At 47.3% G+C, this 70,375-nt stretch overlaps 5 protein-coding genes and 1 non-coding gene across 9 annotated transcripts in view; 5 read left to right on the top strand and 1 right to left on the bottom strand.

Annotated features, from left to right (window-relative positions):
- The first annotated feature begins 3,274 nt into the window (after positions 1–3,274).
- On the top strand, positions 3,275–6,145 carry LOC120699613 (probable stress-associated endoplasmic reticulum protein). Its single transcript, XM_039983619.1, has 3 exons — positions 3,275–3,411; positions 4,910–5,066; positions 5,868–6,145. The coding sequence occupies exons 1-3, from the start codon at positions 3,409–3,411 to the stop codon at positions 5,912–5,914; spliced, it is 207 nt and encodes a 68-aa protein (XP_039839553.1). The 5' UTR covers positions 3,275–3,408; the 3' UTR covers positions 5,915–6,145.
- Positions 6,146–9,755: 3,610 nt separating this feature from the next.
- Positions 9,756–11,940, top strand: LOC120699612 (polyol transporter 5-like). The gene is made up of 3 exons (XM_039983617.1): positions 9,756–9,954; positions 10,066–10,412; positions 10,561–11,940. Exons 1-3 carry the CDS (start codon positions 9,810–9,812, stop codon positions 11,533–11,535), a joined length of 1,467 nt encoding a protein of 488 aa, XP_039839551.1. The 5' UTR covers positions 9,756–9,809; the 3' UTR covers positions 11,536–11,940.
- Positions 11,941–15,373: 3,433 nt separating this feature from the next.
- Positions 15,374–21,169, top strand: LOC120701046 (L10-interacting MYB domain-containing protein-like). The gene is made up of 6 exons (XM_039985218.1): positions 15,374–15,516; positions 17,884–18,140; positions 19,664–19,747; positions 19,944–20,011; positions 20,113–20,445; positions 20,535–21,169. Exons 1-6 carry the CDS (start codon positions 15,374–15,376, stop codon positions 20,955–20,957), a joined length of 1,308 nt encoding a protein of 435 aa, XP_039841152.1. The 3' UTR covers positions 20,958–21,169.
- A 7,453-nt stretch (positions 21,170–28,622) lies between these two features.
- On the top strand, positions 28,623–30,660 carry LOC120699611 (polyol transporter 5-like). Its single transcript, XM_039983616.1, has 3 exons — positions 28,623–28,818; positions 28,909–29,255; positions 29,387–30,660. Exons 1-3 carry the CDS (start codon positions 28,668–28,670, stop codon positions 30,329–30,331), a joined length of 1,443 nt encoding a protein of 480 aa, XP_039839550.1. The 5' UTR covers positions 28,623–28,667; the 3' UTR covers positions 30,332–30,660.
- A 5,560-nt stretch (positions 30,661–36,220) lies between these two features.
- On the bottom strand, positions 36,221–36,359 carry LOC120701656. Its single transcript, XR_005686219.1, has one exon. It is a non-coding gene; the product is annotated as a small nucleolar RNA Z247 (small nucleolar RNA).
- Positions 36,360–65,474: 29,115 nt separating this feature from the next.
- Positions 65,475–70,375, top strand: part of LOC120699610 (polyol transporter 5-like) — an 8,133-nt gene continuing 3,232 nt past the window's right edge. The window contains exons 1-4 of one of the 4 annotated variants that reach the window (XM_039983612.1): positions 65,475–65,934; positions 66,054–66,400; positions 66,923–69,631; positions 69,752–70,375. The exon at positions 69,752–70,375 is cut by the window's right edge and continues 1,001 nt beyond it. In XM_039983612.1, coding sequence (XP_039839546.1) covers positions 65,799–65,934; positions 66,054–66,400; positions 66,923–67,948 — 1,509 coding nt within the window. In that variant the 5' untranslated portion in view covers positions 65,475–65,798 and the 3' untranslated portion in view covers positions 67,949–69,631; positions 69,752–70,375. The remainder of the gene's footprint in view (positions 65,935–66,053; positions 66,401–66,922; positions 69,632–69,751) is intronic. The other 3 variants (XM_039983614.1, XM_039983613.1, XM_039983615.1) reach the window with 3 other exon arrangements.

The raw sequence follows: 70,375 nt of genomic DNA, 5'->3' as shown, positions 1-70,375 counted from the left end.
ACTACCTTATTCAATAATCCGTAAAAACTAAGTATAGAATTCAACTACAACGTATAAGTATTCATAACTACGTGATGACACTCAAATTCTATACTGCATATGCCAAATTCTATTCTAAATCGTAATTAATTTATAAACACGTCTCTAATACTAATGCAATTGTAATAATAAATACGTAGTACTAATTTTCTAAACTAATTTACTACTACGTAACTAAAGTATCATTAAACTCCTACTTAAATGGTTCTACTATAGCACTAATTAAATTAAATTACTCTACAATACTAATGGAAAAATAAATAAACTAAATGTACTAACCTGCAGATCACAAGTGTAGAATCCGGCAGGGTTTCGCCGCTTTCCTTCTCCTCACCCCTCTCTTTTTTTCTGGATTTTTGGTGGAATTTTCGGGCTCAAATGAGAAGAGAATAGGGTCAAGGCCTTTATATAGAGGGGGTACCCCCGGTCGCCCGCGGAGGGCGACAGGCCCCCCTGTCGCCCGCGGGGGGGGGGCGACAGGCCCCCCTGTCGCGTCTGTGGGCGAGGGGCACTGGTCGCCCGAGGGGGTGGCGACAGGCCCGTTGGGGGGGCGGCAGGCCCCCTTTCATTTTTTTTCGGCCAAGGACCTCGTTGCAAATTTGAAGAAAAAAAATACATCTAGGGCCTGTCGCCCTATGGGAGGGCGACCGGGGGTAGTTTTGAAAATTTTCAAACCGGACATATATTTTTGAAATTTTGTTTTTTTTAATATAAAAAAGAAAAAAGCGCACAGATGTGACCTGTTAGCATGTTGACTGTTTAACTGTTTATCTCGCTGCTGGATGCCATGGCGTGTAATATGGGCTTGCTGTACAACTTATTTTAACGGAAGAAACGGTAGCTGGATCGTGGAAGACGAATTGGATTTCTCGACCAGAATCTAGCAGAAACTATGGCGCTCGTGTCTTGTTCTCCTATTTTCTTTTTTCCTTTTTTTTTGCCTTGCATGCTATTCCACACGTTATGTGTTTCATTTTCTGCCGTATCCTTTTTGGCTCTTCCCTCGTTGCTTGTTTTCTTTTCTTCCTTTACTTTTCTGTTTTTCTTTTGCTAATATACTATTTTATTTTCTATTTATTTCCTCTTATTTAAGTTTTCTTCTAAATCACGTAGATGTCGATTTTTCATTTTATAATCCATGATAAATTAATAATTTTAGCATTTTGTTATCCAAATCTTTGAATCCCGATTGTATATGAGATTGTTTCTATAATAAAAATTTATCATTTTATAGTATACTATATTTGTGTAAATAATAAATGTATTGGATTTATCCAAATTACAATGGTATATTCTAGTATTCTATTTGTGCAAATAATATATTACTAGCATAGTGCTCGTGTTGCTATAGGCACTATAAATTTTACCTAGACCTATATGACCATCAATTTCTTTTTTCTTTTTCACTCCGTGCACAAGACGTGCCGTGATCGCTCAAGGTGTGATTGCTCAAGGTATTGATTGTCTAGATTCTGATTGTAATTCAAATTGACTTGTGCGGGCTCTGATTAGAATTCTGATTGATTTGTTCGTATTCCGATTAGGGTTCTGATTGACGAATCAAGGAATAATTGCTTGGTTTAGAAACAGTAGAGATAGAGATTATATAATATTATAATATTATAAATCATCCAGTATGTTAAACAATTATTATATCATATACTAACTTTTTTAGCATGTATATATATGATTATAATAATATTTTTCCAAAATATAGATGTATTTTGTGCCTGCGTGTAACTAATTTGTTCGCAATGCTAATTATCTGTTCACTTTGTAGATTAAATTGTCCCGTAATGTTGACTCATTTGTTCGTGGCATTCATTTTTCATTATCTATCCTATACAATCAGATGTTCATGATGTGTAATGTTTTGTTCGTTGTACATTATTATATATTTGTTATGTTTAATTTTTTTGTTCGTATAAATAGTTATTTGTTCCCAAGGTCCGAAATTACTTATTTAGTTTTGAAGATAATGGTATAATTCAATGATAAGAAATATAATGGTGCGGTCCAAATTTAATTTGAACGCACGGTTTAATATTTATAACTTCTTTAGTTTTGAATTTGCATAGATATAGATGATGTCATCTTCCTTGTATTCTTTTATATGCATGGCCAGAACCTCTATCCTATTTAGCTGACAACATGCATGTACCAATTTTTTGTTCATGATGTTCAGTAGTGTACTATTATTTGTTTGTTAGGTTTAAAATTTTGTTCGCAAAGAGATATGCATTTGTTTGCAGTAGTTTATACGTTCAACATTTATCAAAAAAATGTTTAAAAAATAAAATTCTCCAAATATAGTCAAGTGTGGTCTTGTTTTGAAGATCTTGATACAAGAAATACAATGGTGCAATCAAAATTTAATTTCGATTTTCGCTATTGGATTTATTGATTTTTTTTGTTTCAAACTTGTTTGCAAGTAGGTGACATCATTGTTTCGTCTTTTCTGCATGCATGCATTACTCTTTCCGTGTGCAAACGGTAATGTTTATTGGGCTGTAAAGCGGCCAACGGTAATGTTTATTGGGCTGTAAAGCGGCCAACCACATGTGGCTGCTTCTCCAGGCGATGGTGTGATATTCTATCGTCTTAAGTGATATCCAGCCGCGTCTTGGAGACGGTGCTTCATTTTTTGTTTCTTCCTCCCTCTATCTTGCTTCCACCCGTAATTATCAGTTAAGCAAAAGGGGCGCAGAGGGAGGGCTTCTTACCACATGGGCCGGCCATGGCGAAGGTGGTTGGTTGTGGGTGGGACGAGACGACGATGCTCTATTCTGCTGGCAGTGGCTGGTGGCTGGTGCTGATTTACTGTAAAGGAAAAGTAGTGTTGATTAGTTGGTGGCTGGTGCTAAGTTAGTGTGAGAGAAAAATACTAATGCTGGCAACCAGCAGAACAGAGTGGATGTTGGTGGAGGAGGACGTTGGCGTCGGCGGCGAAGCAAACACGGATGGGCCAGCGGGAGCGGAAAACCCGTCGGTGGGCTACAAAGTGGTGGCCCGCCAAACAAAGCCCACCTACTCTCGGCCAAAGCCACGCGGGCCTGGAGCGAGCGTGCTCCCCGCTCCCGTCCAAAAGCCCAGCGCGCGCTGCACGCATCTCGAGGCGGAACGAACGGCCCCCTGCCTCCCAAGTCCACGCGTCAGGCCCCGCCCAATGCGCTCCCGCCACGTCACCCCGACCACGTCCCCAATCCAACCGGCCTGGCGGTTACGAGAGGGCAACCTTGCATAAAACCCCCCGCGTCCGCCCCCAAATCGCGCGCATCTCCCGCTCCTCGCCGGCTCCGCATCGCCGCCTCGCGCCTCTCGCTGTCGGACGCCGCCCCCTGTCCCCGTTCCCCGCGGCGGCACGCGAAGATGGTAAGCCTGGAGAAACCTCTTGACCGCGTGCTCCTTTCTCGAATCGTAAGGCTCTATGCGGCTGCCGTAGGATTTGTGGGGGGGGGGGGGGGGGGGGCGGTGTTGGCGTTTCTGACCCGATCCCTCGGCCGCAGGCCTGGAGGATCAGTTGAATTTCCGCTTTGTTTTGTTTTTTCTTACCCCATGTGGTGTGATCTGGCCTGTGGATGCGTGCGTTCCTTCTATTGTTCGATTTGGATTTGGTCCGGCGGGGGACTGGTTTGATTGGTAAATATCTCGCGTCGGGGATTTGCGCGGGTCCGGTGGATGCCGCCTGCGTGATTTCTCCGGCTGCGAGTACGGAGCGATGCGTTGACAGTGGGGGTGGGGTGGAGAAAGGGAGATTATCTTCGCAGGGATAACTATTCGTGAGGGGATTGTGTTGATGCCCTTCCAGTTGGGGAGATCTAAAAAATGGGGAAGTTAATCTTGAAGGAAATGAGGATAGTTCATTGAGGGTGCCAAGTCCAGGCTCCTGGACGTACTCCTCGGTGCATATATTTCGCCGCCCAGTGCTGGCCTATGTAGATTTGAAATAGATATGGATTGTCATGCATTAAGCTATGACGACGACAATTTGTGCTTTCTAGCTTGAATGTCTATAGTCTGGGTATAATTTATCTTATGTTGGAGATAATGATGCTTTTGATTTCGAACTGTCAACTGCATAAAAACTCTGAGATCTTACATTTTTTTTTCTTAGGATGAATGTAGGAATCATGTTCTTGGGTTAGGGCTGTCGGTCATTTAGTGTTTGGCATCACATATGAGATAACCTTCAATCCAATCTGAAGCTTGAAGTTATTTTTAATATTTTAGGAGTGATCCATAATAGGGATAGTTCTAGAAAAACCATCAGTGTCAGGAAGACTTGTTTGCCTGTCTGGTAGCAGTCTTTGCCAACTTTGGAACTGACATAAATGTAAGCTTTTTTTTTTGCATGATCTTTTTTTTTTGTGATCTCCAATTGTGTCATGACTCTCTATAGTCTATATATCTGATGCCGTGCCACATTGATCTAAGCTGATGCAAATCAGTATCCTCAGCGTGTTTTGTCTGGACTTCATATTATAGCTGATATTTTTTGGTTGTTGGACTAATCACCGTCATTTTTTAGATTGCCTTGTTATATTGACAGTTTTAGATATTCAACAGGTGAAGTGGGCTTTTAGCAGTTAGGTTATAGGGAATTAGTAATATTTAGTTTGCACTGTTGGCCATTATTTTCTCAGTAAATATCTGGTACTATACAAATAAATGGTATAATTATCGATCCTGAAATTGAACAGAAGATAGATTTGACACGATTCAGCTGTGGTCCTTTCTTAACTGATCTATTCTTAACTTGATCTGGATGTTTTCAGAAACAACTTTCCAGTCACTTATGTTACTTTTGCCCAATTAGTAACTCTTATCTTTGATTCTGTATACTAAACTAATTTTGTTTGCATTAACCCAGACTACTTCAAGGCGTCTTGCTGACAGGAAGAGTGCCAAGTTCCAGAAGAATATCACAAAGAGGGGTTCCGTGCCTGAGACTACTGTGAAGAAGGGGAATGACTACCCTGTTGGACCAATTGTGCTTGGATTCTTCATTTTTGTGGTTATTGGATCATGTAAGCATTGCACCGAACCTTCACTATTCTCCCTTCATTTTTTGGTACTCCTAGGTATCCCTTATATTTCAGAGTTGTTTTTAATTGGTTGAACTCATTGTTCTTTAAGTGGTAGCACATCAAAATACAGCTCTGCAGAACAATTTGCTTCCACGAATTTCATGTTTAACTATAAAACTAGTTTGACTCATCCTTAAGAATTATTTAGCGATTCTCAGTTTCAGTCCTTTGTGACTAATGGAACCTGAAATCTTGTTAGTCATCACTAGCAAGTCTGCTTGAAACATTGTTTGACACATGTGACCAGTTTACCTAGCAAAGATGTTGGATAGAGCATTGGTCATTTTCATTAGATTATCCACCTGAAATCCATGGATTACTTGCTGACCATTCATCACCCAAACTAAAAGGGTGCTGCAATTAAAAGGGTGCTGCAACCAGCTTACCTCCTTTTGTCATTTAGGATATAAAAATAAAAATTGGCCCAGATTACTCACTTTGTTCTAAGTTGTAGAAAGTCAATGTTACTGAGTTGATCTCCTGGATTATGCAAATTTCTTTGTCTAACGCATTGTATGCTTCAAATTTTAGTTGCCTACCAAACATGCTGTAACTTGTATTTTCATTTTCTCCTCGAATGTGTGTTTTGTGTTTGTCTCTGTTTCCTTTGGATGTCAGATAATCATGTAAATTACGCGTATATGCTTTGAAAGAAAGGCTTCCATTTCCTTACCATGTCAGTGAAGGCAGTGACCTAAGCGAGGAGGAATCTGACAGATTGCTCTCGTGGTCTCTGTGCAGCCTTGTTTCAGATAATCAGGACAGCGACCAGCGGCGGGATGGCTTGACTTGAGCTAAAGCATGTCCATCCATGCATGCATGTGTTCGGGAGCTGGGAGGTAGTGTCTGTATTCTGTAGCAAACTTGTTCCTGGATGATGTCCTGTAGTGTTGCGAATCTTGGGTTTCTTTTCTGTTGTTTGGAGTATCAAAGAGTTTTAAGTTTAAACGGATGTTTGGATCATGCACAGGCTGAAAGTTTAAATATATGATGATGATATAGAACCTTAATCCGTAGAAGAGCAGCTGCAATTCCTCCGTTGGGTGATTTCTCTCCATCTGCATATCGATACTGTGCAGTGGCGTTGGTCGGTCTGCAGTTGGGCGCGTTGTGCTGAGACTGAGAGTATTTGGGTATCTATGACAATCTTCATGACAATTTTTTTTCCTGGAAAAAGTCATAAAACAACGGTCGGTTAGTGAGGACTCGAACCATGGCGCGCTAGAAGAGAATTTTTTCCGCATGAAGGACTAAATGAAGTCTATTTGCAAAATCTTTTTAGGGATGGGTGTAACTTTTCGCGACGAATCTAATGAAGGTAATTAGTTGATGATTTGCTACAGTGATGCTACAGTAACCATCTTCTAATCGCGCGGTCAAAAGGCCTCATTAGATTCTTCAGGGTCACTAGCGCGGGGGTTCTGGAGTTGGTTTTGTAAACTGATTTTGTTTGACACCGTAATAAGCGGTTAAAGTGTCACTATTTACTAGCGCGCTACAAAGCCAAACGGGGCCATATCATCATTATTAAGTGGGATATGGACAGGGTTGCTTGGGCTACCGCCTGGACCAAGAAGATTTTCTGTCACATAATGTAATCGGTGCCGATTTTAGAACGTCATGGAATATCAATTGATTTACGCCCCGTTTGGAACCTTGGAATAGAAGTGCATTCTAATAATTATAATTTAGACACAAATCTATTAAGCTAATATGATATATACATAATATATTCGTATACTATTGTTGACCACATTAGGAAGATACTTATATGTCATATATTTCTACTATAGAGGAGTGAGCCAAAGACCGTGCTATAAATTAAGGAATAGAAACATAGCTTAGTGGTGTATAGAATCAATTTCCATCTCCCTCCCTATGAATTTATGATAGGCTTACATCTAAACTATGGAAAGTGGTGGCATGTCAGATTTTAAGTCAAATAGCCTAGTTTATTAAGTATATTTTAATTCCTTCAAAATGAGACAATCCAAACAGCCCCTTAGAGAATTTATGATACCATCCTCACAATTTTATTTACAGTAACCTCTGCTCGTTCCAAGTGACTGACACGCCATCGTCACAAACATCAACATCATCAACCTAGTTTCACTAGATAGACTATAAAATATTATCTTATAGTGCATTCATTTGATGATGCAATTATGTTGTTTTATAAAACTTACCTAAAATTAGACAAGTACATGGCTTATGATAAAATTGAAACAATCTACAATTTGAAATGAATGGAAGGGACTATCATTCTTATGGCATGAGGAAAATGTTCTGTCCACATCGATCTTCCAAGTCTTAAAATTTGAATTTTAGAAGGTTGATGATTATTTTGAAGAAAATAGTTTAGTTATTACTTTCTTAGAGTTTCGGACTTATACGATGGTGTAGTGTACCCAATCAAGTCTAGGTGCACGAGGAATATTAGGACAGAGTCACAGAGCGTGTCGAATGAGGATCTTGTATGAGAGCCCATTCCTTCTCTCTCTCTCTCTCTCTCTCGCTCGTCTCCATCCTCCATGTGTCCAAAGCTACCATGTAAGCCAGCTAAAACGCATTCATTACTCTGGCTCTGTTTTGTTTTGAAAAAATAGTACAAATACTGTCACAAATACATACCGATACTCAGCCATATGAATACACACATGTAAATCCTATTTTTATGAGCACACTTCAGAAAAAGACCAAGTTTGCAAATCTCGAAATTGTTGAAGTCACCACGAACATCTGCGCCGGGTTGAGGAATCGAACTTGGATGAGCAGGTTCCATCGCAAGGAACCTTACCAGCTAAGCTATGCTCAGCTCACGTACTTTCTCTAAGTATTTCATAACACATATTTAGTGACAAACCATGCATGTGATCAAGAAACATTATATTTTTATTATTCTTATAGGAAAGAGCATCCCTCAAGTATCATCGAAGTATGATTTCATCCCTTATGTCGTTTTAGCTTGTGCAAATCAACCTCAAAAACACAAATCAGAACCAGCCGTCCATTGAAAACTTCCAGTCTACTGATGATGCACAGACATGCATCTCATTGGAGCAGAGGACATTATTGGGGACTCGGAGCAACTGTACCTGTCATAAACCCGTCAAATTGAGGCCCCATCGTCATTAAGAGCGGTTGTGTTCATCTGCAGACAACCTGTCTTCTTCCTGCGTAAATGCTGCCTGCGAGACAAGTGATTTTTTTTCTCCGACGACTAAGAGCAAGTATTATTATAGTTGACGGAGAGCAGGTGAAATCCTACGTGTGAGAGAGAAGGCAGGAGAGAGAAGCAAGCGAACGTTTCGCCGGATGCCGACGCAAGCGGGCGGATGCGCGCACGGGGCTGCTCCCATTCGCTACGCTGTTGCGCCGCTCGCTGCCGATTGGCTGCCGCTGCTACGCCGCTCGCCAGCAGCATTAAACACATGCCGTGCTGGCTCCTTTTCCGCCCGCTAGCCGGCGCAGCCATAAAACATGCTCTAATGAAATATACGGCACACCTGTATGTGTGCCCGTTCTTACTAATCTTATTGGCGTATATAGATAAGTGTATGCACACTGCCATGCCATTCCTTTATTTCCCTCTGACGACGACCATACTCAACTGCAAGCCCAAGAGATCGATGGAGATCAGAGTCGGTGCACGCAGTGACGTTGGATACGGACGACGCGTCGCGCGCGAGCGCGACCAGCTATCCCTCGGCGTACCACGAGTTACACGGGGCGTTGTGAGCTCTTTATTTTTGAGTAGTGCTAGAGAGCTAGTAGGCTTTGTTTTTTTGTTTGTGTTTGGTTTTCGTTTGTCTTAGATCAGTTTTACAGTTTTATGGCGCAGTTACTAAGACTAGAAACTACTAGTTAACTGTGCCATATAAATTTCACAGTGATCAAACTCCTTTCATATTTCATGAAACTCATTTCTTTTCCCTTCTTACCATGTTAAGGCCAGTCTCAGTGGGAGTTTTATGGTGATGAAACTCTCCACACATCTCATGAAACTCCATCATTCTCTCTTCTTGCTACATCAGCAAAATTGATAATATTTAATGTCATGAAACTCTCCATGAAACCCCCACTGAGAATGGCCTAACAAATATAATGATTTGGCATAGAGTTTAATGTCATGAAACTAATATTAAGACTGGTCTTACACTTTATAAAAAGATAATATGACTTGGTTAGAAGCATACTAGTACAGTTTGGCCAACCAATTGCAAATAAAGGAAATTGATTGTACGTTCGTCGGTCCGCATGACGACCATGATATACGATAGAAATAAAGGCTTGATTAGTTGGCTTTCTAAAAAAAAGTTTGATTGGCTAGCTATCAAAATATGCAAATTTTGGCAGTCAACCAATCGGACCTAAAATTATATTTAATTCAGCTAATTTAGATTTATTTTTATTGGCAAAAAGCTAATTTAGATTTTAACGAAGGGAAGCGGGATAAAAAAAATTATGTACCAGCTAGGCACATACAAGGTGGACAACACCTTGGCACGCCGCACCCGCACCCACGTCCACGTCAGCTCCACGCGGACTCGCCTGGTGGCCCACGCGGCGCCACGTCATCGGCCGGCTCGTCTGTCCCGACTCCCGGGGCAATTAAAGCCCGGCCATCGACCAGCACCCGCTGCCCTCGACAGGTCACCCTGTCCCTGAGTCGGCCGGCGAGCCATGGCGCACCAACCACGAGCCGCCGCCGAGGCGCCGCTGCTCGCCAAGCCCGACGCCGCCGTGCCGGCGCCGGCGGCGAAGCGCAACAAGTACCCCTTCTTCTGCGCCGCGCTCGCCTCCATGACCTCCGTCCTCACGGGCTACAGTACGCTGATCCTTGCTCTCTCTGGCGGCATACATGTATCTTTGTGATGTGCGCATGCTGAATCGAGCACCGTGCCATGCCATGGCATGCCCGGCCGGCCGGCGGCGGCAGACGTGGCGGTGATGAGCGGCGCGCAGATCTTCATGGCGGAGGACCTGGGCATCAGCGACGCGCAGGTGGAGGTGCTCTCGGGCGTCATCAACCTCTACTCGCTCGCCGGCGCGCTGCTGGCCGGCTGGACCTCCGACCGCCTCGGCCGCCGCCTCACCATCGTGCTCGCCAACGTCCTGTTCCTCGCCGGTCCGCTCGTCATGGCGCTCGCGGGAGGGTACGGCGCGCTCATGGTCGGCCGCTTCATCGCCGGCATCGCCGTCGGCTACGACTTCGTCATCGCGCCCATCTACGCCGCCGAGATCTCGCCAGCGTCCTCCCGCGGCCTCCTTACCTCAGTCCCCGAGGTATGCATATGCTCACACACTAACTGTGTCAGTCTGTGTGTGTCAGAAACATCAAATTGACATGTAAAAATGAACCAGATTAAAAAAAATGATTCGATTTGATTAATTTGTGAATTAATCTTGCTTTCGTTGCTGTTGGTTTTTGAAGATTTTTAACAACACGGGAGTGATGCTGAGCTACGTGTCGAACCTCGCCTTCTCGGGGCTACCACCGCACCTGGCGTGGCGGGTGATGTTCGCGGCGGGGGCGGTGCCGCCGGTGTTCCTGGCGGCCGGCACGCTCACCATGCCGGAGTCGCCGCGGTGGCTGGTCATGAAGGGCCGGGTCACCGAGGCCAAATCCGTGCTCCACCGGACGTCGGACACGCCCGCCGAGGCCGAGCGGCGGCTGCTCGAGATCGAGGACGTCGTCTCCGGCGGCGGCCAAGGGAACGGGAGCAGCAGCAGCGCGTGGAAGGAGGCGGCGGCGAAGCCCGGCGTCCGCCGCGTGCTGGCCATGGTGCTGACGCTGCAGTTCTTCCAGCAGGCGTCGGGCATCGACTCGGTGGTGCTGTACGGCCCGCGGATCCTCGCCGCGGCCGGCGTCGCCTCCAACACCTCGCTCCTCAGCCTCAACATCCTCTTCGGCGTCGCCAAGGCGGGGTCCGTCCTGATCGCCATGGCGCTGGTCGACCGCGCCGGCCGCCGGCCGCTGCTCCTCGCGAGCACGGGCGGCATGGCGGCGTCGCTGCTGCTCGTGGGCTCCCTGTTCGCGGCGGCGTCCGCGGGCGGCACCGAGCTGGGCGGCGCCGCCGCGGTGTCCGCGGCGAGCGTGGCCGCGGTGGTGGCGTACGTGGTGTTCTTCTCCATGGGGCTGGGGCCCATGGCGTGGGTGTACAGCTCGGAGATCCTGCCGCTCCGGCTGCGGGGGCAGGGCGCGGGGCTCGGCACCGCCATGAACCGCACCATGTGCGCGGTGGTCATCATGACCTTCATCACGCTCTACAAGGCCGTCACCATGGCGGGGGCGTTCTACCTCTACGCCGCCATCTCCGCGGCCGCGTTCGTGTTCGTCTACGCGTGCCTGCCGGAGACCAGGGGACGGAGCCTCGAGGACATGGAGGAGCTCTTCCACACAAAGTGATTGTTGTACGGTCTGATCATTCAAATGTATGAGTTTTGGGCTTTGGCCCAAATAAATTTTCATATAAACAAAATTAGGCCTGCTCAACATAGGGCGGTGACGTGGCGCTATCGCGAAGATTGCGGGGATGTGAAGGTGACGTGTCTGTCCAGTGATCTGAGAAAAACTATGGTTTTACCCCTACTGGGTATTTGGGTTATGTGCTTCCTGTAAGGATGTTTTGGACACTCGCTAGGCGCCTATGTATATATGTGGATGGAATGTTGGACAGTTATATCTTTCGGTGTAGGTTCTCTCATTTATTTTGAGAGAGAGATTTTTAGAGTTTAAAAGAGAGGAATGTCTCTTTGATTTGAGTTTTTTGCCATCTAGCATTGTGGAATCGAAAGATCAATCTCGTGTTCATCTTGTCATCTTGATGAGAGTTTTTTTTCTTTCGCTATTTTCAGATGATTTTTCGTTTGTCGTATTTAGCTTTGATTTAGGTCGGATTTCTTAATGGATTTTGTTGCTAGGATCTTTATGAGCATATTGCATCAATCCCTCTTAAAATATCTGAGTGGGATTTTGAGTTTCTCTCAAGGACGAAACTCTTTGGCGTTCTGTTTTCCCCCAATTCGTGATGGTTAATGGATCTTTTCTAGATCTTGTTCATCTATGGTCGAAATCCCGTTTGGATTCGTTAAAATTTATAATGGAGTAATGATTGTGAATTTTCGGGATTGGCTTTATTTTTTCCTTGCTTTCTCCTGTCCTTGAGTCTGCAGATCGATTCAAGCCAGCGATGGGGGAGAGGGCACGTGGCCCGGCGGAGGCACGCGCGAGGCTGGCAGTAAGGATGGAAATGGATGTCTATTCGGATCTCAGATTTTTAGTCATTTTTCTTCAATTATGGACAAATAAGATATAGAATTTACTATGTAAATTCATAGCATTGTATTTAACATTGATCTTATAAAGATTCATAAAAAATAAACCTCAAATTTATCATATATATTCTCAAATAATAGATATAAAAATTCGGATACGGATCAAAAACGGATACGGATGTTTTTTCACCTTTTTAATTGTAGGGAGCAAATAATGCATAAAAAAATCTATACAAAATTTTATTCTTATGTGTAATAATATGTTTGATAATATAAAAAAAGATTAATATAAAATTTCAAGCATATCTATTTTAAAATATCAAATTTGTTCGAAAATTCGGATGTTTAGTTCCCACCCCTAGCTGGCAGGCCGTCAGCCCAGCAGCTTGGGCTCGTGGCCCAATAGCAGCTGCGGGCAGCTGGGTGCCGTGCGGCAAGCAGGCCAATCAAAAGCCTGTGTTTGCAACAGGCACGCTGCCAGCCCTTAGCCAAGGTGGGCGCGCAGCCCAAGTCAGAGGAGGCAGGCCCCTTCCACTTGCACGTACATGAGTTCCAGGCGACAGCTCAGCGAGCTCTTATCATCTATTCTATCCTGCTTATCTGTTTAAGCAAAGTTAATTAGTACTTGATCTTGGTAATCGCTTCTAGTTCTTTGCATAATTGAATGATAAAGACTTTGTTACAGCCGGCCGTACTGTTGTCCAGCTGCACGGCCGCGTTCAATTAGACGATACAAGCTCCCGGCGCAACCACTTGCAGTTGATCGGGCGGTCCCACGCGCAGCTGATCGGAGAGGGAGCGGTGGGTAATCGGGGTGCAGTTATATATACCATTTCAGATGATATTTCCAACTATCATTACCTAGAGGGTATATTAGATGGGCAATCATCAGCCCAACTGCGAAACTGTTTCCATGCGTACCGCGGGATAATAGTTTTAGCTTGCGTGACCCACATGCATGCAAATTCAAAATTAAAAAATATAACTATTAGATCAAGCTTCTAATTAAATTTAAATTGCATCATTGTCTTTCTTATGACAAGATCTTTCAAACATGATCTCAGTTACCTATGTTTGCATGACATTATGAAAGAAAACATTTTTTACACTAAATAATCCATTTCAACTATTGGGAATAAATATTTTTTACGAAAAAGGTTAAACATATTGAACAAATAATACCATACTACAAATAAAATATTAAACATCGCGAACTTTATGTGAAGAACAAATACATCTACATTTAAAAAATATATTTTTATAAGTAAACATACACGTGATAAACAACTTAGCTCATAAAAAGAAATAAATTATTTCACACCCCAACTTAGGAGTCCACAACACAAATAAATTAATATAAATTAAGCACGACTCACTCTTAATTGTGATCAAATAGTTTGATACTATAGTAAAATGTTTTTTTAGATCACGGTAAAAAGGTAAGTAAGTAAGTACAAATCTACTAATATGATATCTTGTAAAAGAAACAAAAATGGTTGATAAAAATTATAAGAATGATAAATTATATACTCAAACAAAGATTATGTATATAAGATTTATAATGAAGAAAGAAAGAAAGAGAGAGAATAGATAAATAAATAGATACAAAGGATTGGGAAAAAGAAGGGAAATAGAAACAGAAGGAAAGAAATAGGAAAGAGAAGAAAAGAGCAAGAGAAATAGACAAAAGAAGAAAATAAATAGAAAAGAACAAAATTTGTTACATTCTTATCACTAATCACTAATATAGTGTAGATGTTAATTGGGAATATGCAACTTTATTTTGTAGAATTAATAGCTAATCGTCTGAGCTTCTATTCATCATCATAACTCCGTCAAAGTTTTTACCAACTGCTATTTAAAATATTTGTAATAAATTGACTATTTGAGAATAAGAAAAGGGAAGCATAGGCTTAGCAAAGCACGCTATATTCGGGATACCTGATATAATTTTTACATACTTTTTGAACAAAATTTCAAGTAGATGCTCTTTAACTATTTATATTGTTAAAATTAATGGTAGTCATGCTAGGGCGCGCAAAGTGCGCTAAATGTTCCAGTTATATTGAAAGGAGACGTGCACCCGTTCATTTTAGGGGCAATTGTGTTCTTGCCCTTATTTTGAATTTTAATTGTGATTTTACCTCCATTTTCTTTTCACTTTGTATTGTTGCCCCTACTGTTTGGAAATGAAGACCCATTCTACCTTTATTCCGTGAGCAACACTTAACGGTGTTAAAGAAGACAATTTTTCCCTTGCGAATATATCCCTACTTTTTTAGAATTTCGTGAATATACTCTTGTTTGCTATTATATTTTAGGAGCATTTCAATAAGAATATGAACAAGAATTTAATATAATTTAGACAGCATCATGATACACAAAATTAAGTTGAAACAACATGCATCTCTCTCGTCCATGCTCTTTCCAATTTGAACAGCTCGAGCAGATGGTGGAGAACAGGGGCAGCGCGTTGCAGCGGCCCTCGTCGAAGTTGAGAGCCTGTAGCTGAGAGACTCGTAGTGGAGATCAGCTATCGGCCTCGAAGAAGGCCTTGACATGACGAGCTTTTTGCAAATTTACCAATTCAAACAAGTGGCTTGGCTCATTTACCACCACAAAGAACACCAGCGCCTCTTCCTCCGGGAACACCAGCGTGCGTCTTCCGGGGCCTCTTCCTCCGGGAACACCAGCTAGCTTCTTCCCCAGTTAGCATGAGCATCCCTTGGCCGAGCGGTCGGCCCGAGCTCCACGTGCGCGGCTGCTGGAACAAGCTTGCCGGCGGCAAATCGATCTCCCCGAGATTGTGTGCCTGACTTCCTGCCCCTTTCTAGCCTTCCCCCAAATCAATATGCGGATCGAGGTTCTGCACCACCAAACCAACATCTGGTTCAGCAAATTAAGCTCTAGCGCGATAGAATCGAACTCCACCAACGCAATTTGATCTCCAGCAGCAGAATCCAACTCACATGCTGCCAATCACCGTGCACCTGCAGCCTCCGCCCGAGCCTGCCCCGCGCGCCTGCCTCCCGCGTCTCACCCGCACCTGGCCGCCGCAGCACCGCAGGACAGCCTCCCGCGCGCCGCCGCCTGGGGCCGACGGGAATGGCAGGCGCGGAATCGGGGGATAGAGTCAGGGACCCCCACAGGTTGAGGAGAAGTGATAAGGGAATAAGGGGCAGTTTTATCTTTTTGTCCTATTACGATGGGGTTTCTTATTTTTTTTAAAAAAATTGTTAAATCGTGGCTGCAGCTAACAGAGTGAATTCCAGGAGTAAACGTAGGCTTCATGATGAAACAGTAGGGGCAAAAATGCAAAGTAAAAAAAGTGGAGGTAAAATCACAATTGAGGGTTAAAATAGGGGCAAAAACACAATAATCCCTACATTTTATGCCCCCTTCTCTCTCTTTAGGGTTAGTCTCTTTCTCCTCTTTCATCGCTCGCATTGACCGGCGATTCACCTCCATTCACACTGTTCGGTTGCACCACTTACGTTGCTGGGCTGATTCCGGCTGGGCTGAGCAGCCCTAGCTGTTCGACTGGCCACCAGTAGTTCCATCTACAGTTGAGAGAGGGTGCCCGAGAGGCGATTTCCGTTCGGCGCCGATTTCTTTCGTTTCCCTTCCACTCCGACAATTGGATCGGCGCCGGAGAGGATGGGGGAATAGGGAGTGAGGTGGCCGTTGTACAAATAGTCAAATACTTACCTAGTATGAGTAGCTTTGGTCCAGGCAGATTTCGCGAGGTGGAGACGGGTCCTGCGCCGTTGGAATAAGCGACTCCGGCTTATTCTCCGCCTCGCTGGTAAGTTGTCTGCTGCTAGCGATGAGACGGAGTGGTGTATGTATCATGGATCTGGAGTACCAGAGTCATTTGGGTTATTTTGTTACTCTTTAATCTTCGTCGGGGGTGTTGTTCTTTCTAACGGGGATTTGAGAAGTTTTTTGTACCAACACGAGATGAAATCGGGTTGGTTTCTGGATTCCACCATTTTTGGTGGTTCGGCTTGCTTGTTTTGTGGTGTCAGACTCCTTGAATCCAGGTGATGTGATGGTTCGGTGCCATCTTTACCTGCTGGGTCGTTCAACGTTCAAAGGGTGTGTCAGTTTGGGCATGCAACTAAAAACGGCAACACAAGTTTATCTTCTTCGCCAGGGAGGGGATCAGCTTCAAGTTAGGCGCTCCGATCGCCGGCGGCGAGAAAGGCCGAGAGGATTTTACAAGGACCAAGATGTAATTTTTCTTTCTTTTGAAGGTGTTCTTGTGAAACGAGCTGTAATCACCAAAATTTATCAATGAATTACCCGGTTTCTCTAAAAAAAAACAGCCGTTCGGCTGGTCTACATCAGCGGCCAAGTGCCACGGTCGCCCGTCCGCCTCCCATCCCATCTCGCTCCTGGGTCCAGGGGATTCCTAATTCGCGCGCGCGCGCCAGGAGCTCAACCAGCAAACGATTTCCGACAGCTCAAAATTTTCCATTTTTGGATTCCGCGTCGTTCCCTTTCGCTTTTCGGCTTCCGTGGTCAATTAGGCTAGCTCCACCCGCATTCGCAAGTCGCAACCACCCGGCCTCGCACCCAGGCGTCATTCCCGCGGAATTTCTCGCGTTTTGATTTCGCACGCTTCACGATGCAATTAAAAACGACACCAGACACCAGCCCCAATTTTCCTTTGGGCGACTTCGCCACCCACACCCCACATACGTTGCTGCATGCAGGTCAGCACGGTTATATGTATAATTTATATACATAAATTAGTATGCATAAAAAAGTATAAAGAAAAAAAATGTACTTAGATGTATCACAAAAGAAGGAAAAATATTATACAACAAACTTATGTAGCTAAAGTATGAAAACATGTTTATATGATGAATTTATATATATCTTTTATGGGAAGAATCATATAAACTTTGTTGCATAACTTTTATGGGAAGAATCGTATATATAACATTCCCATCAAAACTTTGTTGCAAAACAAATTTGAAGAGAAAAAAGTTGTGCAAAAGATAGTTCTCGGAAGGGAGAAATATTGATATAACTTATGCAAAATAAGTTAAATAAGTATATAAAAAGTTATGTATATAAGTTATGTATATAATTTATGCAGAGAGAAGCCAAAACTAATATAGAAAAAGAAAAGTAACATAAATATAATTTCTCCATTAACAAAGTTATGCATCCGTTGCTGCAATTTTTTGGGAGGAAAAAAAAAGAAAAAACAAGCATCCTGCCCACTGCTCGCCGTGCTCGTGCCGCGTCGCTCCCAACAACTCGGCGGGCGGCCCAGGTCCGTCGATGTGATGGATAAAGATCAAAGAGGGAAAAATAGGATTGAGAAAAGATGAGACGAGTGAAGCGGGAAGGAGAACAAAGGAAAACAACTAATATTTGGTAGGACCCACGCACATGGGAGTGTGTGGAGCAGCTCGAGACGGTCTGAAAATCGAGGGCTACAATGCTTGCTAGCGCTCGCGCGCAGAACCGGAATCGCGCTGGGTCCATCTCCTCTCCCATTCTCCGCCGCCGCCTTTCCCGTCGTGGCCGTGCGAGGCGCCGGCGTCCCTCCAGCCTCCTCCTGGCGGCTGGCGCTCCACCCGCTCATCGCCTGCGCCGTCACCGGCCTCGTCGCGCAGGCGCTCGCGACCGGCCTCGTCGTCACGGCCGGCGCGCTCCCCCTGGACGCCGCCGCTGCGTGTGTCCCCGACGACGCCGGGTGCGCGGCGGTCGCTGGGCTCGGTTCCGCGCGGCCGTGCTGGTGTAGTCTCCGCCACGCCCTACTACTGTCGTGGGAGCTGTCTGCTCTAATCTCTTGCAGGTCAGTGGATTGGGGAAAGTTAGGGTTCCTCATACATCACATTGTTTTGAGTCTTCTCGAAACCTTATCTGATAACAAACGTTAGGAATAGACCCTCTGCGACAATAGAATATAACTTGCACGCTTACTCATCACATTGCTATGAGTGTAGTTATTTCTGCTACTAAATGAGTGCAACTGTTCAGGCTATTCCTGGTTTACTCTAGTATATGCTGTGTCATTGCTGCTGCTTAATACGGCTTCCCTGGATTTTATAGTTGATTCTATCTGAGGTCTGAGCTGCTCACATTTGGGGATGCCTTCCATCTTTGGATTTAACATGAGGTGACGAAATGCACTTGAGGAGGGAGATTCATAGTCTGGCCATGGCTAACTCCTAGCCAGGCTTGAGTTAAGCCAAGCAACCAATCACACCCATAGTTTTCTGCTTTAGGATGAGTAATTGGACCTGTACTATCACAAGCTTCTGTTTCATCTATGGGTTATGGTCTAGTTTGCATGCATACAGTAAATAAAACCTTATATTTGTTGATATGAGATTCATGTTATTCTGTTATGCTCTATTCTAGGCTTCTCACATCCAAGATCTAATTTGCATGCATTACCTGCAAATGATTTTTAATTTCCATGCCAATCCCTGCACCAATGACTGTAGGCTGCGATTTTTCAGGCTGCTGCATTGTGGTTTCTGCCTTATGCATTCGTTTGTGTGCTGAGGACTCTGTATAGAAGGACTACGCTGCAGAGCCAGCTTAGCCAGTTTGACGACGAGGACAGAGAGACGGATAGAGCATCTGTTCATGCGATGATTCCAGGGCAAGTAAGTGGGGCCTGTGGGTATTTCTTGTCAGCTTTTCCGCTTTCGACAGTTAATCTTCTTTTGACAGTGCTTATCATCAATATATCGATAGATGCCTTCTAGGATTAATTAAAACAGCTTTCAACACAAGCTAGGAATCAGTCTTCTTTTGTATTCTCTGATAATTTAATTCCAAATACTCCTTAGTCCATATACGTTCAGTTATCATGTTATGACTCAGTATGTTCTAGTGACCTGCAGTAAAGTGCGTGGTACAAACCCTCTAAAATAGAACAGCAACTCAAATATGGATAAAGGCAAGCAAATGGGTTTGATTTGAGGGTTCTGTACATTTTAAATTTGCAATAAAATCAAACCTTGCTGATACTATCCATGAACTTGCTTATTATTCGAACAGTTAACTTCCTTTCGAAACCAAGTGGCAGCAACAGTTTACTAACCTGTTCACCTGCATTTTGAGCGAAGGAAAGACATGCTCCATTGTAGTGAACCCAACTCCCAACCATAGATTCAGGCGTTTTTTTTCCAGCAAATTGTTTGGTGACCCCACTAATAAAGTTTTCTGTTTGTATAATCTGCTTTTTTGTTGTGGGAATTTTAATTTGTGCTCTTTGTTTTGCACAGGAATCCAGATCTGCTTGTCCTCACTGAGTTTTGCAGGAGATAAGAACATTCAAATTGTCATACTGGAGTTGAAGACACAAGAAGGTACGTCCAGAGCTTGAAGAAAAGATCTCTATGGATTAAGACATTGCAAGAAGTAAGTAGCTTTGTTGCTGTACAATTCGCATGAATGATGTCAGACTGGCTGTCCTATATTGCATATGACATAAATTTGCAAACATTCAAATTGTTGTTGTTGTATCATGTCATTAGCTCGAAACGCTGGCACCTTCTTCTACAGCATTGTGGTCCCCGCCTGCCCCTCGACATTACAACCTGCGTGCAAAACGAGCGAAGCTCACAGTCCAGGCAAGTTTTCGGTCCTTTGCATTTGACAACTGTTACGATGTTTTTATCTGCTTCTTATCCTGCCCCGCACACCCAAAACTATACAATGCCTTTGCCCACAGATGGACCAAGACCGTTGTAATTGGGACGGGCCAACTACCAGATTGTTCCTTGACCTCTGTATTGCTGAGAAGGAGAAATTCAACTTCACAAGTCAGGGGTTAACAAAGGGCAGGTGGCGTAACGTGCAATGCAGTTTCAAACAAGTTGTAGGCGCTCGATTTTCTAACAAGCAGATGAGCAACAAATTGCAGTCTTTGAAGAAAAGATACCAGGCCTGGAATGATCTGCAGAATAGCAGTGGCCTAGGGCGTAACAAGGCTACGGGAGGTGCTGAGGCTGATGCCAGGTGGTGGGATGAGCAACAGACTAGGCAGGATGCCAGAGAGGTGGAGGTAAGTCCAGTCAGACACTATCTCATTTACTTTGTTTCACAATTCGCCATCCGGCCCATCTCATTGTTCTTACCACCTCTTCACTCCAGGATACCGCAGAGGCTGCTGAACCACGTGGTGCACCACCTCCTTACGCTGACCAACTGTATATTCTGTTCGGATCCCACCAAGACAGGGGCTCTTTCATGTTTGCAGGCGGTATAAGTGAGTCAACCACACCTGCAAGACATGATTCCGCTGGCCCCTCCTCCAAAAGAGCGGCTGAGGACAACGAGGTCAACAGCCTACCAAAGAAAAAGAGTTTCAGTGCGGAGGACTTCATGAGGCAGATATCTGAAAGCATTGTTCATACCTGCGAGCAGGCGGAGGTTTTCGAAGTCATGGAGATGCTGAGACAGGACGGTGTTCCAGAGGGGTCTGAGCTGTACTTCAAAGCATTAGATCTGTTCAAGAACTCGGTTTGCCGTGCGCAGTACAAGAACATGCATGACCCAGCAAACCGCGTAGCGTAGCGTGGATCGAATGGACCTGGACTTATGGGAAGCAAAAGTAGAATGGGTCATATTTCACGAAGCAGTTAGCTTATGGAGTGTAGTAGTTTAGTTGTCATGTCGTGGCTTCCAAACAATGTTTGTAATAATATCTTTCAGTTATCGAACTTAAGTTTGTATGCGTACTTCAAATGCCTATGTTCATAATTTCATTGTGCGTGTAGTCATCGTAATTCTGGTAATCAATATTCAGTATTATGCATTATGCGGTCAACTGATCGAACTTGCATGTTTCAGGCTGCTGGACTACTAGGAGAGGACAGCAGCATTTTTGGCCTAACCAATGGCAAGTGAAGGGAATAGTGAAGCTTCAAGTGATTCAAGCACTAATTTCTGGGATTGGTTCACGTGTGCTGCTGCTTACGGAGCCTATGTGGCTGGAGTTGCAAGAGGCAACTGGCCATCGAATGGGTGTAAAAGGGGACGGGCCGTACGGCCGGCTAGCCAAGTCCTAATCTCTCTAATTGTTAGGGCCTGTGTACTTGCCAAAAAAGTTCATGCAGGATCTATCACATCAAATTTTCGGACACATGCATGAAGCATTAAATATAATTAAAAAATAACTAATTATATAGTTTAACAGATTTAGACGAGGTGAATTTTTTTAGTCTAATTAGTTCATAATTGGACATTAATTGTCAAATAATAACAAAACGTGCTACAATACCAAAACTCAAATTTTTTCATCATCTAAGCACAGTGTCTTGACATATTTGGCCAAGAGGACTCTTTTGTAGTGATTAGTTCTAATCTTTTTGATGAGACTCTTAATTGGTTTTTTTTTGCTAAGCTTTGCTTTGGCTCGTTTTGAAATGTGCTAATCATTATTGATTCATCGCATGCTTGTTCAAGTGAAGCTTTCGTGGTAGTTTTTGCTCGAGTTGTTTACTTCTCGGTTGCTTCTGTTTTGTGTCGAGCTTTCAGCATTTTGGTTAATCATTGCTTCCGCTTTGCGTCAAAATTTTCTTAACCATTCCTAGGATGAGCTCATCACGATTTGTCTTGTATCACCTTGACGGTTAGAAAAGAGAAATATTGGGTCAAATTTATGAGTATAGACTTTGTTCTCGAAGAGAATTTTTTAGAAGCTCTCATTCACCCTCTCTACTCAATTAGTCCAAGTGTCCAACCGCGCGCTCATACAGGCAACTCGATGGCAAGACTCTTTGGACTCACTGGATGCTGCCAGTAGAAAAGGGCAGCATCGTGAACGCCATGTTTTGTACGCTAGCCGTGTACGCCTGGCCTTCGCAATAGCATTAGAGGAGAGACTTTAATTTGTATGTCCTTATAAAAATTGATCTTGACCTCCATGTCCTTAAAAAATTCACTCGCACTTGTATGCCCTGACATCAACTTTTCTTTACCCTGTACCTTTCTGTTCATGTTCTGTTAGAAGATAATAGTTTAGGAGCCCTGACCGATGGGACCAACCTAGTAAATTGTTCATATTGCCCCTTATCCCGTCTATCCTATCCTTAATCCCATCCCCCACTTCCTGCTCCGCTTCCTCTCACCACCGTCACGTGGAGCTGCGGCTGCGCCCCGTGTGCCGCTAGAGTGTCCCCTCATAAGAGAAGACTTAAAAGTGATACAATATCAGTCCCAGGAGGCTGATAACACTTTTATTACATTAGATGGTACATCAATGTACAACTCTACGCGGAAGTGGGCAGTGAAGCGTCACTATCGCGAGGATAACAACTAACACCCACACAACGATATTAACTACGAAGAGGGGGTCATCAGAGTCTTGCGCTATACGGAACTTTCTGCGGGTGACCCTATCCACAGGCAAGGTTGGGTGCAGGACGGAACCTCTACTCAACGTTTTCGGGAACGAAGTCTGGATCTTCCTCTGTAAAAATTAAGAATGGGGTGAGTACAAACGTACTCAGCAAGTCCAACCACACCCACAGAGGGGGTATAAGCAGAATATAATGCGCAGGGTAAATCAAGGATAAGGCTAGTATTTAATTTACGGAAAGCTAATTTTTATGCAGGGGTTCATTTGAAAGAAAGGATTTTCAAGCAAATTTTTTTATACCGAGTAATCCGTAGTGTTGATCCACACAGGATCCATGTTTTAAGTTGTTACTGGACTCCTCATCCGCCGTAGCACACGGCACAACTGCCGGACACTTTTCCAAAACAACTCACGCCAACCCATCCATTCCCAGAAGAAACACTAGTTATGTGAAACACCGTAACTCGCCCAGTACCGTGGGCACAGCTATTCGAATAGATTTTAACTCTGCAGAGGTGTGCAACTTTACCCACAAGCAGGGTACCACAGCACGATCACCTTAGTGTCGGTGTAGATCCCAACAAAGCCATTACCCACTTTAGCTAGATCTGACTAGCCACCACGGGATCCACCAAGGGGTCATCGACCTATCACCGAGGTATAACCGGGGCATAAGTCACACAGAGCATATCCCTTCTCCTTGGTCACCCGTTGCTCTCAGCTCTCCTGATGGCTATCAGACTAACTAGTGGGGTTTATGGTAAGCCGTTGCCCATACAACAGTCGAGTGGTTTGCACGATAGTGGAGTTAGGTGAGATGACACACCAACTCGGTCCTTAATTGTGACAAGATGGATATCTCCCTTCCTTGCTCTACCACACAGGTTAGAGCACACCATTTGGCAAATCACACAGAAGTGCATTCCATCCTGTCTAAACTTATCTTTCGAAAATTCCACATTTTCCCCTTCCCACACACTCACGCATTTTCCTTTTTATAAAACAAGTTGTATCGTGTTTAAGGTCCTAAGCGTTCTAGTAGCGATTAACGTCCAAACAATTCACATTCAGACATTAATCTATGTGGTCAAGGAATGGTTATAACAAATCAAGGGGTGGCTATCCAACCATGTTTTCAGCAGGCAAAATATATGCAGTTTTGTAAAATAGGCCAATAGGTTGTGTTTATAAAAACTAGGACAAAACATGCATCAAAAGGCGGGATTGAACTTGCCGTCTTCAAAGCCTTCCGGGAAGTCCTGATCGAGGTGCTGTCCTTCGGGTTCGGGATCATGGAACTGGTCCTCGTTCACTTGCTCGCAGTACTGTTCGTCGACGTGTTCTCCCTCGTTCACACCGTGATCTACGACGTATACAAACAAACACACAATTAAGAAAAAGAAATGAAGGTTTTATCGTTGAGCTCGAATCAGAAACAATTAAGTTATGGAGATAGGAGTAATATTTTTAGGCGGTTTCCTAATAGCATGGCCAAAACTATGTTCGAAATGGCGTGGTAAAGTTTCAGGTCGATTGGAGATTGTTTGGCGCATGAAATGATAAGTTAACAAGGCGTTTAGGGTCTAAACAAGGGTCCAGAGAGTTGTTTGTAATTATTTTTGAGAAGACAGGGGCTTGATTGATATTTTAGAAAGTACCCGGGTCATTCTGAAAATGGTCAGGGGTTTATTTAGAAATATATTTTTATAGGGGAAGGATTTATTTTGGAATATAATAAAGGGCAGGGATTCTTTTGCAAAAAGTCAAAAAGTGGAAAGGGCTCTTTATAGAATAGAGGGAAGGGGAGGGAGTTTTTGGCAAATGTGCCCTCCTTCTTCCTCCTCGCGCGCAGAACAGAGGAGGGGGGTGCTGGGCGCCGGCGGCGGCCCTCGCTGGCGGCCCAGGGCACGGCGGCGGCTGGGGTCAGGGGAAAAGAGGGAGGGAGGCTCGTGGGGTCGATTCCCCCCCTCGATTTCAGGGAAGGAGGCCTGCAGGGAGGGGAGCCATGGCGGCGGGCGGCAGCAGGCGGCGGCGGCCGTGGTGGCGTCGTTGCGGGGCTCGACAGCGGCCCGGAGCTGGGGAAAAAGGGGAAGGGGACATCAGGGTTTCTATTGCGCCCCTTACCTCGGGCAAGGAGGCGGCTCCGCGGTGGTCGGCGAGGCTCGGCGGCTATGGCGGGCGGTGGCGGCGTTGGGAGCTTGGGGAGGAGGCCAGAGGTGGCGCTCGGTGTTGAGGTGGTGGGGAAGTGGCGTAGGGGCCTATTTATAGGCGTGGAAGGCGGTGGAGAGGAGGGAACACGGCGGTGGTCGGCCGGCGGGCTTGGCGGAGCGCCATTAATGGCGTTTGGCGGCTACCGTGGTGTCGTGGAGCAGCGGCGTGGGCGGCGAGGCAGCCACAGGACGACGGGACGTCTCGGGCAGGCACGAGCGGCGAGGCAGCCACAGGACGACGGGACGTCTCGGGCAGGCACGAGCGGCGCGGCGAGCATCCAGGGCGCACAGGGATGCGCGTGGGCGGGGAGCAGAGCATGCGCGACGAGTCTTCCGGGCACGCGGAGCGCTTGCGCGCGTGGAGCAGGCGCTGTGCGTCCCTGGCTTGACGACGGCCGGCATGGTGACGTGGGGCGCGCGGTGCGCGTCGAGGCAGGCGAGCGGCTCGGCGGCTCAGTGAGGCGGGGTGGCAGGGGCGGCCGGCGCCGAGCTGCGAGCGGCGAGCGGCGCGGCGGGTGGCTCGGCCGCGTGGTCCACGCGTGGGCAGGAGCGCACGCGTGCGCTTGCCGCGCGTGTGGCGCGTGGAGGGGAGCACGGTGCGCGGAGCAGGCGAGCAGGGTGCCAGGGGGGAGGCCGAGAGCGGCGGGCGTGAGCGCGGGCGGCGCCGAGCGGCGCTCGGGGGCGCGCGGCAGGGAGGAGAGGGAGGAAGGAGAGAGAGAGGGAGGAAAAAGAAAAGAGAAAAAGGAAAAATAAAAAGAGAGAGAGAGAGAGATTCGCGGCGGCGACCGCGGCCGGACGCGCACGCGTGCCGGTCGGGCGTGACGCGCGGGACAAGGGCGAACATGGAGACGTGACGGCGAAATTTTCTGGGATGGAATTAGGGTTTAGGGTTAATTGTGCTCAACGATGAAAAAGTTTTGAAAAAAAAATATTTTAGCGCGTGATTTAATTTGGTGAATTTTTGGGATGTTACAGCTGCCACGCATCCCACGCCACCTGTGTCGAAGCCTGGCTCTGCACCACGCCGTCTTGCCCTCTCTGCCGCGCTGCCGTCACACCCCAGCACCCCTCGCTCGCCGCCATGCGGCAGCCATAGGGGAGCAGGGGCCAGTCGCGGCATGAGCGGCGGCCGGAACTCCACGGTGGCACAGGCAGGGAGCGAGGCGGCGCGACGAGGGCTCGGTGGAACGGAGGAGGTGGCGTGCGGCGTTCTACGTAGCGGCACGCGGTGTGATGGAGGCTCGGCGGGATGGTGGAGGCGGCATGCGGTGGGGTCAGAGGCGGATGTGCGGCGAGGCGGAGGCGAGGCGGGTGCGAAGCTGCATCGGGTGTCGAGCTCTGCGCATGTGGGCGACCGCCTGTCCTTGCCCCGGTGCACGCGCACGGGCGATCCGGCTCATGGGCGAGCAGGAGGAGGCGGAGGTGGGGCCGAGGAGAAGGAGGCGGCCGCGGCTGTCGTGGGGTCGCCGGGGAAGAAGGGTCAAGGGCGGCGTGGGCGGGGCAGGGGTGGTGCGGGTGCGGGCGGGGAAGGGGTGGCACACGGCGGTGCGGAGGTAGAGGCGGTGCGTGACGGCCGTGCGGCGGAGCTCCGTCGTCGTGGATGGCGAGCACAAGAGCAAAATTATCCTTTTCCAACTCTATTAGCCACCATTACAGTTCATTCAATTCCATCCAAAAGCGTAATGGGTAAAGAAAACTTGACGTCAGGGCATACAGGTGCGAGTCAATTTTTAGGGGTTTCATCATAGGAGAGGACTCTTCAACTTCCAAAAATTCAAGCTCCTCTCATTCAGTCAACGTCATCTCATCTGTTTTCCAAAAAAAAAAAAATCTCGTCTGGACCCTATGTTCTTCGCTGCCACAAGATCTGGATCGGATGCACAACTCAACAATGTTCTTCTAGCACAATGGAGTCGTGGTCTGGCCACTGTTACCCGTCCAATTACTAGGACTCTGATGATTCTCCCGTGTGAGGTTCGCAATGTACTACCTTGCACAAAAATATCCAAGATGTGCTTGGACGACGATAAATCATCCTTGGCTCATGCATCCATAACAAAAAAAAGTTAAATGGCTCAAAAATATCGCAAAATTTGAATGGCTCTCACAAATACTGTTCTTGTTTTTTAGTTTCCTTGTCCTTATTTACTCACTCTGTCCGTTGTGCTGTAGCTGGTGGCTGGTGCTGATTTGTTGTGAGAGAAAAGTACTGCTGGCTGGTGGCTGGTGCTAATTTGATATGAGAGAAAAATACTGTTGGTTGATTACAGCGAACAGAGTGTACGGCCGTATCATGGTAACGTTATTCATTTTAATTGGACGCTCAGTGTGCAAAGAGATTATCTCTCCATTTTCTTAAAAGATTATTTCCATTTCTCAAAAGATTAATCTTCATCATTTTCTAAAATGTACTTCCACATCAGTGTCCACGGTTAGTCATCATAGGCTGCTGTAGTTTCAAAAAATCTAGCTCGTATAAAACCGTGTCGATCTTGTCAAATGTAACCCACTGCTCCTCACTAACTTAATTGGATCCTAAGCTAACTGGTCCAACTAGGACTCAATTTTCATCGTCTTTTTTTTTTTGAACCGATCGTTTTTTTTTCTTGAGTAAACGCTGCTACAAGAGCTATTTGTCAACTGACAAATACAATACGCATGTTTGCACGTGTTCTGCTGTTGATGACAAGCTAAGCACATGTACAGGCCACTCTAACATCAACGTCAACTATTCATCCACGCATGACCAGCGACGAGCCATGCTATCTTGGGGTTTAGATCTTAGTAGGTTTGGACTTTGCAACGTGCATGAAGATTATTGTATCTCGAGTAGTATAGGTAAGAAATTAAAATTGAAGTACTTGACTGCGACCGCATTTGAAAACAAAACAAACAAACAAGAAACTATATACACATAGGAACAGCACAAGCACAGTCACCATCATTAACACACTTGCACCACCACAAGCTGCAAATACTGACGAAGTATGAGGAAAAGCAATAATCAATAGGCGCATAAAGTGATAAATTGTATTCACCCCACAGCAGAAACAAAACCATAGACTTTTCGGGGATAACACGGATCATGTACCCTAGAAACAAAACACCATGCCAAGTTGAGAACTCGAATTCAAATAGATATGTCCCCAAAATCCCATGACCATGCTTCACAACTTTAACCAAAGGCTCACTTCAAATTCCCTGCAGTTTTCACCCTAACCTGGCTGCACTTGCCGGAGGTAAGAAAGATGACAGGAGCATTATTTTTTTTTCTCAAATACGCAGAAAAGTTGCACATCATTGTATTAAGTAGAAGAATAAAGGAGTTTGCAATGGCCCAAACGCCGAGTGGAGGCTTGGCAGGTCTAAACGGCAAGCCGTTTGAATAAGAAGGAACATCATATGGGAGCATTAATCACGGTGCTAATTAAAATTTTAAAACAACGGAGCTTGAATCGAGCGCCAGTTCCAACAACAAAAAGGAAAAAAAAAGAGAAATTTGGCGCCAAGGAGCAGTGAAAGAAAGAAATTGATATGTTATGCCAGCTGTCATCACGCCACTTGCCGGCTGCCGCGTGGCCCCTGCTCCGCCACGTCATCGGCTGCGATCCAGCCCATCTCACCCTGCTAGATATTTAAGCAGTTAAAGTGGACCAGTCCGTTACGTTATCCTTGCCAAGAACCCAAGACACGCTGCAGCTCGAGCCAGAAGCCATGGCGCGCCGGCCGGACGCCGAGGCGCCCCTGCTCGGCAAGCCCGATGCCGCCTCCCCGCCGGCGACGCCGCCGCCGCCGCCGAAGCGCAACAAGTACCCCTTCTTCTGCGCCGTGCTCGCCTCCATGACCTCCGTCCTCATGGGCTACAGTACGCATCGCCGCCTGGACTAGTATCACCATCTCTCCATATATGTATCTTTGCATCCCCTTCGTGAGCTGAAAATTGCGCGGGCGGCAGACGTGGCGGTGATGAGCGGCGCGCAGATCTTCATGGCGGAGGACCTGGGCATCAGCGACGCGCAGGTGGAGGTGCTCTCGGGCGTCATCAGCATCTACTCGCTCGCCGGCGCGCTGCTGGCGGGGTGGACCTCCGACCGCCTCGGCCGCCGCCTCACCATCGTGCTCGCCAACGTCTTCTTCCTCGCCGGCCCGCTCATCATGGCGCTCGCGGGAGGCTACGCCGCGCTCATGGCGGGCCGCTTCGTCGCCGGCGTCGGCTCCGGGTACGCGCTCGTCATCGCGCCCGTCTACGCCGCCGAGATCGCGCCCGCGTCGTCCCGCGGCCTCCTCACCTCGCTTCCTGAGGTGGCTGCTAATTAAATTGAACAGATTAAATTATTTGTGCAATTAGCTAGCTAGGATTCGATTTGAGGGCGATTTGATTGATTGTTTTTTTGTGGTGATAATAATGTTGATTTCTTCATCGGTTCTTGAAGATCTTTATCAACACCGGGGTGATGCTGAGCTACGTTTCCAACCTCGCCTTCTCGGGGCTGCCCGTGCACCTCTCGTGGCGGGTGATGTTCGCGGCGGCGGCGGTGCCCACGGTGTTCCTGGCGGCCGGCGTGCTCACCATGCCGGAGTCGCCGCGGTGGCTCGGCATGAAGGGCAGGGTCGCCGAGGCCAAGGCCGTGCTCGACAGGACGTCGGACACGCCCGCCGAGGCCGAGCAACGGCTGCTGGAGATCGAGGCCGTCGTCACCAGCGGCGGAGGCGGCGCGTGGAAGGAGGTGGCCACCAAGGCCGGCGTCCGCCGCGTGCTGGCCATCGTGCTCACGCTGCAGTTCTTCCAGCAGGCGTCGGGCGTCGACTCGGTGGTGCTGTACGGCCCGCGCGTGCTGGCCATGGCCGGGGTCACCTCCAACACCCTGCTCCTGAGCCTCAACGTCCTCTTCGGCGCCGCCAAGGCGGGGTCCATCCTCGTCGCCATGGTGCTCGTCGACCGCGTCGGCCGCCGCCCGCTCCTCCTCGCGAGCACGGGCGGCATGACGGCGGCCCTGCTCGTCCTGGGCTCCCTGTTCGCCGCGTTCACCGGCGCCAAGGACGACGCCGCGGTGGCCGCGGTGAGCGTCGCCGCCGTGGTGGCGTTCGTGGTGGCCTTCTCCGTCGGGCTCGGGCCGTTGGCCTGGGTGTACAGCTCCGAGATCCTGCCGCTCCGGCTGCGGGGGCAGGGCGCCGGGCTCGGCACCGCCATGAACCGGATCATGAGCGGCGTGGTTACCATGACCTTCATCTCGCTCTACCAGGCCATCACCATGGCCGGCGCGTTCTACCTCTACGCCGCCATCGCCGCGGCCTCGTTCGTGTTCGTCTACGCGTGCTTGCCGGAGACCAGGGGCCGGAGCCTCGAGGACATGGAGGAGCTCTTCCACACCAAGTGATTCGTGTGATCTGACCGAACCATCGATTCGACTCGATTCAGTGGCATTGCCAATTTGGCACTGTTGGAGCTTTGTCTAGACCTTGGTAGCTCGTTAACACAAAATGCTCCTGCAGATGCAAATTGCAACACTGTAAATTTGCATTCTTTTTTGCAAGACCATCGGGAATAAAAGATTTTGATGGCTGGTATGTCGATTATTTGGTGAATAGTGCTGCTAGAATTACCCTCCATGCATATACTGGACGTAGTCATAGAACAGAGGAACAATTCATATATACACTTGTATTGGTGCGTAAAGATGGGAGCAAAAAAAAATTGAATTCATAATGTGCTCTGCCTTTTTCTGCAAATGATGTGTCCCTTTGTTTCTGAATGTGTGACATTTTACGCCCGTTTGAAACACAGAAATTCCGTGTAGTTCATAGTTGTGCAATCTGCACATGGTAGACTTTTAGACTATTGTTTCTTGTTAGAGGTAATCAGAGGTATTTAATTTGCTCAGTAGCAACTATCACAAGAATTATTGGATTCTGGATAGAAGGCTGAGATTGATCTCCATTAAGCCTACTACACACCACTTTATATCAGAAAAGTTCATGGGGAGGATAGCATGTCTGAACTCTGAACTTGTCTGACCGATTTGGTGCTTTGGCTACTCTTGGTTATCTTAATTCGATGTTTATGAGATAATCATTTTGATTCTATAAACTTGCCTTAACTGACCAATATCATTTTTATGCTCTGAACCTTCTCTAGTATCTTCCTCCCCAGTTTTTCTGTGTGGGAGCCCTTCACTGTTGGGCCGGGCCAAGGCCTGGAAAACAGATTGGTCCACGATGGGCCACAGTGGGCTCCAGCCCAAATGAATGATGGAGGAGCTTCTTAGCCGGAGAGCAGGCACCGGAGAGCATCGCACCAAAATTGACACGGTGTGACGGTGAAGTTAAAAAAAAAACAACACATTTTAACTTAATGAATTGTGGTCCAACAATGAAGATTGGAAGGAGATGGTCTGTTATTTTTCGCATGGTACGAGGCATGATGCAGTTTTATGCGGTGGTCTACTTCCTCCGTTTCAAATTGTAGATCATTTTGGCAAATTTAAATACATAATTTTTGTTATGTTTATATAGATGCATAATAAAAGTTATGTATTTAGATTTGTCAAAATAAACTATGATTTGAAGTGGAGAAATATATTACTTATATTCTCAGGATTGATTAGAGAAAGATGACCAATCCATCTTGGTTTGCATGTGTGGAGTGCTCATTTGTCCTTATTGCTTTCTTCAGCCGCCTGAATATACGCGGGAGCTACTACAGCTGTAGTTGAATTTGAACACATGGATACATGAAATGGATTTGCCTAGCTTCCGCGACGAGTACTCCCTCCGTTCAAAATAAATTAATTTACTTTTAGATTTAAGGTGAAAAGATCAATATTATTGAGAAATTACACATATACCTCTAATAAAATGTAATCATTGCACTTTGAGAAGAGAGAAAGTAGAAAAATAATTAGAGTTTGATTGTCTCATATTTAAATGTACATTTATATTAGAATAAAATTTAAATTCTAGAAGTGCATTTATATTATGTAACGGAGGGTGTGCTTGTTAGCGGACGTAGATGGACAATAATGCCGTGCGTCCTGAGTCATGAGAGCAAGTATTATAAGGCACAGTCAGCAGACTAAATATAGTTCCACATCAACAGATTATGAGGACAATAATGCCGTGAGTCATGGAATGTGTGACCACTATCCGTTACAGAGTTCGCTTCAATGGTGTTTTGCTAAACACCATCCAACCCACGCGTGGTTTGCGCCAAGGGGATTCACTGTCACCATACTTATTCCTGTTTGTGGCTGATGGTTTATCAATGTAAAATCAGAGGCACACTTGAAGCCTTGGGTGGAACACCGGCCTCTAAACTCAGAGGTCACGGTGGCTACTTGTTAATCAGATACATGCACAACATGGTGCGGTTACAGATATATATGAAGGAGATATGACCGGCTAGAGATAAAATTAGGAAAGACTAAATTTAGTAACAAGAGTCCTAGACAATCTATAACCCTTAGCCGGTCATGACTCTTCCATATTTGGTTCGGTTACATGTCTATATTTAGTTACAAGATGTTTAACACTCCCCCTCAATCTAAATCTTCTCTAGATTAAGATTGCCCTTGAAAATCTCCAATTGTCGCGCACCTAATGGTTTTGTAAATCCATCATCCACTTGGTCCCTTGTCGACACATATTCAATATCAAGTAATCCTTTTGAAACTCTTTCACGAACAAAGTGATAGTCCACTTCAATATGCTTTGTTCTTGCATGAAAAACTGGATTTGCAGAGAGATATTTAGCTCCCATATTATCACACCATAGCTTTGCTTTTCTTGGTGCTGGAATTCCAATTTCCAACAACAAGATTTGAATCCACATAATTTCTGCAGTTGCATTGGCAACGCTTTATATTCTGCTTCTGTACTTGATCTTGATACAGTCGCCTGCTTGCTTGCATTCCAGGAAACCAGATTTGAACCTAAGAAAATTGCAAAACCTCCTGTAGAGCGCCTATCATCAATACATCCAGCCCAATCTGCATCACTGAAGCCACTAACCAATAGAGATGACATCTTCCCAATTTTTAGGCCGAGCTTCATAGTGTGTTTAATATACCGTAAAATCCTTTTAACTGCTGACCAATGAACTGTAGTCGGAGCATGTAAATATTGGCATACCTTGTTGACTGCAAAAGAAATATCTGGTCTTGTCAATGTCAAATATTGTAAAGCACCAACCATGCTTCTGTATTGTGTCGCATCACTAGGACCAAGCAAACCTCCTTCATGAACTGAAAGTTTTTCTGAGGTTGACATCGGTGTATTTACTGGTTTACAATCACTCATGCCAACTCTTTAAAATATCTGAAGCATATTTTTCTTGAGACAAAACTATACCATCAGAGGCTTTGTTCACTTCTATTCCAAGGAAATAATGTAGATCACCCAAATCTTTCAAAGCAAACTCCTTATTAAGATCACTGAGTAAAGCTGTAGTTTCACTAGGTACTGAGCTTGCCACAATAATATCATCAACATAAATAAGAACAAACATGCTGATATTTCCCTTGTTATAGAAGAATAAAGATGTATCCGCTCGTGATGGCTTAAAATCTAAACTCTGTAGTTTCATACTTAATCTAGAGTACCACGCTCTTGGCGCTTGCTTAAGACCATACAAAGCTTTATCAAGTTTGCAAACATAATTAGGCAAAGATTTATCCTCATATCCTGATGGCTGTCTCATGTATACCTCTTCTTCCAAAACTCCATGTAAGAAGGCATTTTGTACATCTAACTGACGAAGACTCCATCCTCTTGACACAGCCATAGATAAAATGACTCTGATTGTTGTTGCTTTTCCTACAGGACTAAAAGTATCCTCATAATCTATACCATATCTTTGCTTAAAACCTTTTGCAACTAAACGAGCTTTGTATCTGTCAAGACTTCCATCAGCTTTTCTTTTTATCTTATAGACCCACTTTGAATCAATGATATTAATTCCTTTTCTTGGAGGTACTAAATGCCATGTCTTATTTTTCATCAAGGCAGAGTACTCTAAATCCATAGCTTCTTTCCAATGTTTATTTCCAAAAGCTTCATTTAAATTTTGTGGTTCTCCTAATGAGGTAAAGCAACTGTATTTAATTGTGCCATCAGTATATACCTTCGGCTTTCGTATCCCCGACTGTAGTCGTGTTCTTGGACGCATTGTAATTTCCTCAGCAGGAGCCATACCAGCAGGTTCAGAACTAATTGGAGCAGATGATTCAGGGGCAGGTGAATGCGGCGCAGGAGATTCCGCCCAGGGATTTGTGCCGGTTGGAGTAGACAAATCATCGCCGGCTTCCTCCTCTCCTGTCGACATCGTGGCGGCCTCTGGTTGGAGCGGACCAGCGCCAATGCCGCTTGATCTAGATGGCGATAGGATCGGTCCTGGAACCGAATTGGCATCGGCTCCAGTGCCAACGCCATTTGCTGGATTCACCCCGCGAGGCTCTTCAGAATTTGCTGCATCCACCCTATTTTCTGCACACACTTCATCACATGAGTTGTTAGAATTAAACATATGATCATTCGATAGTTCTACCCCTTGATCAGATGTTGGTGGCCTAAGATCAGAAGGAAGGAGAGAGATCTCATGACGAAGACGTGCTCCTGCATTTGGATGAAGTTGGGCAAACGGAAAAATATTTCGTCAAACGTGACATCCCGAGAGATATAAACTCGCCCTGTAGGAGGATCTAAGCACTTAAATCCTTTGTGCAAAGGACTATAGCCGAGGAAAACACATCTTGTGGATCGGAATTGAAATTTGTGGGCATTATAGGGACGAAGATTCGGCCAGTAAGCGCAGCCAAAAATTCTGAGAGAAGAATAATCTGGTTTTTGTTGAAACAATCGCTCAAGAGGGGTTTCAAAATTGATGACTCGACTGGGAGTGCGATTAATCAAATAAGTGGCGGCTATAAAAGCATCTTCCCAAAACTTAAGAGGCATGGATGCATGAGCTAATAAAGCTAGTCCAACTTCAACAATATGCCGATGCTTTCGTTCGGCGGCCCCGTTTTGCTGATGAGCATGAGGGCATGAAACAAGATGGGATATGCCAATGTGATCAAAAAAGGAATGCAATTTTTGATATTCGCCTCCCCAATCAGTCTGTATTGATATTATCTTTCGATTAAAGAGTCTTTCAACAAGATTTTGAAACTCATGGAATTTCTGGAAAACTTCAGATTTGTGCTTAAGGGGATAAAGCCACACAAATTTGCTATAGTCATCAATAAAACTAACATAGAATCTGTTTCTTCCAACACAAAAGGGCGAGGGTCCCCAAACATCAGAAAAGATAAGCTGTAAAGGTTGGCTAGAAACGCTATGCGATTTTGGATAAGGAAGCTGATGACTTTTTGCCTTTTGACAAGCATCACACACAGACTCTTTATTTGATTCACCTAAACACGGAAGATTGTTCATACTAATAATTTTAGAAACAATGGGGGCAGAAGCATGGCCCAAACGACTGTGCCACCTTTCAAAGGATGGCTTGATGACTCCAAAAGCTTGCTTTATTGTGGATGAAGGAGGAAGAGGATATAGGCCCCTGCGGCACGACCCTCTAAGTATGGTGTTCTTCGTGACCTGATCCTTGATAAAAAAATAATCAGGATGAAATTCAAGGAAAGTTGAAGTATCTTTAGTAAGACGATGAACAGAAACAAGATTTTTAGCAGCTTCTGGAACGTGGAGAACATTATTTAGATGTAAATTACGAGTTGGGGTATGATCTATTGAATGACCAATATGTTTAATTTCCATACCTGCACCGCTTGCGGTGTGAATTTGGTCGCCTCCGTTGTACTTGTCACGAACGGCGAGCTTCTCAAGATTACTGGTTATATTGTCTGTAGCACCAGTGTCCATGTACCAGTTTTGATCCATGGAGTAGAGACTCATAGCAGCAGCAATGTGTCGTTCCTCTGGAACGTAGTTCTCATTAAAGCGATGCCAGCATTCAAGCGCCGTATGTCCTGTCTTGAAGCAGACTTGGCAGATGGGGCGCCCATTGTTGTTGTGGGTTGCAGTAGGACCTGTGGGAAAGCTTCTGCGCGGCTGGTTTTGCTGGTTGTAGCGCGGCTGTTGCTGCTGTCCGCGCCCACCAGACCCACGGCCGCCAGCGCCCCGACCATAATTTGGACGCCCACGAGCACCGCGGCCAGAACCACGCGACTGCTGGTTCCCGCCACGGCCACCTCCTCTTCCTGCCGAATTGGCTGATGAAGATCCTGTGCCAAGCTGCAGTTCTAATCTAGTCTCAAAGCTTAGTAATTGTGAGTACAATTCAGTGGGGGTGACAGGTTCAACCCTAGTTATAAGAGCAGAGACTAAAGGATTAAACTCTGGATCTAGACCATTGCAGATATACATCACCAATTCTTCATCGTCAAGGGGCTTTCCTGCTGCAGCCATCTCGTCTGCGAGCCCCTTCATCTTGCCGTAGTACTGGGCTACAGTCATGTTCTCCTTCTTCGTCGTGGCGAGGGCGAGACGTACGTTGGTAGTACGGGCACGCGTGTGTGATGCGAACATGTCGCTGATCGCCTTCCATGCTTCAGCGGCGGTCCTTGAGATGGCGACTTGTGCCAAGATGTCCCTAGATAGGGAACCGAGGAGAAAGCCGAGGACTTGCTGATCCACGGCAAACCACTCCTCGTAGGCTGGATTGACGACCGTGACAACCTTGCCATCGGCTGTCTTCTCGTTCACTTCTTCAGAGGGAGCAACGGCTTTGCCGTTGACATAACGCTCCAGCCTCGCGCCTCGTAAGGTTGCGAGAACCTGCGCCGACCACATCGCATGGTTCTGGTGGGTGAGCTTCTCGGTGACTTGAATGCCGAGAAGAGGATTGGTCGTCGAGCTTGATGACGCCATGGAGATCTTGACTCTTGAATCGCCTATGCTCTGATACCATGTAAAATCAGAGGCGCACTTGAAGCCTTGGGTGGAACACCGGCCTCTAAACTCAGAGGTCACGGTGGCTACTTGTTAATCAGATACATGCACAACATGGTGCGGTTACAGATATATATGAAGGAGATATGACCGGCTAGAGATAAAATTAGGAAAGACTAAATTTAGTAACAAGAGTCCTAGACAATCTATAATCCTTAGCCGGTCATGACTCTTCCATATTTGGTTCAGTTACATGTCTATATTTAGTTACAAGATGTTTAACAATCAAAACTTTTGCAGCAAGGTAACAGGGCAGGAGCAATACAAGGACTTAAAGTATGCCACAATGCACTGGTTGTCTCCCATTTGCCGTTTGCTGATGACAACCTTCTTTTCTTCAGAGCCGATGAAGAGCAGTCCCGAGCTGTGAAAGAGGTACTATCAAGATATTGCAAGGCAACTGGACAACTGATAAATTTTGATAAATGTTCTGTCCTGTTTAACAAGAACCAAGGTGATGCAAATATGAATGCAGTGAAAAACGAGCTGAGCATATATAGAGATACTTTTGAAGCAAAATATCTGGGTTTGCCATTGCCAACACCTGAAGGCAGACTGAAAGCAGACAGTTTTAGCCCAATTCAGGAGAGGTTGGCTAAGAGATGCAGCGCGTGGAATGAGAGATGTCTATCATCTGCAGGAAAAGAGGTTCTAATAAAATCGGTAGCCCAAGCTATACCGGTTTACATAATGAGTCTGTTCATGCTACCAGGAATAGTGCAGGCAGATCTTATGAGGCACATAAGGAGGTTTTGGTGGGGTGAATTGGGTGGCATGAGGAAAACTCATTGGATTGCTTGGGACAAGTTTACCAGGCCCAAAGGTCTTGGGGGGACTCGGTTTTCGGGATTTAAAGGTTTTTAACCAGGCCCTTTTGGCTCGGCAGGCCTGACGCCTCATCGATCGTCCTACAAGCCTTTGTGCTCGGGTGTTAAAAGCAAAGTACTTTCCGAATGGCCAGTTGCTAGACACAGCCTTCCCGACTAACCAGTCCCTAACATGGAAAGGAATTGTTCATGGGTTGGAATTGGTCAAGAAAGGGGTAATTTGGAGAATTGGGTCTGGCGAGCAGATCAGGATATGGCGTGACCCATGGATACCATGAGGGTTTTCGCTACGACCATTGGGCAAGAGATGACCTTGCAGACTGAAATGGATTTCACAGCTTATTGACCGAGATAGGATGGCATGGAAAGTGGATGTTTAATGAATATTTTAGTCCATATGATGTTGATCATATTTTGGGTATATGACTGCCTCGATCCCCTGTGGCTGATTTTATTGCTTGGCATTATGAGAAAACTGGAGTGTTTTCGGTTAAAAGTGCTTATAGGCTTGCCATGGAGGAGCTGTGGAATTCAACAGGAAATTGGACATCATCATCTACGAGTCAAAGTTGCAGACCGATCTGGAAACGTTATTGGAGTATTCCGGTTCCTCATAAAGTCCTGATCTTTGGGTGGAAAGTAATTAATAATGGGCTGGCTACTCAGGAAAGCAAGAGGAAGAGAAATATCGTCAGTACAGGCAGATGTGAGATTTGTGGAGGCGAGGATGAATCGACAGCACATGCTCTTGTCAGATGTGATCATGCTCAAGCTCTGCGTGAAGCAATGCGGCAAGTGTGGGTGTTGCCGGATGAACAACAATACTGGCAAATTTCACCGGAAAATTTGTTAACGATGATAGATGGGATGGATGTGGATGGAGCGGCAAGGGTACTGCTGCTGCTTTGGAGAACATGGCAAGTAAGGAATAATCTGATATAGAGAAACTCTCCATTGAGGGATCAGCCAGGTTTCTTGTGAAATATTGGGCAGAGCTTTATGACATTCAGCAGAAGGCAAGCACGTTCGACGCAAAAGTTAAAAGACCTGTGTCTGACTCTTTAGTTGCAGGGAAGCAAGGGAGCAAACACAAGGAGCCATCCAAATGGCAGAAGCCGGATGTGGAATGGGTCAAGATCAATGCCGATGGTGCCTATGATGCCAGCACCGGGGAAGGAGGAGTTGGGATAGTGATATACATGATGATAAGATGGCCATCCAGCTAACAGCGTGTAAGTACATTAATAGAGCAGGAGATGCTGAGAAGGTTGAAGCCCTGGCGTGTGCGGAGGGGCTGAAGTTGGCACTTGACTGGTGCGCCACTCGGGTGGTACTAGCCACCGACTGTGTCACGTTGGTTCCCCTTTTGCGGAAACAAGGAGGATATCGCTCGCGGCTGAAGTTTATCGTAGATGAAGCAAAGTTAGCTGGTGAAGGTCTTCTGGAGTGGATAGTGATCCATACGAAAAGAGAGTAATTGGGTAGCTATAAGAATCCTTACAGCCAACAGCTGGTTGTATTATTAGCCTTGCTCTGAGTGTGGCGACAAGGTGTTAGGTTTATTTATTTATTTATATGCAAAGGGAGAGGGCCGGGGCTTAATTAGCCACATAGCCCGGGCGTGGGGCAGACATTTCCAAATATTTTTCTTTATTATATTATAATAGTAACAAAAGGTTGGATACTGTGTGTCACTTTCCATGATGCAGCCGCACGAGCGGCTTCAGATCTTGGGCGCCGCAGAGGAACGGATATCCACAGTATCATCAGGTACCATGATGCAGCTAGCTCCTGCTGTGACCCGGCCTATGCAAATCCCTCCATGTAGAGAGAGAGAGAGTGAGTCCATGCATGTTCACTTACATGATTGCTCAACTCTGGTCTTGCATGTGTGATTGTGTGTAGTATTTATTTGTGCGTGACGAATCCAAAATAATTATTAGAAGTACGTTCGTGTATACTCCCTCCCAGTATGCACATGCATTGTACCATGTGGCTCACCAAAATTAATTGCCATGTCATAATAAGAATCGAGATCACAAGTGTACGTATACGTGTAGATCACAAGTGCACGTACGAAGCAGAAATACACTGTACGGAGTACGTGTGTGCTGGTGACCAGTACGTACATATATACAAGCATTCTGCTTCTGCATGAGACCAAGCTAGAGGCGAGACGACGATGGCATCGGCGACACGGCCAAGCCTGTCCCCTGCTGGATCTAGCCGCCGCTCGCTTGGCCCACACGGTCACTGCGGGTGGACCCATCGAACTCATGTGTGTGTCGTGCGCGTGGTGGCCCTGGTGTCGTCTGGCCGTCGGCGCCGCGCGACGCAACCGTACCGGCCGCTCACGTGCTGGACGATGGCGATTAAGGACTTCCGCAGTGTGGATGGAAGCTCGAGAAAAAATCAGGTCCCACAGTAAAAAGTTAGCTTCGATTCTCAACTGCTGCAATGTGCAGGCTTCACTCGCTAGCTTATAATCATTACAAAAGTGCCATGCCTCCTGCTCAGCCAAGCAGTTGGAAGACAAAGCCAGTACACAACAACAATTCTTTAGGGAGTTGGCACTGGCGCAAGAACTTTCACCGCTCCCAAATTTTCTAGTGCAGGTATCGCATGTCACAGTGTTGGAAGTGATGCTAATTTTTCTCTCTTCATTTGAAGCATCACTCTAGACCAACATTGTGGAGGGCCTAAGGCCCTCTTTGGCAGAGCTCCAAAACGGGCTCCGGCTCCGGCTTCACGCGGAGCTCTGCCAACGATGTGAGGGGAAGCAGCTCTATCGGAGAAGCCCCTCAAAACCCGCTCTCTGGAGCCCGGCGATGGAGGAGGAGCCAAAAAACGTGGTTCCGCGGGCTCCTCTGCCTCGCCTACCCTCTTTGCCCCCTGCAGCCTCTTCGCTTGCTCGCTCGCACGGGAGGCCGAGCGGCCGGTGGCACTGGTCGCTAGAGGCCAAGCGGCGGGGTCAGCGGCGAGCGCGAGAGCTAGGGGTGCGAGCAGGCCGGAGTGGAAGCGGTGCTCACCTCGAGCTCGCGTTGCTCGCGGGGGTGGAGTGAGGGCCGGAGCCGTCGGCGGCGAGATGGAGGGAGGTGCGGGAGGTCGAGGTGGGCATGGCTAGCGGTTGTGAGCTCAAGGCGCGGGAGAGGCAGGCGGGGCTGGCGGCGGGAGGGTACTGCGGAGGCGGCGCAGGAGGCGGGGGCCGGCGGCGCAAGCGGCCGAGCGGCGGCCGGTGGGGTAGGGGCCGAGCGGGAGGCGGGGTGGTTAAGATGAACGGATAACGGCATTGCGCATTCAGTGGTAGGCGACGTTCCCGTCGACAGCGAGGCGTCTGTGGTGATTTCGTCAATCTCGAGGATTTGCCGGCTCAGTCTTAAAAGATGCTCATAGGGGTAGGGTTTGCGTACGTGTATTCATAGAGTGTGAGTGTGCGTGCGTTGTGAGTGTCTATGTTGTACTGTGTAATTTAAAAAAAAGAAGAGGAAAGGAAGGAAGAAATAGAAAAAAGAGAAAGAAATAGAAAGAATTGAGCTAGAGTTGGAGCTGTTTTTAGAGGAGTTAGAGCTCTGCCAAATAAGCCCTGAGTGGAACAGCAGGTGAACAGCTCATGCCTCACGTCTCACGCATCACATCACGCAGTGTTTTTTTTTGCTTAGATATCAAAGAGCACCGGAGATCATGTAAGAATTCAGTTAGCCACCTATGTGGATCGCATGCTCAAACACAGTAGACTGCCGAGAAATTTAAGAACGCGCCGGGGGTTCACCCACGCACACACCCACACTATGACACACAGAGGAGCCCAGCACCTCTATCTAGGGGTAAATCCGCGATGGGTCGAACTGTGGTGTAGGCTGCCTGATGAGCACCGCCAAAGCTCTGGCCTTCACGCTCTCCAATCCTAATGCAGAAGACATCCATCGATCGACGCAGGCCAGCATGCACTTTTAAGTTTTTTTCTCGCCATCTGTACAATAAAGTGGCCAAGATTCCAGACGAGATTGATCGATGGCGAGAGGTGTGTCGCCTGTCGACAGAGCATTGGAGGATGACGTAGCAACAAAGTCTACCGGCCTCAGGTTTTCTATATATCCATGGATGCCGTAACTTTCCCCGGTTCTTTTGGATGATTGGATGATATATAGGAGTGTCAACTCCAATTATTGATGGAGATGGATGATGTTCTTGTCCGCCTAGTACAATAATAGCTTGCGGTTGCGCGAGTCAAATTGTTTGATAATTTGACTATCCGAATACAAACAAATATTTTGTGCGTCTAATGTTTTTTATATGTAAATATGTAATCCTTGTCTCCCTCTCTCCCTTAATATAAGACGGGCAATATTAAGCATACTATGAATCTCTTTCTGAAATAGTACCGACATAAACGTTCACATATCGCACACTTACGCCTACTCCCTCCGTCTTAAAAAAAAATCATTCCAGGATCTAAAATTTGCTAAAATTAAAACAAGTCAGTTTACAATTTATTAGAATGTGCATGTGGAGTGCATGCAACAATCAATTATTGCTGCATAGGCCTGAGAAATAGGGACAACCAAGGTTATTTTGACTACTAATTATTAATCTGTTATATAATACCTAAAATGACTTGTTTTTTCATCAGATCATCAGCAAGTATCTTAAAAGTTATATATTACTACAATGTCAACTGTGATGAATGTGCGAATCCTCTTGCCGGCCATTTTTGAGTCGGAGGCATATATATTAGGGAAAAGTTCGATTTTTACCCTCGAACTATCGCAAAAGTCTGAGTCTGAACCTTCAACTACAAAATCGGACAATATATGCCATTCAATTGTCAAAACCGGGCAAATTTGGCTCTTGGGGTGGTTTTGAAGGCGGTTTTGCATTTTCAAAAAAAAAATAAATAAATCTAATTAGATCTAAAAATCAAAACTAATTCACTTTAAATCAAAAAAATATGAAACTAGTACCAAAATTTTTCTAAAAATATAACCTATCTATTATTGCTCCATTTGAATCTTAGTTATTAAAAATAATAGGCATAACTGCAAGCAACTAAATATTATGAACATAAAAAATTAAATTAGCTCACAACTCATGTGACAATAGATAGGTTATATTTTTAGAAAATTTTTGATACCAATTTCATAATTTTTTTACTTAAAATGAATTACTTATAAATTTTTTTAGTGTAAAATTGAATATTTTCAATTCTCACAAAATGAAAAACCACCTTCAAAACCACCCTAGGGGCCAAATTTGCCAGATTTTGACAGATGGATGACCTATGTTGTCCGGTTTCATAGTAGAAGGTTGAAAATCAAACTTTTACAATAGTTGGAGGGTGTAAACCGAATTTTTCCCTATATATTAAAATTATTTGTGGGGGACTCGTGGTACTCGTGAAAGCAGGTACGCCGTGCATCCTATCACAGCAGGGAGAGCGTAAGACCAGCACACAAACAAATGGGAAGACGAAACAAAACGAATCACTTGATCAGGACACGTCCATATACATTATCATTGGCAGCAGAAAAAGGGCACGAAGCCACGAAATACCGTCTAGATCCATCTTGCCTATTCTCTCTCTGATCTCTCTCGATAACAAATCTTGCCTTGACTAGACGCAAGTAGAAGCTTTTTTTTTTTTGGCCACCCGATTGAATAAGTAATGACTAAATCAAGAGATAAAGCTAAGCGAATGGGGCAACATCATGTCGCTGCCAAGCTCATTATATTATTACTCATCACATTCAAGCACATCGTTAACAATAGGAGCGTCCTTAACTAGTTCTAGTTCATGTTTGGCCTTAGCGAGCTCATGAGACACGTCAGCAAGCGAAGTCTTAGCAACATCTAAGTTCGCGACGTTCTCATCATACTTGGCACAGAGAGCAACAAGATCATTCATGTGAGATATGTAGCCAGCGCACTCATCCTCACTAGATTTCTCCCTAGCACAAGCCAGCTCAGCCCTAAGCTTTCTACACTCTCTAGCTGCTTCCTTAAGCAGCCTTTTCTGGTTGTCGAGAGCGACGTACAACTCCCTAACCTCTGTATCCAGCAGGTCGATCGTGGAGTTTACCTCTGAATCACTCTCGGATCCAGGAAAAGAGTCGGTGTGCGTCGGTGTAGCATGTCCACCTGAAGACGCACGAGCACCATCGGCTTCACCCGCCATGGTGCAGAAACCCTTGCGCCGACCGGCCGCCAAGCACAGGCCGATGAAGCCGGTGGCTTCCTTGTCCCGCTTCTTCTTCTTCTTGTCGTCGTCGTCGGAGGTCGGTGAAGAAGAGCGGTCGGTGTCGGAGCTCTTGTCGAGGTCGCTGAGCTGCGCCAGAAAGGCCTTCTCCCACTTCTTGGCCTTGTACTGGAAGCGCTTCTTGAGTGACTCCTTGTCGAAGCGTCCACCCCGGTCACGACTGCGGTGCTTATGGTGCCGACGCTCTTTGTTGGAGCCTCCCTCGTCGCGGTCGCGGTGGCGGTAGTAGTCGAAGTGGTTGTTCTGGCCACCGCCGGACTTCTTGGGGCAATCGGCGATGAAGTGGTTCAAGTCGCCGCAGTTGTAGCACCCGGGGTTCTTCTTCCTCTACCTGTTGTGGTAGACGCGCTAGAACTTGCTGATGAGAAGGCACAAGTCGTCGTCGCTCAGCATCTCCAGCTGCTCATCTGTAACAGAAGACAAAGAGGCAAGAGAAAAGCCAAGAGCAGAGTTAGCGTTAGAGCTCGATCCACTTGGGCCAGTCACAAGAGCGATGCTCTTGGAAGGAGGGGCACCATTGAGCTTGGCTCGTGTCTTGTTATCCACCTCAGTGGCCTTGAGCTTGCTGAAAATCTCGTTCACGATCAGAGTCTCATAGCCAGCAGACCCAATGATCGTGTTCACCTTGAGATCCCACACAGAGCGGTCAAGTGCGTAGAGCAGCTTGAGGGCCTTCTCATGCTCTGTGTATTCAAGGGTATCAACAGATCTGTTCGCATTGACTTTGTTCACAATCGATTGAAACCGACTGAACATATCGCCAATGCTCTCACCCGGCCCCTGTGTGAAGTTCTCGTATTCACGCCGGTGAGTCTCGAACAGTCTGGCCTTCACCTGAGGTGTGCTCTCGTGGTAGTTCTCAAGACACGTCCGAACTTTGTGGGCTTCCTGGAAACCCTGGACGTGTGAGAACTCCGCATGAGAAACGCCAGCGAACAAGGCATTGACAGCCTTGGCGTTAGCCTCGTGCTCGGACACCTGAAGAGATGTGGTCCGAACGACAAGCACCTCGTAAGCCTAGTTCCTGGTAATATCCCAGACCTCGGCTCCCATGCTCTGCAAGAAGGCTCTCATGCGAACCTTCCAGTAGGCATAGTCCTCGTCGAAAAACACCGGGATCTTCCCAAGACTCGCCATGGTCGCCAAGTGGTTTTCGAACTGGTTAAGGTACTGAAAACCTCAACCAAGCTCTGATACCAATTGAGGGACCGAAACCGGCGACCAGGGGGGTGAATGTGAGCCGATCAATATTTCTTCCGAAATCGATCCGTCGGCCTATATCCCAAAATCAACACAAGCCCTCAAGAGTCCTAGGTGAAGTTTGGAATAGCTATGGAAGAGCTAAACCAACACAAACAAACCCTAGAACGAGGGAGCGAAAACTCGGAAGCAAACGAGAAAAACAACAGACCTGGCAGACACAGACCGGTCAGACCACCTACTCAGACTGGTCAGACCGGTCGGGCTAGAAAAAAAATCCCAGACCGGTCAGACCGGTTTCTTCGACCGGTCAGATCGGTCGCTCCCAGAAAGCCTGCAATCAAAGCTTCAAATGTTGAATCTCGATCAAATGAAGTCTAAATTCGATGAAACTCGAGGGATACCTTCACATCTACCCCGTAAACATATCCCCAAGAGATCTTTCCCAAAATATTAGAGGAACTAGAGAATTCGAGGAAAGATCAAAGAGGATTGGAGTTTTCTCAAGAACATGAAAAACCTTAATCCGAGGGACTCGTGAATCTTGAGAGTTTAGCCGTAGGCTAGATGGTCAAGAAACAAATCACGGAGTCCCCAAACCGTCCAAGAGAAAGCTTTGATCTCAAAAACCACCAAAAGAGAGGAAATCAAGCCATGAACAAGAGATGAATGGAAATACACAAGAGCTGCTCAAAGGGGACCTCGATTTCATTCAAATTCATCGTGATTTACAGAGGACCTCACCTATACAAGAGCTAGACCTCCACCCCATTCATCCACCCTCTCAAATTTGTGGACCTAGCTATAATCTAGATCACTTGTACCATGGAGACCTTGGCCTAACCCTAGAACAGAGGGAGGAGCAAGGGGAAAACAGAAAATAACTCGTGGCTTCTGAAACGAACCGGGTTGTCGAACGGACAACCCGACTCCCTGTATCGTCGTGATAGTCCCTGGATCAGTAGCTATCACATACAAAACTCATTTCAATTACATATCACAGTCATACTTCATGATAAAACACAACAAAGGTTTAATTATTACATAATCCAGCGGATTGTAGTACGAAATCACCTGGTACAAGCCCATTGGGCTAAAAGGGAACAACCAGAAAACGGAAGCGGTAGCTAGACTTCTGGGGCATCCTTCATCTTGGCGTCTTCTTTCATCCACATGCAAACTTGAGCGAAGCACGAGTCGTCCTTAGTCCTTCCTTCAAAGTCGTCATCGATCTTCGAGTCGAATCCTGCATCTACCAAACTATCCCCAAGGACGGGATAGGTTCACGTCACCATCCATATGCAAGCTTTAAGTGGATGCATTATGATATAAAAAATAGTCAACGGATAAGGCTAGGGTTTCCTATGCGTAGCATCAACAAAGTATAGCATCTGCCAAGTCACCTGACGCGGGCCATTCCGGCATCTCGGACTCCATTCCGGCATCCCGGACTCCTGATCAACTCACACCTCCGAGACTCACCCAAGTCCCTGATAACCAAGTCGGTGCGAGAACTCCCTCTCCTCGCACCTCAGCTGCTATCCAAGTAGGAAAGTAGACTAGAGGGAGGTAGAAAAGTATCAAGTCACACTAACTAATGGTAGTAACAGAAGAGTAGGAATGTACATGACCGAGTACGCGGCTATACGTATAGTTTTCACCCTGCAGGGGTTGTACACCTGTACCCACTCGCCCCGTCGCCAGTCAGCAGACAACTCCAACTGACTCCGAGGCACCGGTCTACTGAGAACAAGAACTAGCAGCCATGGCACCATCCTGCTTTCCCGGGTTTGGGCGCGTCCTCTCGCAAGAGGTCGCCCCGGGACTGTGAAGCCATCTAGAATAGGATTCCCATGAATCCCGCGAATCGGGGAACGTCAGGTCCACACCTGCTTCCCCTGCACTGATACTACATCCGCCTATAGGCTTGGCACCACGCTTACTAGCCTCGGACCGGATCCACCCGCATAATGGATAAGTGGTGTGCACGCTCACAAAGTCCCACTATTCATAGTTACACCAACCGGTTCCTTATATGCCGGGGCGAGCATCTCCGTCCTCATGCGTATCCACCACAGCGGTCCGCGACTGGCACCCATTACAGGTAAGGCCCACCAAACACCTCAAAAGTCCAACCGTGTCCAACGACACCAACATGCACCTGCCACAGGTGCTCGCAGGGTGTGCCCAACACACACCCCCAGCAAAGTCAACTTGCTCACCCCCTGCTAAAAGCCCTAATCACCAACTCCTGATATGGTGGATCTCCACTCACGCCAAGACTATCATATCACGACGAAATCCCACACATACACATGCAAGCATATCAACCATTCAAACATGGTTTATATTAGGAGTTCAAGGAATAAGAGCACACAATTGGCTATGTAGGTTCATCTCATAACAGTAATAAAGCGATAGCAGTTCTAGCAAGCAATGCCTAATAGGTAATCAAATCATAGATGGGCGTGAACCTGAGACTTCTCATAGTCGTCCTAGGTCTTCAGAGTCTTCTCGTTGTTTGGTACGTCCTCCTGGGTCCTCTGCGCGTCCAGGGCGTCGATCAGCTCCTCCTCGCTAAGGACCTATTCATAATTATGAATTACTAAAGGGGCCAAAGTGCAAAAGTGCACAAAAGTATCCAAATAAGATATAAATCACACCAAAACCTACTCTAACGGGTAGATCATGATTTTAGAAAAATTATGAAACTGGTTTCATAATTTTCGAAGCTCCGGTTAATTAATTATGATTTTCTGAAGCTTAAAATAATTTCTGGAATTAGTAAAAGGATTTTCGTAAAAGAAAAACACACGGCGTGACACGTGGCAGCACCAGAGAGTGCCACGTGTCCTGCTAATGTCAGCATGACGTCAGCACGGGGTCAGGCTCTGCTGACGTCATCATGACGTCATCGTTGACTTGGTCAACATTGACTAAGTCAACGGTCAACGGGTCCACGGCCAGGTCAGCGGGGTCCGCGGTCAGTGGGTCCCACCGGCCTGTCTCACAGGAGACACTAACATGTGGGGCCCGCGGGTCAGCTGGGTTAAAGGAAAAAGAAAAGCCGAAGCGGTACTGGGCTCAAAAGGATAGCGGGCCGGCTCAAAGGCCCAATAACGGCTCGGCTCGGTTTGCGGGCTGGCTTCGTGGGTTGGCTCGGATCGGCAGGCCGGCTCGGCTCGACTAGTAGACTGGGCCTTCGGGGCATTGGCGGCCCATCTCTTCTCTCTTCTTCTTCTTTCCTTTTTCTCCTCCTTCTTTTCTCTCTTCTTCTCCCGCTGACGCTCTGGTCCCGAGGGCAGACCTCCTCCTCTTTCTCTAGCATGCCGGACCATGACGGCGGCGAGGGTCCTCCTGCGGCAGCGACGCTGCTTGGTTCTCCTCCGGCTCGGGTAGGGCAAGGGCGGTTAGCTGGACTGAGCAAGCATGGCAAGGCCGCGGGTGTGCGTGTGCTTCCTCTGCGTCGAGACGGGGCCGGGCAGATCTCCAGGCGGTGGCGAGGTCGGGTTCAAGGCATGCACTCGCGTGAGCACCTGGGAAGCCAGGTCGCGACACAGCGGCGAGACAAAAGCTCAACATGGGTTACGGCCACGCATGTGCGCAGGAAGCTGCGGCGGCGTTCGGCCAGACAAGGCAAGGCGGCGAGGCGGGTCTGCTCCGGCGAGACGAGGGCGAAGCGGTTCGCGCTGAGCTCGGCAGGGTCAGGTGCGTGGAGAATGCGATGTCGTGGCGACGACAACGTGCGACGTGGTGTGCGCGCGTGGGCATCGGCATGGTTTGGCAAGGCCAAAATCTTGGCCTTGCGACCAGCACGAGTGTGCATGTGTGCGTGCGATGTGCCATGGCGGCGGTAGCTATGGTTTCGTGCCCGTGGTGAGGCACGCGTGAGCAGCCAGGCATGAAGGCTCGGCCTTTGGTTGGGGCTTGCCGTGGTGCGTGCGAGTGTGCAGGTGCAAACCAGCGGCTGGACGTGCGCGCGGTGCTCGGCGACTTGCCGTAGTGGCACAACACGACGATGGGCGAGGCTAAGGGCAAGGCTGTGGCCGGTGTGCGTGTGCGTGCTCACGAGGCGTGCGTGTTCGCAGAGGCGGCGACGTGGTGCCTGAGTGCGCAGCCGTCGTGCAGGGCTTGGCCAAGGGCTGGTGCTGGGTCCGTGCGCGCGGAACGCAGCGTGTGTGCCGTTCCAGGTGCGGCGCGTCCGCGGCGAGGCGTGGCGAGGCCACGGCACGCCAGCGGCGGCCCGGTTCCGGACGGTGAAGGGGCTCCTGCAGGGCACACGCAAGGGAACGGGGTCCTGGGATGGTCTAGGGAGGTCTGATCGGCACGCATGGCAGCCGGGCAGCAGGAGGGTGCTCGGGAGGACTGTGGCCTACCGGGTGGATCGGGGAAGACGGGGGCAGCGTAGCATCGATTCAAGGCCGTGGCGAGGCGACGCAAAGCAGCAACGGCGGTGTAGACGATCGGGGCGCCGGCTTGACGAAGCTCCGGCGGGCGTCGGCTTTTCCTTCCTTCCTTCCTTCCTCTGCTTCTCCCCTCCCTTGCTCTCTTGGCGGCGGCGGAAAGGGGGAGAAATTCCCCGAGGGCTAGGGTTAGGAGGCTGCGGCGAGGGCGTTTTATGGGAGCGCGGCGAGGGTTGGAGGCTTCTGGGCGGGCCCGGACGCCGAGGAGAATGGCACGGATGGGACGGCTCGGCGTGGGGCGACGTGGCGGCCATCCAAGGCTTCTGCGGCGGGCTTGGCGCGCAAGGCAAGGGGGACAGGGCAGCGCGCTTCGCGGCGGGCATCGCGGTGTATGCTGGCGTGGCGGGCGAGGCCATTGCCCCTCCTTGGCGCGGAGCGGAGGCACACGCGCGGGTGGTTGAGGCCACGGTGGCGTCCGCGCGGCGGGAGGCGAGGCGGAGGAGAAAGGGGAACAGGGTGAGCCGCTGACCGGTGGGGCCAGGGCGGCAGTGGCACAGAGCGGGGTGAGGCGGTGTGTGGTGCTGGGCTGGGGTGCGTGGCTTCGGGTTGGGCCGGCGGTAACGGGCTGGCCGGGTTGTCTTGCTGGGCTAGGGGTTAGCAGGCCGGTGGGTTTGGTTAGGTCTTGTTAGATGGGTTGGGTTAGATGTTAGTTGGGTTTAGGTCCAGTTAGGGTTAGTGGTTAGAGTTAGGTATTAGCATTTGATTTCAAAGTTTGAATGGCTCAATTCAAACTTGAAATCCACACATTTTCAATCAAGCTTAAAAACAATTTGTATAAATTCCAACAAACAATTTTAAACAAGGTAGATTCGATAGCTCCAGATAAAATCCAAATAAATCACTCTAACAATATGATCCTTATATTAAAAAGCTTTTATTTTCTAGGAATTTAGAGAGAATTAGAAGGCAACCTTATATTATTCTAGCTAATGACACAATCACACAAAAAGTTTTTGAAATTTCACATTTTTGGAGAATTTAACATTCCGTAAAAATACGGGATGTTACAGCTTCGAGGCTCACCTATCCAAGGGGGCAGGTGAGACATATTTATCGACTCCCGGGGAGACCGGTCAGAACGGTCTCACAGACCGGTCAGACCGGTCACATCCCAGAAATGACCTCCACTCTGAAATTAAAACTAAAACGCCCGTAGGGGCAAAACCGGAAAAGGATACAAGATTTCATCCGACGGCGGAGTTTCTTTCTTCAACTCGAAGTCTTCTCCGCGATGCCGCCACGTCGATGAAGATCCGGTTCATGGTTTTGAGGGGTCCGCGAAACCCGGGTAGGTGGCCGGTTTTGAGAAAACCGCCAAAACTCCTCGCACGGGAAGATTCCCGCCTCCACACCGTGGCCCTAGACCCCATTCCCGCCTCGGCCTTCTGACGGCCCTAGACGCCGCCCGTCACCTCCTCGCCCGCAGCGAGGCCCTAGACGCCGTCGACGCCCGTCGCCTCCGTCAGTCCCGAGACCGACTCCCGTGCCTCCACGACTTGGCGTCTTCAACCGCCGTCCGCCTCATTGGTTTTGTGGCGCAAACCAAGAAACCCGCCTTCCGTCGTCGCTTGTTGCCTCTATCCAGGAGTGGACGCCACAGCTGCCGCCCGGCCTGAGCTCCTCCACGGCAACTCTCCGTCGACACTCGACGCCCGTGTACCTGCAATCCAAAGACTAAGCATACGATCACACCGCACGGTTGACAATTCACTCATCACAAGCATGATAGAGTACTCAACATTCTTCAAATACATAGTAAAAATTATATATCTAGAATAGCCAAAATGACTAATAATTTAGGACCGAAGGAGTATATTCTCATGATAGAATAGAGCCAGAGGTGGTTCCCATGTGTGGACTGTGGAGTGCTGATTCCTCCTTGCTTTCTTTAGCCGCCCGAATATACTAGTACGTCGTTGAATATCCGCAGTAGCAGATGATGTGCAGCTTCTCTGCTTCTGCTGTGCTCTTACTGTAGTACGTTCAGGCATGCCAGGACCCATTTGGGATCTGACTGACCATCTTTTGTTTATTTAATTTGTCTCTGCTTTCTTTTTAGCAAATCCGTCAGATGGTCGGGACACGCGTGCTGGAGCAATCAATCAAGTATATTCGTTCAGTTCAGAACATGCTAGACCCATCTGGTATACTCCATCCGCCCTAAAAAATGCTTCCACGGTAATAGACTCAATCAGGTGTGCTTCCACTCCTGCTAGTGCTGCGTCAGATCATCGGAGCTAGCCGGGCCTGGTACCCTCTACCCTGGTCCTCCTCTTCCCTCTCTCCTGCGTCAGATCGGAGCTGGCCGGGCTAGGACGACAAGGATGCAGATCCAACGACACTACTAACTCTTGTATCTATCAGACATGTAATTACAAATTGTTCATGACGAACAACAACCTGCAAAGGACAACAACTACGTTCTTTTTTCCCCCTCGAATGAACTACCTGATCGAGGCTGCTCTCAGTACGTACATTCACTGTCCCCAGACCCCCTTGTCGTCATGAGAATGTAGAAAAATACACAGGTGCGGCACAACACACCCCAATACCGGTATATATGACCATTGACTGGAGATCTCCTTATAAAAAAAAGGAATGTCTAGTTATCTGCCGACAGAGTTTGTATTATAAAATCTGTCAAAGCACAATCAAACGTATATAGAAATTCGACAGATTTAGTGCTAAAAAAATCTGTTAACAAGTAAATAGCAAAAGTCAAAAGCAAAAAAAGATCGCATTTAACCCGGGGGCTACTTTGATTTTCCGCCAGCTCGACCCGGTCCCGGGGATCTGTATTGACGTGCCGATGAGCCTGCACGTGCCTAGGACGAACAGCACGTACTAGCCGCCGCTCGCTAGGCCCACACTGCCACTGCAGGCGGGACCCACAACTATTGAAAAACATTTGTAGGTGGATTTTCTTTCCAGAACATTTTGTAAGTACCTTTTCTTTCTGGATCTGTCTTCACATCAGGTGACTTAGATATTGCATTCCTGTAAGTCATCATCTATTTGACTTATGAGAACAAATATTTTAATAATACGAACAAATGATTATTTACTATGAACAAAAAATTACACATGAGGAACAAATAATAATGCAACGAACAAAATATTATACATCGTGAACATTGCAAACAAAAAAAATCAACATCACGGAACAATTTAATCTACAAAAACGAACAAATGATACGCCATTGCGAACAAGTTAGTTACACACAAAAAAGTACATCTACATCGAAAATAAAAAAGGAAAAGAAAAAATAAAAAAATAAAAAATCGGTAGACACAACATAGACAGCCCAACACTGGTGACTTACGCAAATACAATATCTAAGTCACTTTAAAAGGAGTAAATCTGTTTCTTTCTAGGGTGAGTTAAAAGTAACCCGTTCATATAAAGGGAGTAGACCTATCGTAGTAGTTGACGTGCCCCCAAAAATATATTTCTAAGAACGGTTGAAGACTTCATCCGTCTTTAAAAATTGTCACCACTTAAGGATGGGTGACGACATCATCCGCTCTTAATAATCAATGTTTAGAGGCACACTCCTAGAACTAAAAATACATTTCAAGGAACGAGTGATGGCATAACCCATCTAACAAAAGGTGTCAGAAAAAAATCATAAATTTTTTCGTATGATCTCGAATGAAGACAAACTTTATACTAAAATTGTAGAGCTTGAAGAGATTTAAAATTTTATAGTTGATAATCTTTTAGCTAAGGTCATCTAGTAATCAAAAGAATTACTATAATTTTTCTAGTTTCAAAATCTCTAATATTTTGATTTGTTTTCAAACAATGTCAATGTATAGTAGTTCCATATCAAAATTGTAGTGGTAAGATCTAAAATTTTATATTTTATAGATATTCATTTAAAACCATTTAGGATCACAAGATATTTAACTAGTTATGTCCTACATATGGCTATAACTGTATACTATCTAATACAACTCAAACTATAAAGGGAGTGGAGCTACCGTAGTAGTTGACGTACCCCTAAAAATATATTTTTAGGGACGAGTGATAACTTCATCCGTCCCTAAAAATGATAACCATTTTTAGGGGCGGGTGAGAGCGTCACCCGCCGTAAAATCAATGTTTAGAGGTGCACCCTAGAACTAAAAATTGAAACTTGGCGTCATCCTCCCCTACAAATCAATTTCAGAGTTAATATAAAAGAATAACATATCTCACAAATTCACAAATGACTATGTAGTGTGGTGAAGCGGAGGATACTGTGAGATTTGACGTAAGCGGTTAGAACCTGGGTTTACATTGTGCATATTTCATAAAAAAATAGTACCTCGGTAGTAGAAGGGTTTGTGGTGGTGGCCGGTTGGCTGGGATATTTGTTTTCTATCTTGTTTTCAAGCTTTTTCTAATTTTTTCATTTTCTAAAAGTTGATGTCCGTATAAATTGATTTGTGGAAGGGTAGCGCCATGAACCACACGCATTTGTAAAAACTGGCACATTAACAGTCTCTACAAATCGACTTTTAGTTGAGTGAAGTAGGAGCAAGTACTGCATCTGTCTCTAAAAATATATTTTTATCCACCACTAAAAATCTTTTTGAGTAGTACACGGAGCTCACGTGTCGGTCCGCATACTGCCTGTGTACGTGCTTTTTTCTTTTAAACCTCATCTAGGTACAAGCTGTGGTAGTGTGCCGTCGTCGCCGCGCGCGTGCAACGCAACCGGCTGCACTGCTTCGTGCGTGCACACCCGCACAAGTGCTGGATGGTGATCACAGACGTGGCTTCTCGATCCATCGCGCCGGATCTGGATGGAGGTAAGTTACCTTTTCCTATTCTCTACAAGTGATGACGTGGAGGGTGGTGCCCAAATTTCTCTACAGTGTAATTCGCTCTTCTTTCAATAAAGTAGTTTAATATATCTCACTGATGGCCAAATAATCCGTCCAAGATGGTTCTTTTTTCTTTTTTGATGACGTGGATTATTGGACGCCTTGCACTTTTTTTTTCTCTGGAATTTATCTTTACAAGGACGAAGTGGCCAAGATTCCAGACGAGATAGATCGATGGCGAGAGGAGCGTTGGATGATGCCAAGAATGTTTACCGGCCTCAGGTTTTCTATCCTTGATCGATGCCGCCGGTTATTTTGGATGATTGGTCGATCTAGCTAGCCACACGAACCCAAGCATAGGTGTCAAATCCAATTGATGGATGGATGATGTTCTTGTCCTACTATAGATTGCAGTGGCGCGACTCAAATTGTCTGGTAATTTTCCTATATATCGGAGTACAAATTAGCATAAAACAAAAATATTACTGGTACAAACATTTTGTGCGGCTATATATATATACTTCCTCTGTCCCTTAATATAAGACGGGCAATATTAGGCAGATGGTGATTTTCTTTTTGAAATACAGTATTAGAAACAAGCGCTCATGTACATACACACACGCGCACCCACCGTACTCCCCGCACTTAAAAAATGTCATTATATGATTCAAAACTTATGAAAAATAAGTTATTTTACCTAATTTAATTAGTATGTGCATGTGCATACAACCTTCAATTAGTGCCAAATATGGTTAATAAATAGGAATAACCAAGGTCATTTTGATTCCCTGTTAATCTGATAGAATACCTAAAATGGCTTGCCTTTTGGAACTGGGGGAGTATGAATATATGCATGCAACACTATATTCCTATAAGCGTATCCGAAAGACTGAGCGAGGTAAATATCAAGATTTATGAAATCACTATTGATACTTCGCTGTCGACAGACACGTCTACTAAAAGAGTGTGGCAATAATACAATTCTGTAATAAATTCAGAAAAGCACGAGCATATATGACAAGTTGGGTTCTCAAACCCCTGTGGGCATGTTCCACTATAAAAAAAATCCTACCATCCAAACTATACTTAGGCTCAGTTTGGCACCGCTCCACTCCGAGGTGCTTCAGCTTCATGCTACAGTGTTGCTGCACTGTGCGCTACTATAGCACGAAGCTAAATGGAAGCCCGATGAGCTACAGTCAACAACACGGGTGGAGAAGCTGACGAAGCTAGGAATAGTGGCTTCGCATGCTTCGCGCTACAGTATGCTACAATATTGCTACAGTGACAAAGCCGATGAAGCCGAAGCTGCGCCAAACGAGCCCTTAGTTCACACCATCCATATGTACAAGTATGCACAAATGTGTTTGTACCATTTAGTTTGTTCATCTTCATCCGTAGCTAAATATAACTATCTCTATAATATGGCAATCCACACTCGGTTCGGAAACCACTTGTGCAAAAGGTTTCTCAAACCGACGATACTGGCTAGGCTGTTTTGCGGTAGCGAAGGACGACTTTATTTGTGCAGTAAAATTAGTATTTGTCCAACAAATATAAATGGAGGAAGAACTGTATGACCTTAAAAATATATAGTGCTACAATGTCAAGATCCTTGTGAATGGTGATGAAATGTGCGAATCCTTGTTGACCGTTTCTGATTGGGAGGGGTACCAGGAGTCCACGAGACTCGTGGTACTCGTGAAAGCCGGTAACATCATATATTCATATCACCGGGAGAGCGTCAGAGCAGCAAGCACACGGAAACGAATGGGAAGACGAAGCAAAACGAATCACTTGATGATCACGACACACGTACGTCCATCGTTAGCGACAAAGGAAAAAAAAGGTGACATGAATGTTATCCTGTAATAATTGATCATGAACTATATATACCGTATAGTTGCATCTTGCCTTGAGACTAGCTGGACGCAAGTAGAATAAGGTTCTGTTTGAAAAAAGCTAAAATTGACTGCTAAATTTTAATACATATTAGCATTCATGTACATGATACTATTTTTAAATTTTAGCTAAAGTTTAGCACATCCTATTAGCTCTTTTATTTGGAGTAGCTAATGCAATTTCATCTATTAGCATTTAGATTGACCTAAATTAAATTAAGAGATAAGCTAAGCGAATGGCACCTGCAAACATGTCGCTGCTAAGATATCACTTATTTTGGAACGCAGGAAGTAACTATTAACGAGGATAATTGCATGGATCCATTAGCTAATAATTGCTTAGTTGGAATGAAAATTATCTATCCTCTCAATGCTTTATATCAATTCTTAGGACAGTTTCGATGGAGTTTCATGAGCATTTAATTTTGCTGATGTAGCATGATATTTATAAGGAAAGAGAATGAAGAGTTTCATAAAATGTGTGAGGAGTTTTATCTCATGACACTCATTCAGCATGTTATCTAGTTTTTGTTTTAGGTAACTGTAATGAATTCTGCATTGAGACTGACCTTATTGCTGTGCCGACGCATAACGAGGAGGGGAAATGTGGGTAATAGTACACTAGTACTCCCTCTATTCACTTTTGATTGATATATTTTCATATGACATAATGACCAAGGGCACCACAAGTGTGCTTATCAATCTAATAAATGCAACACTTTTTTGTTGGTCATTTAATATTTTAACTGAGAACTCCTTGTAACTAATGCTATTTATTGCCATAACTAATGCCAATAGTAAATATAGGTATCATTTTTTAACATTTAAGTTTTTGAAATATAGCAATCAAAAGTGAATGGAGGGAGTATTGTTTAAGCCAATTGGTATTTTGGTCTCATGTCAATCCATTAGTTATGTAGAAATAGTTGGGTAGATAATTACTATTTCCTCCATTCTAAATTATAAGTTGTATTGTAAATTTAGATATATATATATATATATATATATATATATATATATATATATATATATATATATATATATATATATATATATATATATATATATAAGTTCTGTTATGCATCTAAATATATTTTTGTCCAGCTGAATGAGCATTATATCAGCTAGAATTAAAAGTCACCAGACGTCATTGGTTGAGTGTATCCAAATATAGTTATATCCCTACTATTACCAAAGCAAGCAATGACTTCTTAGTCTGTCAATCGGAGTTCTAATCAGAATCTGGATAATCATGGTACCGTATGTTAAGTTTTAATTGGAGTTTCTCTTATATAGCTGCACTCCGCCCAATCAAGTTCCACCCGAACACGTACGCGTCCCTCGCCGGGCTTGCTAGTTAGCGCGCGCCCCAGCAGCCAAACTAACAAACGATTTCGGATAGGGCAAAATTTTCCATTGTTGGATTCCGTGTCGTCATTTTCTTTCCGTTTTTTGCTTCCGCAGACAAGCAGCGCACCTAATAATCAGCGCGCGCCAGCCGCCAGGAGTCGTACCACGCTTGTTTCCTTTCCAAATAAATTTCTTTCTTTACTTTTAGATAGTTAATTCTAATATATGTGTTCCAACTTTTTGAAGACAAATATCAAGTGATATTTTTTCAACGTAGCTACAAAATAACATTTTTTCAGCATAACTTTTATGATACTTATAATGTTTACACATAATTTTTCAAACCAACTATTTATAGGATAATCTTTTAACACGGCAGGGACAAATTGTACGCATAATTTTTTTCAGTCTTCTAACTAAATGATAACTTTGAACATAACTTTCACTAAAACTTCTTACACAACTTTGGGGCATAAGTTCGTCGTAAGCTTATAAAAATACAACTTATCGAGATAACTTTTTCTAAAAAGATTTGCAGAGGATAATTTTTCAGCACAATTCCTATGGAAAAATATAATTAGGAAGACTTCTCGGACAATTTTTTCCAATTTTGGAACATTATAACCTATATATATAATTTGCAAGTATAATTTTTTTGCACATCTTCACTGAAGCCAGATTCTTATCATGTACTTTTTATGATGTACATAACTTTTATGTATATTTTTTTCTTAACAATTTGAAATTAATGTTTTTTAGCACAACTTTCACAGTGCATACAAAATTTAATGTGTAGTTTTCTAAAATAACTTATAGAGGATAACTTTTTAGCACAAATTGTACGAAGATGTTATCCGAAAAATTTCTCACACAACTTTTGTACGCACAAATTTATCATGCAACTTCCAAGCACAAAGTCTTGGTATAATTTTTTAGTATAATTTCCATATAAAAGTTGTCCGGAAAACTTCAGACATATAGAAGGTAAAAGAAAAATCTGGAAAAAAACAACAATTATGGAACGTAAAGGAAAAAATGAAAAGAGAAAATAACGTCACTCACGTGGGGTGGGTGAAAATTAACAGCGGGTGGGGACTGCGCATCGTGGGCCACGAAAACCTGCATCGTGAGCAGCAAACTTGGTCGGAAGAAAAAAGAAAGTAGAGGAGCGCTCCACGCTAGAAAAATATGAAAAAGGAAGGAGGCGCTCCCGCGTGTCAGATCGATTGTTGAGAAGCAAAGCAGCGCGCGATCCTCAGAATGGAATCGCGGTCCCTCGCGTGCCAGCTCCATATAAGCGAACGCAACCACCTATGAGGTCCTACCAAGCAAGCCTCGCGTACATATACAGAACCAGTAAGATGGAAATGTGCTTCAAAACTGGTATCCGAGCAGCGAACGGCAACCGGTGCTTATAGTGACAGACGAGAACTTTGAGAAGGGGTATCTCATGCTTTGCGAGAAGAGAGTGGTCGCGCCTCGTAAAATATTGTATATATTATTTTTTCAGCATAGTAACAAATGTACATATTAGTTAGTATACGAAGCTACACATTTTAGATCGGACAAACTCTATGTTATAGATGGCCAAATGGACCGTGCATGATGGGCCGCATGCGACACTACACTAAAAAACACTATACGACACGATGGACATAGTGCCAGTACCAGCACGGCACGATGTAGTGTCGTGCGGGGGCTGAAACTCCAGCACGCAATGCCGGCATGAGCACGATACGGCTAATGGGTGAACACGAGCCCAGCCAACAACCACTTATATATAATATATGTATACAGTTCTCACCTTCTTCAAACCCTAATCTCTCTCTTCCCTTTTTTTTCTACCGGGCCAGCCACCACTGTTCTACTCCAGAATCTCTCTCTCTCATCTCCTTCCTTCACGGCTCCACTTCTCTCCGAGAGTCTGACTCTCGGCTCTCTCTCTCTCCACAGCTCCACGGCTCCACCTCTCTCTGACTCTCGCTCGCTCCCATGTGCACCTCCCCTCCCTTCCACGCCGTCCGCACCCCGCCGCCCCTCCTCTTGCCGCGTCGTGCACCGTCATCGCCGTACCCGCCAACTTCCCTACACGCAGGTCGCGCGCCGTCTTCGCCGACCACCACCCTCCGCGCGTCTACGCCGTTGCCGCCGCGCTGCTTTTGCGCCGCCGCTGCCGTCGGACATCAGGCTCGGGCAACACGGATCCGCCGGCCTGACCGTGCCGTCATGTTGGTACGGCCTGATAGCGCATCGTTTCTTTCACGTGTCGTGCCTGGGCTGAGCTGCTCTGGCACGTAGGCACGACTAAGCCCTCGTGCCAGTCATGTCATGCTGGAGCCATGTCCGTACCGTGTAGTGCCACGCGGCGGACACGTTTGAACATCTATACCTCGTGTCGATGACTAAAGTTTTTTTTTGTCCTCCTAATTATAGACCTATAGTTGGAGGGGAGGGCGCTCAGGCTGGCAATAGCTAGAGGCCGTGCCGGCTCGCGCGCGCCACGATAATCTCATTGGGCAGTACATACAAGCATGCCTGAGACCAAGCCTGAGAGTTGAGACGATGGCATCGGCGACACGGCCAGCTCGGCCTGTCCCCTGCTGGATCTGTGTGTGAATTTACTACTAGCTAGTAGTAGTACTAGCTAACCGCCGCTCGCTTGGCCCACACGGTTACTGGGGATGGGACCCATCGTACGCCTGTGCCGGTCCTGTACGCATGGTGGCCTTGCCGGCCCTGCCCTGGTGTGCTGCCGTCGTCCGCGCCCGCGCGCGTGCGACGCAACCGGCCACGTACTGTTTCGTGCACACGTGATGGACGATGGCGATTAAATGGAACAGCAGGGTGAACAGCTTATGCCTCACGTACATCACTTAGTGGCTTCCTCGATCGGTGCCACTATTGTCTCTCATCTCTCGTCCACAAGTTAAAAAGACGGAGTCCACTATTGTCTCAGGGACGATCTAAATTTAACGTGAGCAACTCCACCAGACTAGCAAAATGAATATGGATATGTAAAAAGTAGAAACATTCCTAAAATATGAGCCTCTCTTTCCTCCTCGCTTCTACATCTCAATCGATACCCCCCTCCCCGCTCGGTGGGCATCTCTACCGAGCCTGAGCGCTCGCCATCTCCCCAAATCTAGCGCCGCTTCCGTCATCGCGCGCGCCCTTTTGTTCTGCCAGTTCTTCTCTCGCGGCGTTGACCTTGCGCCCTGCCACCCAAGCTCCCTTCAGCCCTCGCGTCATGGCTCCGGACAAACCCCACCGCCGCTCCGGTTCCCTCCCGCCATTGTGGCCGCCGCTCCGGGCACACCCCCGCCACCGGATTTCATGCGCGCACTGCCATGCCCTCCCTACCCTGGATGTCGCGCCGGCCCGGTCCGCCCTCGACGGCATCCGATTCTCGCCCCGCCCTGGACGCCATGCCGGCCGATCCCTGCCGCCTAGAGCTGCCGCCATGTCTAGGCCTCGCGAGGCTCCATCGCTAGCAGCGTCCAGGCCTAAAGAGTACATTACTACAATGTCAAGAGTGCTGAATTTGCGAATCCTAGGGCCTCCGTTTTCTATCGGCCCCCGCGCCGCCCCCGCGTAGGGCGACTCGGGCGGTTCCGACCCCGGCCGCCGCCGCCACCCCTCCCCCCTTCTCCCCCGCCGCGCCGCCGCCGGAGCCGGCCGCCGGAAGCCCGTGCGGCCCGCCGGGATGGCGGCGGCGTGGCTTCCCCGACTCCTTCCTTCCCTCTCGTGGCGGACGCGGACGCCCATGGAGGGCGGAGGGGCTCGTCGCCGGGCTGCGCGTCGTCGCCGCCGGGGAGGCCGGATCCGGGCCCCCAATGGCCGGATCCGGCGACTGCGCCGGCGGATCTACTGTCGGGGTGGAGCTGGCGCTCGGGGCTGCGCGGATGCGGAGAAGTCCGACGCGGGCGGCGCGCGGAGAAGGCCTGCGCGTGAATCTCCTCAACGGCGGTCGGGGCCGCGGGAACGCGCGTGATGGTGGCCGGTGCCCACGCCCGCGAGTGCGCCTGTGCGGGCGGTGCGGCATCCGCCGCCGGTGCTCTGCGGCGGCCGGGTGGCTGCGGCCGGCGTGAGACCGAGCCGGCTGCGCGCGCCGGCTGGGCGGCTCGCGGTCAGGGCGCACCGGTGTGGGCGGTGCGGCATCCCTTGGGTGCGGAGGACGGCGACATGGAGACGAAGCTCGGCGGCGGCTTGGTTTGGTGCTGCGACAGTTGCGTCCCCCGGTTGGGAAGGCCGTGGCAATGGTGTCGGCTCGCTACGGCGAACGCGTGTAGCGGGGTTTCGGAGCTCCGGGCGAAAGCCCTCGCCAGATCCTTTCTGGTGGAATGGCGGCGGCGCCTTTGGGCGTCGCTCTCCCTGTTGAGGGCGTCATTCTGGAGCAAGATTCCTGTTGCACAAGTCTCTGGGTGAAAACCCGGTCCAGCTCCTGGACGAGCGACGGCGGCGCCTGCGGGCGTCGTGACCTCCTTGGAGGCGTCGTCTCTAGAGACACTGTTCGTTCGGCGGCATGGCTGGCCTGCTGCTCGCGGCTACCTCGATCGGCGGTGACAATTTTGTCGCTGGACGTGCGAAATGGGGGTTGTCTACCTCACGCCAAGATGTCTGCTCCCCTGTTGGTGGCCGAATGTCATCTCTGGCAGTTGTTCGGCTGCTTGCAGCGTTCCGCGGCGCCTAGTGTTGCGTGGCAACCTTAGTGCGGTGTGGGACAGCGTTGAAGGACGGCGCTTGTGGCGACTACAGCCGGTGATGGCTTGGCCCGCAGCGGATCGTGGCGGTTTGTTCAGCGCAGCTGAGCCTACCGGTGCGGTACAACGTCGGAAGACGGCGTGGGTGACTTTTTCGGTCTTCTGGCTTGCGGGCGGCGTCTTCGTGCGAGGGGGAAAGAAACGAGATGATTTCGAACCACGGCGGTGGTCTGGCGGCTTGGTCCAGGTCCCGGCGGCGGGGCACTTCTTCTTGCTGCCTCGACGGCAATTCCTAAGACGAGTCCGGTGTGTGGTGCCGTGTGGCGGGTTGGAGGTCCCCGCACATGGGAGAGGCGTGCTGAGTGGCGGGTCGGGTCCCCGCGCACGCGAGAGAGGCGTCCAACGGCGGAAGTGGCGAGGCCCCCGCGCGTTGAGTTGCTCCGGACTTGGTGTTTTTCTTGTCGCCGGGCGGCTGAGTTGGGTGCAGCAGCACTGCGGCGTTGGGTCCTGCACGGCAGTGGCCTCTTGGTGCGATGGTGTCTGCCCCTTCTGCTCCTCTATCAATGCCGGAACACTTCAGTGGTTCGATAACCACATGATTGTGATGATGGGTGGAAACTGCGGTTGAGCCTTGTCTCTCTGTCGTCTTGTGGGTAGAGTTGGGCTGTGTTGATGTCCCAATCCAACCGGCCAGTGAGTATATTTGAGCGGTTACCCGTGTTGACGTCCCAATCCAACCGGGCGAGTTTTTGTTGTTTTTCTTTTCTTTTTTGGTTTCCTGCCTATGGCCTCCCAGGGCCGTAGTCTTGTATTTGCTGCTATATCAATAGAAACGCACTCGTCGAGTGCCGTTCGTTCAAAAAAAAAAATTTGCGAATCCTCTTGTCGGCCATTTCTGAGTCGGAGGCATATACTCCATATACTCTTACTCTTATACGCCATGGAAAGAGAGGGATGAGAGCGCATGGACATTGTAGGCGCGACACGTGTCTTGGAGAGAGGAAGCCCGACGCGAGGCATGGATTCGGCCCATACGCAACAATCAGCCAATTCTTGTCCTGGAGAGAGGAAGCCCGACGCGGGACATGAATTTGACCCATACACAGCATACGTAACTATCAACCAGTTTGTTTCATATTTTCAAGTGGGCGCGGCGAAGCGCGCAGTTTACTAGTTAAGATTATTTGTCGTGGATTCGTGGTACTCGTGAAAGCAGGTAGAGGTGCATCGTATCACAGCAGGGAGAGCGTAAGACCAGCACACAAACAAATGGGAAGGCAAAACAAAACGAACCACTTGATCAGGAGGACACGTCCATATATATAGCACTTACAGCAAATAAAGGAAAAACCGAAAAAAGTGACATGGAGTACGACCCCGTTTAGTTCCCAAAAAATTTCCTAGAGTATCCACAATATCGAGTCTTTGGACACATGCATAAAGCATTAAATACAGTTGAAAAAACAACTAATTACGCAATCTAACTGTTTTATACAAGATGAATCTTTTAAGCCTATTTAGTCCATGATTGAACATTAATTGTTAAATAATAATAAAATATGATACAGTATAGAAATTCAAATTTTTTCGCAAACTAAACACAGCCTTAATTGAAAAACGAACTACCGTACGTCTCTCTCCCTCTCGAGCACATCTTGCTTTGACTAGACGCAAGTAGAAGCATTTTTTGCCACCCGATTGAATAAGTAATGAATAAATCAAGAGATAAGCTAGGCGAATGGGACAGCATGTCGCTGCCAAGCAAGCTCATTACGCCGGGACGAGGCGTGGTCCACCGTCGCCGGCCGGCGGCGCCCGGCGGCGGCTGTGCGGCGCCGGAACCTGCATGCGCGCCGCGCCGGGTATGATACTTGCTACGCGCGCGGCCCACTTGCATTATCACAGGTTCTGTTTGTGCCGCGGAAAACCTCCTGGCGCCGTCAGCCGACCTCGCTGTCGATGGGCTGCTAGCTCCTTCTGCTCCTTGAGTCGGCTCATGAGTGAAAAATAAAATAAGCATTTTTTGCGGGTAAAAATAAAGTAAGCATTGGTATGTGCATCTCTATGTAGTAAATGTATGCATGCATAGGCAGAGCTACGTACATAGTGTCTTGGATTTGTATTGGATGACGATTTATTTTATTTTTTTGAAAAATCACCCATTAGAAATATAGTCTTTACATGCCATGGCATGTATAGAAACCACTCATAGTGTCTTTGGATTGTTGGGGTTAATCTTAGATTGCTTATCTCTCAAACTCTATATATTTTCTCCCTCCATCAACAATAATACCTTTTAGATTTTTTGTAGCAAGTGCCGTAGCTCATTACTCAAAGGATAGGGTGGAGGGAGGAACCCCTACATTTGAGCAAGAGTGAGGTGTGTTTTAGTAATTGCAAAAAAAAACTCTATATTGAAAAATAATTCATAACTTTTTCATATGAACTCGAATGAAGATAAACTTTGTGTCAAAATTATAGCCCTCGGCACAGTCTAGAACTTTGTAGTTGAATTTTTTTTTATTCAAAGTCGATTAGTGGCCCAAAATTTAATTTTTAAATTTTAAAATCTATAAATTTATAATAGTATATTCGGACCCTAAACAATTTTTATTCAGAAACTTTTCAACTACAAAGTTATATATCGCATCGAGGGCTACAATTTGATAGAAAGTTTTTCTTCATTTGAGTTTATATGAAAATGTTATGAATTATTTTTTGATACAGAATTTTTAGATCGTATTGTTTTGACGTAGATGAGACTCAAAGTCAAGTTCAGAAACCGGATGGCACAATTGAATAAATTTGAGGATCTAAACAGGTGATTTCTATATTTAGGAATCGAGATGACACGGCCGAACATGTCTGTGGACCGAGACAATCCAGATAAATAAGTTTGGGGATCTAAACGGTCGATTTGTAAGTTTAAGGATCAAAATGACACTACGGTAAAAATTTAGCAACCCGTGATGGACTTTACTAGTAAAAAAACCACACATCTATTGGATCGGACAAGCGCCGTGTCCATGACTAGAGTCCCCCCACCCCGAATAGACCTATAGTTCGAAGAGAGAGGGCCGGCGGTCAGGCTGGCAATGCCAACCTGAGCTCGCGCCGCGCCCGGCCTCTCGTTGCGCCGGCTCACGCGCGCCACGATAATCTCATTGGCCTTGTGCGCTTATATAGCTGTCGATCTGTGGGCTGCGACAAGACCCTGTGCCATCCAGCGCCTTCTCGATCGAGAGGAATTAGGGAGATTGGTTAGTAAATCCGGCCGCAGAGCTAGCTACGTACCTCTTGCTACGCAATTCTAGCTAGGTTGGTAGCAAGCGGCCAGCGGCCTGCTGCGGAGGCTAGCCGGCGCCGGCGACGATGAAGAAGGGGGAGGACCTCGAGTCGCCGCTGCTGCCCGACGACGGCGAGCCGGCGCCGGCGGGCGACAAGGGCAGCGCGTACGCGCTCGTCTGCGCCCTCCTCGCCTCCCTCACCTCCGTCATCTACGGCTACAGTAAGCGCCGCCGCCGCCGGCGGCTTCTTCTTCTTCTTCTTGTTCTTATTGCCGTGGACGGAAACGGCGGCGCACCGTCACGTTTGCGACGTGTTTCCTGATCTCTCGCCGGCGCGCAGACCGCGGCGTGATGAGCGGGGCGCAGAAGTTCGTGCAGGCGGACCTGGGCGTCACGGACGGGCAGCTGGAGGTGCTCATCGGCGCCACCAGCGTCTACTCGCTCGTCGGCTCGCTGGCGGCGGGGTGGACGTGCGACCGCGCTGGCCGGCGCCGCGCCGTCGCGCTCGCCGCGGCCATGTTCCTGGCGGGCTCCGCCGCCACCGCCGCCGCCAACGGGTACGCCGCGCTCATGGCGGGGCAGCTCGTCGCCGGCGTCGCCTGCGGGTTCGGCCTCGTCGTCGCGCCCGTCTACATCGCCGAGATCGCGCCGGCGGGTTCGCGCGGGTTCCTCTCCTCCATTCCCGAGGTACGCTCACGGCGGCGGCGGCGGCGGCGTTTCTCCGCGCCGCCAGTTCTTGTAAATGCGGTGGTCCTGATTGCTAATTACGCGAATTGTGGAGGTGATTAAGTTAATAGGAAGTTGGCAAAGAAATAAGTTCAAGTGCTAAGATCTGAATCCTAGGTAAGCTTGATGACTAGATCAGGACGTGTGTTTTTATAATTATAAGGAAACTTGTTGAATTTTAAAATGAAAAGTTGGTTTACGTGTAGATTAAATCTGGAGCGAAATTAGATCGGACTTGTATGATGTGACGCTCGCCGGGCTGAGTTATGTTCAGAACTGGCAGCAGAAATCAAAAAGAATTTTGCACGTCCAATTTGCTACGCATGATGAATTTTTCACCTTTGACGACCGATTTACCATGATGTAGATAGAGTAGTAGTAAAATGCTTACACCATTTACAACTTGTAATTGTGTCAGATTCTGTGATTTTTTTTCTTACTGCTAGTAGTTGTTTTCTGACGTGCATGCGTGTGCCACGTCAGATCGCCGGCAACTCGGGCATCCTGCTCAGCTACGTCGCCGACATGGCGCTCGCGGGCCTCCCCGCGACGCTCAGCTGGCGCCTCATGATCGGCATCGGCGCCGTCCCGCCGTTGTTCCTCGCCGCCGCCGCGGCGCTGGCCATGCCGGAGACGCCGCGCTGGCTGGTCCTCCACGGCCGCCCCGACGAGGCCCGGCGCGTGCTGGCGCGCACCTCGGGGGACGCCGCAGAACGCCGCCTCCAGGAGATCGCGGCCACCGTCCGGGAGGCGTCGTCCAAGGGCGCGGGCGGCGAGCCGGCGGCGGCGGCGGGCGTGTGGCGCGAGCTCCTGCTCCGGCCCACGCCGGCCGTGCGGCGCGTGATGGTCGCCATCCTCGGCCTGCAGGTGTTCCAGCAGGCAAGCGGCGTGGCGGCGATGGTCCTGTACGCGCCGCGGGTGTTCGGCCACGTCGGCATCACCTCCGACCGCGCGGTGCTCGGCGCCACGGTCCTCCTCGGCGCCGCCAAGACGGCGGCCATCGTGGCCCCACTCTTTCTCGCCGACCGCCTCGGCCGCCGGCCGATGCTGCTCGCCAGCGCGGGGGGCATGGCCGCGTCGCTCCTGGTGCTCGGCCTCTCGGTGCGCGCGCCGCCGCCGGCGGCCGCGGCCGCGGTCACGTGGTGGGCGGCGGCGACGTGCGTGGCGGCGGCGGCGGCGTTCATGGCGACGTTCTCGCTGGGGTTCGGGCCGGTGATCTCGATGTACGGGTCGGAGATCCTGCCTCTGCGGCTGCGCGCGCAGGGCACCGGCATCGGGACGGCGGTGAACCGGGTGATGAGCGCGGTGGTGGGGATGACCTTCATCTCGCTGTACGAGGCCGTCGGCATGGCCGGGACCTTCTACATCTTTGCGGCGGCCGCGGCGGCCGCATGGGTGTTCGTCTACGCGTGCCTGCCGGAGACCAAGGGGAGGAGCCTCGAGGAGATGGAGGCGCTCTTCGACGATGCCGGTGCCAAGCAGCCCTCGCCACGGCCGACGCTCACGTGATCGATCCGGACAGAGGCAGCGAGTACGCATCGTACGTGTCGCTAGCGCGGCATCAGAAGCTGGTAAGGATGTAAGATTGGTTAACCAAAAGGTTGGGGGTTGGCTAGTATATAATTGTTACTAGTACAGTAGTAGTGCACTATTTTGTTTTTGTTCATGTGTAGTTTTGCAATTTTGATTGGGAATGATCGATTGGTTCTTGGGACTTGGGAGTGCATATATATGTTGTTTCTCTGACAAAGAAAGAGGGCTACTTGGAGTGACCTGGCAGCACATGGCTAATTTTCAGTGACGTGGAATTCAGAGTGACCATTTTAAGTGACGTGGCACTTACATTGAAGAAGGGTACTGACTCATAGGCTCAGCAATGTCAGTGGCCATCAAGACCTTCAAACCCGAAGTCTGTCACATTCTCTTGGATAGAAAAAAGCAGAACGGGAACTGAACACCAAGTTCATTATACTCTTGACCTCAAGGGTAATGCATCCTGTAGGTGGCAGTACAAATGAATTAGACTCCAATGACAGCTTTTGGCATCATGGAGACTCATGCCTCGTTCCTCATCAGCTGCTCGGACTCCCATCAGGCATGCCTGCACTTCTGAATAAGACCCATCAAGCAGAAAGGAGCATCCTCCAGCACCTGCTTTTACCAACTAACTGTCATAATCTCTTCTCTTATTAAGAACTAGGTTGGCCACCCGCGCATTTGCGCGGCTAGATATTATATACGGGTACATCTTTTATTTTGTATTATAAGTTTGTGATTTTTAAGCTTTGAGTACAAACTATAATTTTTACCTGTAATATTTATATTTTAATTCTTTTTGACATTATTTAGATAAAAGTTTTACACAAAGTTGTTTACTGGATTATAGATGTTAATAAAATAGGGTGGACAGTTCACATGAGATATATAGTATTAATTATCTTATTAGCCTTATATATTTTTCGTTTGATTTGTCTTTGTCATCCATTACTTTAGAGTATTTGCAATCGTCATACTCTAAATCCGTACTCTAAAAAAAATATTATGTTATGGTCATCGAGATTATGTACTGTATACAAACTTTTTTTGCACCCGTCATAATCTATATAATTTATTCATTTATCTCCAACTTCCATCTTCAATTAAATTTTTTGTTACTTGTTTACCGTCTAAAGTGTGAGGTAATGGGATTTCTAGAAATTAGAATGTGATTAAATAGTAATTCTAAGGACTAAAATATAAATATTAAAAATATAAAGGGCAGTAAAAAACAACCTTATCTTTACTCTCTCGATCCATCTCTCCGGGCCGGGTCCGCGTCTGTTTCCAAATCTCTCTCTCTCTCTCTCTCTCTCTCATTTCCTGCGCCGACGCCGCACAAACGCTACGCCCTCGTCTCGCCTCCGCGCCTCCCTGCCGTGCGTCCGCACCGGCGGCGCCCCCTCGCCGCGTCTTGGCGCCTCCCTGCCATGGCCCGGCTGCACCTCCCCGTGGCATTCGCGCTCGCCGGCGGCGCAAATGGCAGGCTGCGCGGGCCCCGGTCGGCGTCGCCGCCTTCCAGGCAGGCGGCCGCCTCCGCCCCGTCGTTGACCCCGTCGTCCGGCGCGTGAGCCATCGCCATTGCTGCCTCCTCCGGCGGTCCTGCTTCATGGCGGCAAGATTTTGGCGGGGTCAGAATTCTAGATGTGGAAGCAGGTGCGACCTATTGCATTTCTCTGGTTGCAATCTCGTTCATGCCATTTCTAATCCGGCTAATAAATGTGGCATGCGAGCAGTTCCCAATCCGGAGATTGAGTGTGCGTTTTTCTGTTGCAGAATTAACATTGGTAGATATACATTTAAGGAAGCGAAATTTTGCTTATCTTTAGGCAAGAGAAAGCTGGTTAACGTGGATCAGTTGGGGCTCAATGTGCTCAGTTGAGTGAGGATGCTTCACCTCAGAATGGTCAGGTGATCCCTGGAAATATGTTTGGCATCTTCTGAGGTGAGTTTACTGTCTGGTTGTTGTCGGTACATTGGTTTCATGTGTTATTAGAGTGACCTGTAGTAGCATTTACCCTTCCTATACCCCACCGTCTGCAGAGATGGTAATGCCTTAATAATGTGGGATTTAATAGGGCAAATCAATGAACTCCTGAAGCGTAGTTAGCTCGTCTATATTGGAAATCTGTGGAAGAGCTTATTTATCTGAGCAGCCTAATGTAAAATCGTACCCTTCAAGATGTTTTAAATACGGAAGGTGCTTCCGTTTGCAAAGAATTTATAACATAATATATTACAAATTATGTGGCTACATAAAAAAATGAAGTTCATAGTTTAATTGGGGAAAGAAATGGTTTACTCTGTTTCCAAATACTTTTTTTTTGCTCTTGCCTTCGTTTGGACTTATTGTGAGCTGTCGATTGGCCCCTTCAATGCCTGACTGAAATGCATAGGTAG

This window comes from Panicum virgatum, chromosome 3K (genome assembly GCF_016808335.1).
Source record: "Panicum virgatum strain AP13 chromosome 3K, P.virgatum_v5, whole genome shotgun sequence".
NCBI lineage: Eukaryota > Viridiplantae > Streptophyta > Magnoliopsida > Poales > Poaceae > Panicum > Panicum virgatum.
Note: the sequence above shows the minus strand (reverse complement) of the source record. Positions and strands in the feature narration are given on the sequence as shown.

Bases quoted from the DNA above. Each gene is read 5' to 3' on its own strand.
- LOC120699613 (XM_039983619.1), top strand. The intron at 5,067-5,867 runs GTAAGCATTGCA...GTCTCTGTGCAG, and splicing joins TTTTGTGGTTATTGGATCAT to CCTTGTTTCAGATAATCAGG.
- LOC120699612 (XM_039983617.1), top strand. From the start codon at position 9,810: ATGGCGCACCAACCACGAGCCGCCGCCGAGGCGCCGCTGCTCGCCAAG. The intron at 9,955-10,065 runs GTACGCTGATCC...CGGCGGCGGCAG, and splicing joins CTCCGTCCTCACGGGCTACA to ACGTGGCGGTGATGAGCGGC. The intron at 10,413-10,560 runs GTATGCATATGC...TGGTTTTTGAAG, and splicing joins TCCTTACCTCAGTCCCCGAG to ATTTTTAACAACACGGGAGT.
- LOC120701046 (XM_039985218.1), top strand. From the start codon at position 15,374: ATGCTGCCAATCACCGTGCACCTGCAGCCTCCGCCCGAGCCTGCCCCG. The intron at 18,141-19,663 runs GTTCCGCGCGGC...TGTTTTGCACAG, and splicing joins CGCGGCGGTCGCTGGGCTCG to GAATCCAGATCTGCTTGTCC. The intron at 19,748-19,943 runs GTACGTCCAGAG...CTTCTTCTACAG, and splicing joins GGAGTTGAAGACACAAGAAG to CATTGTGGTCCCCGCCTGCC.
- LOC120699611 (XM_039983616.1), top strand. From the start codon at position 28,668: ATGGCGCGCCGGCCGGACGCCGAGGCGCCCCTGCTCGGCAAGCCCGAT. The intron at 28,819-28,908 runs GTACGCATCGCC...CGCGGGCGGCAG, and splicing joins CTCCGTCCTCATGGGCTACA to ACGTGGCGGTGATGAGCGGC. The intron at 29,256-29,386 runs GTGGCTGCTAAT...CGGTTCTTGAAG, and splicing joins TCCTCACCTCGCTTCCTGAG to ATCTTTATCAACACCGGGGT.